The 72,089-nt window shown below is 38.6% G+C and overlaps 3 protein-coding genes, 1 long non-coding RNA gene and 3 other non-coding genes across 7 annotated transcripts; 4 read left to right on the top strand and 3 right to left on the bottom strand.

Annotated features, from left to right (window-relative positions):
• Positions 1 to 12,593: 12,593 nt before the first annotated feature.
• LOC127130975 (uncharacterized) lies at positions 12,594 to 15,651 on the bottom strand. Its single transcript, XM_051059924.1, has 3 exons — positions 15,401 to 15,651; positions 13,902 to 14,710; positions 12,594 to 12,988 (listed from the first exon to the last, which is right to left on the bottom strand). The coding sequence occupies exons 1-3, from the start codon at positions 15,649 to 15,651 to the stop codon at positions 12,594 to 12,596; spliced, it is 1,455 nt and encodes a 484-aa protein (XP_050915881.1).
• Positions 15,652 to 18,731: 3,080 nt separating this feature from the next.
• Positions 18,732 to 19,583, bottom strand: LOC127130976 (uncharacterized). The gene has a single exon (XM_051059926.1). It carries the CDS (start codon positions 19,581 to 19,583, stop codon positions 18,732 to 18,734), a length of 852 nt encoding a protein of 283 aa, XP_050915883.1.
• Positions 19,584 to 23,293: 3,710 nt separating this feature from the next.
• Positions 23,294 to 23,400, top strand: LOC127134098 (small nucleolar RNA R71). Its single transcript, XR_007807868.1, has one exon. It is a non-coding gene; the product is annotated as a small nucleolar RNA R71 (small nucleolar RNA).
• Positions 23,401 to 30,957: 7,557 nt separating this feature from the next.
• Positions 30,958 to 31,722, bottom strand: LOC127129196 (uncharacterized). The gene is made up of 2 exons (XR_007806215.1): positions 31,440 to 31,722; positions 30,958 to 31,299 (listed from the first exon to the last, which is right to left on the bottom strand). It is a non-coding gene; the product is annotated as an uncharacterized LOC127129196 (long non-coding RNA).
• Positions 31,723 to 32,261: 539 nt separating this feature from the next.
• On the top strand, positions 32,262 to 34,667 carry LOC127127258 (uncharacterized). Its single transcript, XM_051056399.1, has one exon. The coding sequence runs from the start codon at positions 33,224 to 33,226 to the stop codon at positions 34,169 to 34,171; it is 948 nt and encodes a 315-aa protein (XP_050912356.1). The 5' UTR covers positions 32,262 to 33,223; the 3' UTR covers positions 34,172 to 34,667.
• Positions 34,668 to 59,597: 24,930 nt separating this feature from the next.
• LOC127134175 (small nucleolar RNA R71) lies at positions 59,598 to 59,704 on the top strand. The gene has a single exon (XR_007807932.1). It is a non-coding gene; the product is annotated as a small nucleolar RNA R71 (small nucleolar RNA).
• Positions 59,705 to 71,547: 11,843 nt separating this feature from the next.
• LOC127133082 (small nucleolar RNA R71) lies at positions 71,548 to 71,654 on the top strand. The gene has a single exon (XR_007807077.1). It is a non-coding gene; the product is annotated as a small nucleolar RNA R71 (small nucleolar RNA).
• Positions 71,655 to 72,089: the final 435 nt, after the last annotated feature.

Genomic DNA, 72,089 nt, shown 5'->3' on the forward strand with positions numbered 1-72,089 from the left:
CCCTTGCTTGTCCTCAAGCAAAACACTAGAAAGTTCAAAGAAGAAATACTGGTGTCAACGAGTGATTTGGGGTAGAAAAGCTTCTAAGTTCAAGTCGGGATGCAGTGATAGGTACTAACTGAGTGAACTAAGGGTATCATGATGACACTTATCCGCAAACACGGACATAAACCCCATTCCTATATTAACCAACCCATATTATCCCACGATACCTAGGTCTGCCTCTTCATCTCTTTTTGTGTCCTTTTCATTCAGGCGCAATCACATTAAGCCCGTTATCCGTACATGCTTCATAGCAGTGTGACCTGTTAGTGATTATGATCCAAACATGGGGTTCCTGGCACATAAGTTTGTGTAAACCCTTTTTCTTTGACCCAACTGCAGTTGTGGGGGATCGGATCGTAATCCGCCCTACCGAGTTCAGCGCCAAATACCTCTGAACCAACTAACAACGGGTGATTTTTTCTTTTTCTTTTTCTTTTGTAGCAGATTTTTACAACCTTTTTGGTTTAAATGACTTTGTGAGGGTCACCTATACCGGAGTTACCTTTTTGCTTTCTTTTATTTTATTTATTCCACTGGATCATTCACTTATGTTCATCGGTCCCCTACGTAGAGGATGCGTAGGCTGGAGCTGATTGCTAGAATAAACTATTGAGGACTTATACTGAAATGATGATTAAGGCCATGGTATATGGGGTTTCGGGAGTGATTCCTATATTCATGAAGTCTATGGTGCTAAAACAATACTGATGTTTCAAAGAGTTCTCCCAAGTCACCGCATCCTTACTCAAACCCGTCTTAAAAACCCAAAAACTTTCAGAATAACACCGTTTTCTTTTGCAAAAAAATTTTGGTAGGGCTAAAGGAATGGGGAGATTAGACTGTACTAAAGATACACTATACCGGTGACTCATCAGACTCATGCATTATCTAAAACACTCTAACTCAAAGCAAAATAAAACAGAGTAAACAACTAAAAGGCAATAAAAATAAACAATCTAACTAAAAACAGCAAAGAAAAATAGAAAGCGATAAAATCTCCTCCCACACTTATATAGAACATTGTCCCTAATGTTTCGAAATAAGATAAGGGGAGAGTCACCTGACATCCTACTACTGACCATTGGTGCCTTCGCCATCCTGAGGTGGACGACGGGATCGGCTATGACGACGGTCTCTCTGAACCATCCTGGCCTGTAAGGCATCCTAAGCAGTCCTCACCTCTCGAAGGTTGCTTAAAATGGAACCCTGAGTGGCCTCTATCAGTGCAGAATGTTGACGGTGGTAGTGCTGCTGATAGGATTGCTCGTCTATGATCGCAAGCAGGTACTGTACAACAGTTTCATAGGATCGATCTATCCTCCGCTGCGATTCTTGCATGAAGCTCATGTTATCCGCCAGTTGTGGCTCAATGGTAGAGAGTAGGTCATCACGCCTCTTCTCTCTAGCCATGTGGTCGCGCCACATCTCCTATGTAATATAAAATCCAGGAGCAGAACCTGCAAAAGAAGAAGATGGTGCGGTGTGTGGTGGTGAAGGGTGATGAGGGGGACACATGAGGTACGGGAGATCGCTCTCTCCGATCATATTCTTCATCAGTGTCATGTCCCTCCTCATCAGGCACATTAGGAGGAAGAGGGCCCAAAACAGGTGGAGCATTTAAAACATATGTCTAATTCCTTTCATTACGTAAATCAATACGTCTAGTGCATGGTAAGACAACAGGTGGGATAACTATAACATGAACCATAAGCACATAACCTCCTTCTCTCCTGAATCGGCACAATTTCATATCTCGCAGAAATTTTAGGTTGATTGTGCGAGGAGCTAAGGGATCTAGGGTAGCTATCTCATTGTTCAGGTTAAGCGCCCGAGCAATAGACGTAATGAGTCCTCCAAAAACAATAGGTCCCGCTTTATTAAGAGTTAAAGCCAGGTTATGGATGGTCGAGGCAAGAATTCTTCTATTTGTGAGGCTTCCTTGCAAAAATAGAAGCTCTCGAGCATTGACCTTGTTTGGATTCTCCGGCCAAAAATAGTACATGCTAACAGATATCTAAAAACTCTGATGGCCAGGTTATGGATGGTCGAGGCAAGAATTCCTTCAGAGGAATTTATTGAAGTGTTAGACAATCTCTGCCAGAAGGAAAACACCTCGACCGACCAATCTGAATCCAAAGGGCCCTCACAAATAGCACCGTCCCCATGAGGAATTCCTAACAGGCTTGCTAGTTCGTCGGTACCAAATTCATACTCAACAGTAAACATTCTAAATCGGACAGTACCAACTGTGCTAGCAGTGTTAGGATTGACAATATAAATTAAAGAACTTAAAAATTTGATTGACAATCGCTCAAAGGTAGGTTCTTTGTTTGAAAAGATAGTATGCAAGCCTAGACTATCTAATAAATAAAAAATTCTATGGTAGATACCCAAAGTGTAAAGACAATTTTCATCCACATACCTTGTCGGGAGGATTTCCCGATTTTTCAACCTTTCGATAATTTTTCTCTGTCTATCTCCCGGCTTCCCTTCTCGAAGAATGAATCCGTTGAACTCCATTTTTCAGCTCTTGGAATGTGATGAAGAAGATGAAGATGGGTATGTAAAAAGGTGTGATTTTTATGAGATTTGACGGATGAAAATGAAAATGGAAGTTGGGAAAATGACTTGTATAGTGTGAAGATGAGAAATGTGGGAGCTTTTGTGGGGTTCAAGGGCGTTTTTGTAAGGTGGAAAAATGGGTTTTTGAAGGTTTGAAGGTATAAAAATGGTGAAGAATGTAAGTTTGCCCCGAGCTTATACAGACGCTGTGGCGGGCGCCACAACATCTATGGCGGGTGCCACAAGGCTAAATTCGGTTGGGCCGGATTTTGGTCATTTGGCATGGGCTTCTCGTTCTCTTTTCGGTTGGGGGGTCCGGATAGCGTTTGCATTATAATTTCCTATTGACATAAGGCTTGCATAATTTTATAAAAATAAAATTTAAAATATTAGACTAATAAATAAATAAATAATATAATTAACTAGACTATGATAAAAATATAAATATAATAACACACACATAAAATATAGATATGGAAATATTAATGTTAATGTGCTGACATATTTAAGAAAATATCCCAAATGCAATGATATAAAATAAGTTAGGTAAATGCAAAAAATATAAGCATAAATGAGACAAAATAAAACGAGATGGTAAAATCAAATAGTAGGGGGTTCGTCTGCCTGACTAGATCCGTGAAGCATGGCTATCTCCTGGCGAAGCTCTGCGATCTCCTGGTATAAACAGTCAGCCTCGGTAGCATGTGTAAGGTCTGATACTCCCATCTGTAAGGTAAGGTCAGCCACCTCCTGCCTAAGCCCAACAATCTCTCTACGACACTCTGCAATCTGGGTGCGGATGTCTGGGGTCTGCAATGATAAATTGTTAGAGAATACAGTGATCCTGGGCGAAGGCGGTGTAGGGGTATACTCAGCAACAGGTGGGGATCTAGACTCCTCGATAGTCTCTCCCTGACCTTCCAAAGCATAACTCCAGTTCGCTGGGTCATGAACGCTGGTCATCATCGGATCAGGCAGTGTAAAATAATGTATCGCCTCGCTATCGACCAACAATCTGAACTGTCTTGGGTTGAAGGAGGATCTCCTCATCAACCCTCTAGTCAAGCAAAAGTCGATATCCATAGTAGTGTACCCACAGTAGGTCCTGAGATGTAGCAGCTTGCGGGATAGACCTAAGGCGATGGCGATCTGTGTGATGATCCCTCCTACATGAATGACTCCTTCGGATGATCTGAAAACACCACTGAGGCCACACAACAGGAAGTTCCCGCATGCCACTGGGCGAGACTGGGATGTACAGAACAATAAGAATATCTCCTCCTCACTCAGCAATGTCTTTGCATCTGGTCTTCCAAGGAAGGAGTGTGCCAGTATCATCTGAAAGTATCTAAAAGCAGGGTTGTGTATAGCCTGGGACAACTGAGTAGAAGGATCTTGACTCCCTCCACCTGAAATATCACTCCAGAACTTTTCCACTTCCTTACCCAGAAAGTATCCCATCGGCGTCTCAGGGATAACGTCGGGGGTGGTCTGGAAGCCTAATAGGTCACCGAACTCCTTCTGGCTGAAAGAGTACTCAATCCCAAAGAGCCTGAAAGCAGCATACCCATCCGATCCAGAGTAAGGGTCATAATCAAATGAACTGAGGAACTCCAATGTCAAGTTCCTGTAGGTGTTGCTTAGGTCGTCATCGAACTCGTCCCAATGGAGTTGGTGGCTCAGAAATCAGATGCTTGGCTCAATGCCCAAGGCTTCCATGCAGTGCTGGTCTGAGTAGCATGTAGAGGCCATAGGGCGCTGGTGGAGAGATATGTACCGCTCTCTCTGGGCATCATCCCTGAAAGCTACGTGCATATCGTCGAAGTCCTACATCCTGTAAAAGTTAGAAAAAGGGATCCTAAAAGCACAAACATTGCAAATATTTAGTCCAGGAAAAAATATGATAAAAATAAAATAAAAAATAAAATAAAATAAAATAAAGTAAATAAATGCAAAAAGGTAAAGCAAGATAAGAAAACTGTGGGTTGCCTCCCAAGCAGCGCTTGTTTAACGTCATTAGCTTGACGATCGGAATTTATACACCTATAGTAGGGATCGGTGGATCTATCAGAGTGTGGCTTGAGTAGTCTGCTGGAATGTCTCCTCCTTCGTAGAGCTTCAGTCTTTGTCCATTTACAATGAATGGACTACAAGTTTCGTTCTTGATTTCTACAACTCCGGATCTCAGAATCTTAGATACTTTGAAATGGCCAGTCCATCTTGAGCGCAACTTCCCAGGGAAAAGTCGTAACCTATAGTTGAACAGGAGAACAGGGTCGCCTATATTGAAATCTTTCTTCACTATTCTTTTGTCGTGCCAAGCTTTTGTTCTCTCTTTGTATATTTTGGCATTCTCGTAGGCAGATTGCCTGAGTTCTTCTAGTTTGTGAATGTCAAGGATACGCTTTTCACCAGCGGTCAGGTAATCTAAATTCAAAATTTTAATGGCCCAATAGGCCTTATGCTCTAATTCGAAAGGTAAGTGACAGGATTTTCCATAGACTAGTTGGTAGGGAGTAGCTCCTATAGGGGTTTTGAAAGCGGTTCGGTAGGCCCATAATGCTTCTTGAAGCTTCTGAGACCAGTCTCTTCTAGAGATAGAAACTGTTTTTTCTAGAATTTGTTTTATCTCCCTATTGGATACTTCTACTTGGCCACTAGTCTGTGGGTGGTATGGTGTTGCTACTCTATGCCTAACTCCATATTTTCTTAAAAGTTTATCAAATATTCTCGATATGAAGTGCGATCCTCCATCGCTTATGACTAAACGGGGTGTTCCAAATCTAGGGAATATATAGTTTTTAAATAACTTGATCACCACCCTAGTATCATTTGTGGGTGCAGCTATAGCTTCAATCCACTTAGACACGTAGTCCACAACTACTAAGATATACTTGTTTCCTAAGGATTGTGGGAAAGGACCCATGAAATCTATACCCCAAACGTCGAAGAGTTCTACTTCCTGAATGTTTCTTAGAGGCATCTCGTCATGCCTTGAAATATTTCCAGTGCGTTGGCATCTATCACATTTGACAATGCAAGCATGGACATCGCGCCACATGGTAGGCCAGAATAGGCCAGCTTGAAGAATCCTGGCGTATGTCTTAGAGGTGCTCGCATGTCCACCATAGGGTGCAGAGTGACAATGCTCAATTATACTTTTTACCTCCTCTTCTGGAACGCAACAGCGAAAAATGTCATCTTTACCCCTTTTGAAAAGGAGCGGTTCATCCCAATAAAATTTTCTCACATCGTTGAAGAACTTCTTCTTACGGTGGTAGTCAAGATCAGGGGGTACGATATCAGCAGCTAGGTAATTAACAAAGTCTGCATACCATGGCACGTTACTTACTACTAAGGATTTTTGGAAGTGCTCATGAGGGCCTAGGCTATCATCTTCAATGGTTTCTAGTCTAGCTATCAGTCTATCATAGGCGAAATCATCATTTATGGGTACTAAGTCTGGTTTTAGATGTTCTAGCCTAGAAAGGTGATCAGCTACTACATTTTCAGTGCCTTTTTTATCTCTTATATTTAAATCAAACTCTTGTAGTAACAGAATCCATCGGAGTAACCTGGGTTGGCATCTTTTTTACTTAATAGGTAACGAATGGCAGCATGATCGGTGTAAACTATAATTTTGGCTCCTACTAGATAAGATCTAATTTTGTCTATAGCGAAAACTACAGCGAGTAATTCCTTTTCAGTTGTTGCGTAGTTGAGTTGGGCAGCGTCTAGGGTTCTACTGGCATAATAAATTGCATGTAACTTTTTATCTTTCCTTTGTCCTAGAACGGCTCCAACGGCATAATCACTAGCGTCGCACATTATCTTAAAAGGTTCTGACCAATCAGGGGGTTTCATAATAGGTGCTGATATTAATGCTTGCTTTAAAAGATTAAATGCTTCCTTATATTTTCCATCGAAAATGAATTCAGCATCTTTCATTAAAAGGCCAGTTAAAGGTTTAGTTATTTTGGAGAAGTCCTTGATAAAACGCCGGTAAAATCCAGCATGTCCAAGAAAGCTTCGGACTTCTCTGATAGTTTTGGATGGTTTTAGGTTTTCAATAACTTCTATCTTAGCTCTATCTACCTCTATACCTTTTTCGGAAACTATATGTCCTAAAACAATTCCTTCGGTCACCATGAAATGACACTTTTCCCAATTTAGTACAAGGTTCACCTCCACGCATCTCTCCAGGATTTTCTCAAGGTTAGCAAGACAATTGTGGAAATCGAATCCGCAAACCGAGAAATCGTCCATAAATACTTCCATGATACCATCTAGGTAATCTGCAAAGATTGACATCATGCAGCGTTGGAAAGTGGCTGGGGCGTTACAGAGGCCGAATGGCATTCGTCTGTAGGCAAAAGTTCCATAAGGGCATGTAAAGGTAGTTTTTTCTTGATCTTCGGGGTGGATAGGTATTTGGAAGAATCCGGAGTATCCATCTAGATAGCAGAAGTAAGAGTGTCTGGCTAGACGCTCCAACATCTGGTCTATAAATGGTAAAGGGAAATGATCATTCCTGGTTGCTTTATTTATCTTTCTATAGTCTATGCACATCTGCCATCCTCCTTTTATCCGTTTTGCTACATGTTCGCCTTTATCGTTTTGCACGACTGTGATGCCTCCCTTTTTAGGTACTACATGCACAGGGCTCACTCACTTACTATCTGAGATCTGATAGATTATACCTGCCTCAAGTAACTTAAGAACTTCTTTTTTAATAACATCACTCATTATAGGGTTTATTCTTCTCTGATGTTCTCTGGAGGGTTTTGAATCTTCTTCGAGCGAAATCCGATGCATGCATACGGATGGGCTTATACCTTTCAGGTCAGAGATATTATATCCTAAGGCTAAGGGTTATCTTCGCAAAACGTCTAAAAGTTAGTATGTTTCCTCTTGGCTCAAGGTAGCACTGACTATAACTGGACGGTTCATCTCTTCATCGAGGAACTCATATCTCAGGTTCTTAGGTAGTTCCTTAAGTTCTAAGGTTGGTTTCTTAGGGCATGGCATATGATCTGGGGTAAGGGATTGTTTACCAGTGATTTTTGATAAATAACCACTAGTCTTCCAAATTTATATATTTTTGGTAACTCACAGGATCGACTAGATTGATCCTAGGACATGTGTCTTAAGAATTATTATTACGCTGATTTGACTCATAGTTACGTTTGTTTCTAATTTGTGGATGACGAAAAGTGTATAGACAATGATTTTAAGTGAAACTTATGACTTTATGAACGAAGTAAATGATGCTAATTTTGTGGTAAAAGGTTTAAAGATAACGAAAAGACTTAGGAAAGGTAAAGATAAATGACTCGAAGTAAATGCTTTAAGTTCTTTTAGAAAGTACTGGAAATGAAGACTTTTAACTGTCTGTCAAAATCCCCAGCTAACAAATTGCCCCCAAGAAATGTCTATTTCGAATTACTATAGAAATGGACATTTTTTTCATTTACCAGATTTCGACCATAGACCTTTCATAGTCCTAAAAGTCCATGTTTGTCAGTTAATCATGATTAACTTTTTCAAAACGTCTCATCAGAACGTGTGCGCAGTTATATGTCATCATGAGTTTCAACTTCCAAGAAAATGAATAGTATTCCCTGCACCTTTTCTCAGGAAAACTTCCACGTGGCCCACTACCCTAGTAAAGCGTAACCAGTCAGCTTCATAGGTTCAGCATTATAAAAGCTCATTTGTCATTTTTCTCTCTCTTTTCACGAAAATCTCCATTTTTCCTCTAAGTTCAACTTCTTCAACCTTTCTAAAAACGCTTCTTCTTCCCTAAATCTTAATCCTTCAAAATCTCCAAAGTCCATTACAATGTCTTCTGATAAACAACAAAAGCAATCAAAGAACATCAAAGGTGTTGGACCTTCAAAGAGTTCTACTTCCCAGAACATTCCAACCAGTACAACCATCACTGTTGGGGACCGAGAATACATCAGTGCTCCAAAACTTTTGAAAGAACAAAAAGCAAATTTGCTTCTCAGGTAATGGTTCCTTCCCTTCTTTCTAGAAATGATTTAGGGTTTCTAGGTCTATTAGTATCTGAAGAACATTTAGAGAAGTGCGCTCAATTTTTTCCTTGTCACCATACTACTAAACCCATAGCCAACAAAACCCTTTCTTCTAAAGACAATGAGGATTTAAACCAGAGAGAGGCTTTTCAACTGGACTTTATTACTGATAGTTTCAGACCCTTTCGGTCTTGTCCAACTCTGGACAAATCCTATCTCGCTTGGTTAACAAAAGTTGAGAAGAAGAAAGCCTCACTTTGGAAAGAATTGGGTATTTTTGACCTAATCCAAATGTCGAAGCTGGGATTTAGTTACTGTTAGCCTTTATTACTCTCCAGCCTATATTTTTGGGATAGTACCTATAACACCTTTCATCTTCCTTGTGGAATGATGACTCTCACACTTTTCGACGTAGCTGCCATTGCTGGACTTCCTCCGACAGGAGAGACCTTCGACCCCTACCAAGAGTGTAAAAACTTGATTGACTTTAATGTTAAGAACGCTTCATTTAGTACTTATATTAACCTATACCACGCTGATGGGGAAGAAGTTTCTGATATAGAACATATAGCATTCTTAGGTCTATGGTTGTCCAAATTCTTCTTTTGCTGCAAATCTCTACAAGTTGCTAAGAGATTTTTAACGCTCGCTAACCAATTGCATGCTGGTCGAAGAGTGTGTTTGAGTGAACTCTTATTGGCTAGTTTATACGAAAGTCTAGGGTCAGCTAGTGCTAAGCTAAAAGAATACAAAGCTGGCACCAACCTATTACTATCTGGGCCTTATTGGCTTCTTCAATTGTGGCTTAATGCCACTTTCGAATCCTTTTTGCCAACACGAGGAAACATCGAAGAAGATGCCTTAGAGATAATGAATCGAAGTATTTAGGGCACCAGACTCCTTCGACTGACTCCAGCTGATGATGTTGATAACTTACAAACTTCCCTCACCAAATACACTTTGATGTTCTCGAAGCGTCATCATTTCCTTCCTTCGATGGCTCCTTTTGCCAGTCGAACGCATGGTCCTTCCTGGTTTACTGCCTCGCTCGAAGACGCTGTGAAAAATGCCAACACAGAGATCAAAGACATATGGCGTGCCTTTCTCCTCCCAAGACTACTTGTCTCTAGGATTATGCCAGTAAAGAGTCATGTATGTCTGTTGGCTTATCAACCTAATTTTTTTTCTCGAAAATTTGGATTGTGTCAACTGATACCTTTCTCTTTATTCAAACGAAAGCGCGAGATTTGCTGTGCAGGAACTGAATGGAGCGCTCGAGACATTGCCGTACACAAAGAATTCCATGCCAATTTTGCCGAATTTCAATTAATAGCCTTCCAACCGTCGTTTTATTCCACCAACGGTTTCACCACTTGGTGGACAGACTTCTATTCCAAGAATACTGATGAAATCAAAGAACGTCTAACGAAGGCTTTTTCATCTTTGCAGGAAAATGTCCCCAAGGGTAAGCTTACGCATTCTGCAGAAATCCAAGCATTCCAAAAGTACTTTGAAACTGTCTATAACCCAACGAACATCGTTGAAACTGTTGGTTATGCAACCCCAACTTTAAAAGAAAAATTTGAAAAGCAGATCGCCAAAAGAAAATCTCTCAAAAATGTAAAACCCGAATTGAAATATGACCTGGCCTTTGAGTGCGAACCACCCAAATTTCCAAAGTTACCTAGTGCAGATTTTGCTTTGTCATTTTTTCCCCATACCCTTATTGGTTCACATGTGGGAACATTTTTAACATACTAAAAAATGACCAACAAAAGCCTGCAAAAAGAGTAGTTGCTACCAAACATGTGAAGGTGTGGAATGTTTGGATTTCTTGGTTTTACAACTCCTTTTCGTTTTTTACCAGCCTTTTAACCATTTGCATGTTTTGAATAACTCACATCCTTCTTTAGCTATCGAAAGGAAGGTGGTGAAGAAAGAAAAACCTGTGGCGAAGGCTAGTTCGACTACTGCTTCCAGGCCAACTACCTCTTCCAGCCAGGGGATGCCTTCTGGCGCCGCTCCAGAAAAAACGAAGAAGAGTTCAAAGGTATTACATCAAATAACCTCTGTCCTTTTCGAATTTCTTTCTAATTACTTATAATTTTCTTTCTTCAGGGTAGTGGAAAGCCTCCCTTGACACCCAAGAAAAGAAAAACCCCTCCTGCCAATGTCATTCTTGTCGAAGATGATGAAGAGGATACTCCTCCTACTCCCCTCAAGAAAAAACAGAAGAAAAACAAGGCAACAGTTGCCCCTTTCCAACCAAATCAACAACAAGGTGTCGAAACCAACACTTTCCCTCCTCTTCCAAAGAAAACTCCATCCCAGCCTTCTGGTGCTGGAGCATATTGGAAGCAATGCCTCTGATCTAGAGGTTCAACAGGTATACTTCGACCTTAAGTGTTCTATCGTTCGACAAATTCATATTTTCAATCTAACATTTTATTTTCAGGACAAAGTAACCACTCCCCTTATTTCTACTGCCAATCAAAGCGATCCTTCGAGCGGCATGAATCCATCTCCTCCTCCGACAGTCATCGGTGCTATCCAAAACGAAGGCTCTTCGACTGGAGCTCACAATCTTGAAAAAGACAACGCTCAAAACGAAGAAGAAACCTTTTCTCCTGGTGAAGATGGTAAAAAAGATTCGAAACATGTTGACGAGAAGGACTCAACAGGGAAAGAAAACTCTGAGAATACTCCTAGTGATTCTCCTGCTAGAGTTGTGTTCCCTTCAAATGATGCTGATGAGGACGATCAGGATTCCGATGAAATTGAGGGGTATTTTCGAGAAGATGAAGACATAGATGTGGGAGAAGCTGACACTGAGGGAAATCAAACTGGAACTAGTAATGCCATCGTCGATACGGTCCCAAATCCCACTAAAGTTCGACCATCCATTACCCAGACTTCGCCCATACCACTCACTAAGGAGGAGAAAAGATCTTTAAAACAAAATGATCCCCTCAAGTATGTGAGGTTAATTATGGCTCAAAGAGAGTCTTCTTCAGAGCAGAGTATTTCTGGAGCTTCGACCCAATCTGGTGCTAGTGCAAATGAAGCATCACAAGACGAACTCCTTCAGCAAGCGAAGAAGGCAGTTTTTGATACAAATCTTCTTGACGAACTGAAGAATGATGCGGGGGAGAGCTTTAGCATAAAGAAGCTGATAAGCAAGATTAACATCACTGCTTGCCCCACTGATGTAGGTGAAGCCCTTATTGATATTCAAAACCTCATTGACCAGGTGTGTGCTGAATATCATAGGGAGGTGGATGCCAAGTCTAAGCTTCTACCGACTGAAAAAGCTCAAGCCATTGAGTTTGACAATGCCCTTCGAACTTCACAAGCTTTTGAGGAGTTAACTGCTTCCAGAAAATCAGCCCAAGCAGAGTTCGATACTTACACTGCTTCAATTCGCCTCTGGGAATCTCATATTGCAGAATTGCAGCAAAAGATTTCTGATGCTAAGGCAAAGCAGGTTGCTATCCGAGGCTTGGATAGTACCGAAGCTGATGATCTGGCGAAGCAAAGTGTGGACCATGTCGAAAAAGCTACGACTATGAACGAAGATATCGCACGCCTCAGAGGAGTTCAAGCGGCTGTTCAGTATAAGATTGGCTTGGCGAAAAAGAAATATGATCGGATGAGGGCCACTATTCCTTTTTGATTTCCTCATGTATTTGCTTTATTCGACTTTTGTTTACTTGTAACTTGATTAAGACGAAAACCATTTTGGCACATATTTTGAGTTTAAATATCTTCACCATTTTAGCCATGATAGTTCTTTACTCCCTATGCTATTATGATTCTAACTTCGTGCATAAATGGTTTATACTTCTTTAAGTACTTTCCATTTACTTTTAGGATTCTTCGATCCTCTGCTAGTTCCTCTATTTCGTATGCATTGTTTGAAAAGGCTTTTAGAATTCGAAAAGGTCATTCTCAGTGTGGAGACCATTTTCCTAATGCCTTATTCTTTCGATCCATAGGCAATATGACTTTCCATACTAAATCATTCATAGTAAAGGTTTTACCTTTGACCCTCTTATTGTATGCCCTTGCTACCCTCTCATCCTGTCTTCTTAATACTTCTAACGCCTGTAACCTTTCTTCGTCGAAATCCACCAACTCATTTATCATCATTTCCCAGTATAAGTCAGATGGAATTTCTCCTTGTCTTTGGATTCTTACTGATTGTAGGTAGATTTCGACAGGTAGTACTACATCATGTCCAAATGTAAGCTGGAAAGGTGTAGTGTTAGTGGCTTCTTTAGGGGAGGTTCGACAAGCCCAGAGTGCTTGGTCTAAAGTTTTGTGCCAATTTTTTTGCTTTTTCCCTACATGCTTTTTGATTAGCCCAATTATTACTTTGTTGGCTGCTTCAACTTGCCCATTGGCTTGAGCATAATAGGGTGTGGATGTTAACAATTTGAACCCCATTTCCTTTGCAAATTCTTGCATCTTTCGACCAGTAAAAACGGATCCTTGATCTGTTGTTATACTTTCTGGGATTCCAAATCTGTATAAAATTTTCCTTTGAATGAATTCGATGACAGTTTCTTGATCCACATTTACTAAAGGTACCGCTTCAACCCATTTAGTGAAATAGTCAATTCCTTCGATCCTCTGCTAGTTCCTCTATTTCGTATGCATTGTTTGAAAAGGCTTTTAGAATTCGAAAAGGTCATTCTCAGTGTGGAGACCATTTTCCTAATGCCTTATTCTTTCGATCCATAGGCAATATGACTTTCCATACTAAATCATTCATAGTAAAGGTTTTACCTTTGACCCTCTTATTGTATGCCCTTGCTACCCTCTCATTCTGTCTTCTTAATACTTCTAACGCCTGTAACCTTTCTTCGTCGAAATCCACCAACTCATTTATCATCATTTCCCAGTATAAGTCAGATGGAATTTCTCATTGTCTTTGGATTCTTACTGATTGTAGGTAGATTTCGACAGGTAGTACTACATCATGTCCAAATGTAAGCTGGAAAGGTGTAGTGTTAGTGGCTTCTTTAGGGGAGGTTCGACAAGCCCAGAGTGCTTGGTCTAAAGTTTTGTGCCAATTTTTTTGCTTTTTCCCTACATGCTTTTTGATTAGCCCAATTATTACTTTGTTGGCTGCTTCAACTTGCCCATTGGCTTGAGCATAATAGGGTGTGGATGTTAACAATTTGAACCCCATTTCCTTTGCAAATTCTTGCATCTTTCGACCAGTAAAAACGGATCCTTGATCTGTTGTTATACTTTCTGGGATTCCAAATCTGTATAAAATTTGCCTTTGAATGAATTCGATGACAGTTTCTTGATCCACATTTACTAAAGGTACCGCTTTAACCCATTTAGTGAAATAGTCAATTCCTACAAGTATGTATCTTTGACCTTTGGATGAATTGTGTCTAATTTTCCCAATTAGATCTAATGCCCAACCTCTGAAGGGCCAGGGCTTAATAATTGTATGAAGTTCACTTGCAGGAGCATGTTGAATTCCTGCATGTATTTGACATTCTTGGCAACCCTTAGAAAACTCTATACAATATTTTAACATGGTGGGCCAATACATTCCATATCTGAAAAGCAACCATTTCATCTTATGGCCTGCCTGATGTGCTCCACAAGCTCCACTATGTACACTAGATAATGCCAAGTAAGCTTCGCTTTCTCCTAAGCATTTCAACAAGATCCCTTCAAGGGTTTTCTTGAATAACTCATTCCCTATCAATACATAAGATAAAGCCCTGTACTTGGTTTTTCTTTCTGTGTCTGTCGAAGGGTCCTTGAGATAATTAATAATTGGATTCCTCCAATCTGTATCTATCAAGGTATCAATGGCCAAAACTTCGAACTCCTCTTTGTTAGCATATCCTAACTGGGTGCTTTCCAAATCTGTCGGAGATAATCTAGTAGCCATTGCCTTTCCTCTTACTTCGACAAGTTCTTCTAGCTTTTCTTTTGAAATTCTATACCCTGAGGCTATTTGTGCTAAGTCATTAGCCTCTTGGTTTTTTATTCTAGGGACATGTTTTATGTCGACGTATTCGAATTTTTTGAGTAACCTATTTGCTATGACGAAGTACATAATCAAATTTTCTTTTATACATTTGTACTCCCTCGTCAGTTGCTTGATTACTAATTCTGAATCTCCTTTAATTTCGACCCTAGTTGCCCCCAATTCCAACAAAGCCTCAAGTCCTGCAATAAGGGTTTCATATTCTGCTTCGTTGTTGGAACAAAGGGGACCTTCAATTCTATATTTGAGTTTTGTTGGAATTCTGTCAGGAGAAATTAACATTATCCCAACCCCACTTCCATTCTTATGAGTGGAACCGTCGAAGAATAATTTCCAAGGTTTCAACTCAACTTGAAATTGAGGATTTTCGACTAGTGCATGGTCTACAATAAAATTTGATACTATTTGTCCCTTCATTGCCTTTAAAGGCATAAAGGTTAGAGAGTATTCAGTGAGCGCTAACACCCATTTGCCAATTCGACTGTGCATTATTGGCTTAGATAACATATACTTGATGACATCAAAATGCGAAGAGACGTATAAATCAACAGGCTTTATATAATATTTGAGTTTAGTACAAGAGAAATGCAGACAAAGACAAAACTTTTATATTGAAGTGTATCTAGTTTCTGCATCATTTAAAACCCTACTAAGGTAATAAATGGCTCTTTCGACGCCATCTTCATTCTTTTGCGCCAACATGCTACCTATGGTAGTGTTGGAAGCTGATATATACAGTCTCATAGCCTTTTTCCCACATGGTGGTGCCAAGATAGGAGGATTCGTCATATAATGCTTGATCTTGTCGAATGCCTTTTGGTGTTCATCGTTCCATTCAAACTTCCCTTGTTTCAGGCGCAGAAGGGGAGAGAAGGCTTGAGTTTGACCACTTAAATTCGAGATGAATCTTCTCAGGAAGTTTATCTTTCCTAATAATGATTGCAATTCTTTCTTGGTTGATGGTGCTTTGGTCTCCATAATAGCCATCGTCTTGTTCTGATTGATATCTATCCCCTTTTTATGGACCACAAAGCCCAGAAAATCTCCAGCCTGCACAAAGAATGCACACTTAAGAGGGTTCATTTTTAAGCCATGTTTTCTCATTCTTTCGAATGATTGGCTGAGATGGGATAGATGATCTTCATCTGACGTAGATTTTATTACAATGTCATCTATGTATACTTGCATGAATGTTTTTATATAATCATGAAATATAGAATTCATTGCTCGCTGGTCTGTTACCCCAACGTTTTTTAGGCCAAAAGGCATGACTATCCATTCATAAGTGCCTATTGCCCCTGGACATCAAAAAGTTGTTTTAGAAACATCTTCTTCTGCGATAAAAATCTGGTTATAGCCAGAATATCCATCAAGCATGCTGAGATACTCATGGCCTACGACTGAGTCAACCAACATCTCTGCCACAGGCATTGGATACTCATCCTTAGGGGTTGTTGCATTTAGATCACGAAAATCTATGCATACTCGCAAAGATCCATTTTTCTTGATAACAAGGACAATATTAGCAATCCAATCGACATACCTTGTGGTCCTGATGAAATTGTAACGAAGAAGTCTTTCGACCTCTTTTTTGATCTTTGTGAGGATTTCTGGTGCGAATCTTCTTGGGGTCTGCTTGATGGGCTTCTTGCCATCCTTGATAGGCAGCTTTAATTCGACCAAGTCTCTCTTCAAACCAGGCATCTCGTCGTAATCCCAAGCGAAGCAATCTTTGTTCTTCCTTAGTAATTCAATAACTCTCACTTTCAACTTGGGGTCTAGTTTAGCGCTGATGTAGGTAATTCTTTTTGCACTTCCATCTCCGAGATCAGTCTCTTCGAGAGGATCTTGCGCTAACATCTTTGCACTTGACGTTACTGGATCTTTCTCAAATCCCAGAGGCTCTTCATCGTAAATGGCGTCCAACCTCTGTTCTGATGGTTCCACATGTACTTGTTCGTCAGGGGTTTTTGGTTTAAAGAACTTCCCTGGTCCTGCATTACAGATTTCACTATATGTGGCTTTGTTATCCATGTTTGTTATCTCGGCTTCCAGAGCCGCTTGTCTTTTGTTCTCAGCCATGTAGGCTGAAATCTTATCGAAGAAAGAAGACTCAGTCATAGTCCAGGTCTTCATCCCAGCCTGTTGGCCGTATTTCAGATGATTCTCCTATTTCTGGGTCTCCCATAATCTCCCCATCCCACTGAAAGCCATTTGGGTGGAGGGTCAAGAAGTACAAGGTATTTTTATTTGGGGCGTAGCCTTCTTCTGCTGGATAACATGGTCTAATGTGTGCTAAGTTCCTGTCGAAATTTCTCTTATCCACATGGTTTACTTCTGCCTTGAAGTAGCTTTGGTCGGCTTCGACATTGTCTACCACGACATCTTCTCTCCAGATAGATATTTTTTGATGCATGGTCGAAGGGACCGCTCCTATTCCATGTATCCATTCTCTCCCCAGTAGTAAGTTGTAGTTTGCTTTTGCAGGTATTACCATAAACATCGTTGGTATTGTGATTGACCCAACAATTAAGTCCACTTGTATGACGCCCAGCGTCTGTCCTATCTTGCCTTCATAATTTGATAACACCATGTTGTGAGGCTTGACATCAGTGTCGAACATCCCTATCTTTTTCAACATGAATTGGGGCATCAAATTTACTACTTCTCCCCCATCTACCAAGACTTTATTCACTCCCACCTGTCTAACTTTGGCCCTAATGTATAGGGGTTTAGGTGACTCTACATCCTATGGTGTGGCCTTTCGAACATAGTGTTTTGTTCTTCGACAACACCATTGTTCAGAACATAATAACACACTAGTTGATGTTTCGCCATCTCCGCAGCGTCCGCTTCCTCATTATCTTCGACTTCTGTTTCCTGGTTATACTCGTACGGCAAGACTGAGACCATGTTACAATTCATATTCACGGAAGACACCCCGTCAGACTCGAAATCATCTGTGAGCATTTCCTCTTCTTTCGCTTGTTCCTTCTGAACCTTCTGAGTTATGTTCTCATCTGGAAATAACTTTCTTCCTATGGGTGGTTTGGTCGAATCCATGATATTTGGGGGATTCTTAACGCTGCTGGATTCTCCCGTTTCTTTTAGATTCATTTCTCTTTCTGCTTTCCTCATCCTTTGGTGCCTTCTCCATTGGGATCTCGACATAAGGTTCTTCCCTTTGTAATTTTCTAGCCTGATAGCCTCTCTTTTGGACGCCTGAAATTGTTTTTTGTACGCCCACGCGGTTCTTCCTCCATCTTCGAAACTCCTTCACTTTCCTTTCTTTGGTCCCGCCTGAGTCCACTTGTCCTCAGGGACTTCTACTGGCAATTTAAACATGACTTTCTTCGCCCTTGGGTGCGGGCTATCTGGCCTCCTAGGTGCTCCCCTCTTGTCGAAGCTATACATGTTTGGATTTTCTCCATGTCTGTCCCAACCTTGGTCATATGGGAGTCTTTCGAATGCTTCGGCCAATCCCCAGTTGTACACTGCCCCACACCTGGGACACATCAAACATTCCGTTTCATATTTGTAGCAGCGCACAATGAAACCCAGAAGGCTTTCTCCTGGTGTGGGATACACCTTTTGCAATTGACTTTCTTTCCTCCAGTTTCTCTCTGTCTTTGTTCGTTGCCATCTCTCGTAATCCTCAGCCACCCTTCGAGATATCCTGATGCTGCATCTTGGGCACAACAACATGTCAGCATTCTTTTTGTGACATCTCCAGAGATACTCACGTAGGCTTTCGTTGGCTTTGGGATAGCCAAACTTCATCCCTTCTTGCTCCATCTTCAAACATTCCTCCACTTCCTCCATTTCGGGGGGGGGGGGGGGGGGGGGGGGGGGGGGGGGGGGGGGGGGGGTTGCTTCAGATCTACCATGTTGACGCCTAGACTGACGCCATCAGTGATTGAAATTGCTTCGAACTTCGCTTTTAGGCCCTCAGTAGCCTCAATTGTTTTTCCTTTGAGACCTTCAGTGGTCCTTGGTTCGACGTTAGCAGCCTGTTTACCTTTGATAGAGATTCCAAAGGAAACGTCGTTAATTAGGCCATCAGTAGCCTACTTTCCATCCAGCGTGTAGCCTCCAGTTCCTGTTGCTTTTACAGCCTTCACTTCCCTTACGTCAACCATGTTGAATTCGACAGGTTCAACATAGTTGGTCTCAACAACGTTAAGGGGATCAGTATCAACTTTCATTTGGTTTTTCCCTTTGTCGGCGAACTTGAGGCGGCCATCTCTAATTGCGTTCTGAATAAGATCCCTGAAAAGAAAGCATTGTGAAGTTTTATGGCCCAAAAAACTGTGATATTTACAGAAACCTCGTTTCTTTCGTTGTTCTAACGGAGGAATCTTGGTATTAGGAGGCACTATCATTTGGCCATCTTTCACTAATAGATCGAAGATCTCGTCACATTTGGTAACATCAAATGTGTAAGTCTTTTTGGGAAATCTATCGTTCTTTTCAGTTTCGACAGGATTTCTGCTATTCGACGGTGTAAGTAATTTGCAGGCGTAGGGTGGTGCTTCTTTTAATTCTGCCAAATCTACTTCGAATTCCTCAAGACCATAGGGGTCTTTAGCAATTTCAGACTCATTGTCTTCGAATTCGACATAAGCAACCCTCTCTATCTTATAATTCTTATTTGCTCTGGCCTTTTCAGATTTTAAGCGTTCGACCTGTCGAACCCTATCTGCTAATTGGGCCATGTCTCTTAGATGCTGGGTATCTAACTTTTTCCTGATGGAATAGTCCAGACCTCCAACGGCCATTTCGACCAACTCGTGTTCAGGCACTATTGTAAAGCATCTAGATTTCAACAAACGAAACCTATTCAGATAGTCATCTATAGGTTCGGTGAATTTTCTCTTGATGCTGACTAATTCCTTAAGGCTTATCTTAGTTTGGCCCATATAGAATTGTTCGTGAAACAATCTTTCTAACTAGGGCCAAGCATCTATGGAATTTGGTGGCAAAGTCGTAAATCACGTGAAGGCGTTCTTTGTTAAAGAACTAGGGAAATATTTCATCCTCAAGTTCTCACTGTTCGCCAACTCCCCTGCCTCAGTCATGTATCTGACTATATGCTCTATAGTGGATTCACTAGTATCCCCTGAGAATTTGGTGAACTTAGGGATTTTACAACCCCTTGGTAATTCTGTTTGCAGGACATATTCTGATAGAGGGGAAGAATAGTTTGGCCGTCGAAGTCCTGTGTTTAGACCATTCTGGGCCATGATTCTCTCTATCATACTGGTTAGGTCATTTTCCATCATGTTTTCCCGCCTGACCCTATGAACTACTTCGTCTGCGTCCTGATCTCTATTAACCATCATCACTCTCCTAGGTTGTTCTTCAGGGACTTCTCGTCGAATTGGCTGTTGTTCCAATCTTGCCCCTATGACTCTTTCGTCAGGGGCTTGCCTTTGTGGTCGAACCTGATCTATCGTTGGTTCTTCTCCCTGGATTATAACCTGGTTTGGCCTGCATCGAATAGCAGTTTGTGGGGCGCCTAGAAAGTCTGCTATGCGTCCCATCTGTGCTGACAATTGTTGGTACATTTGGGCATTGTCAGTATTAGTCCTATTCACATTCTGTATTAAAGGAGAGAAAATGGTATTCATTTCTCTGGCCAGAATTCCTACCATATCATGGTTACTGACATCCATTTGTTGTCTAAAGGCTGCCTGATTATTCGTTGTAAGGGTAGGTAGTAAGGTGGGGATTCCTTGTGATTGGCTATTTCGACCTACATGGTTCATGCCAGATCCAGAATTTTGGATTGGAGAAATAACCGTATTATGTGGTTGAGTATATATGGAAAAATTGTTTTGTAACCCTGCCATGGCGGTGGATGGCATTCCATAAGGGTAATCTCTCACAGGCCTAAAGTTTTTGAATCCTGGTGGCCTAGGGGTTGAAACTGTAGGAGTCTCTGCCGCGCCTGATATGATAGGCATTACTGTCGAATTATGCAAGGCCATGGATCCAGACGTTGGTATGGCCTGTGCATTAGGGATTTTAGTGGATACATTAATCGAATTCGCTCCGATTGTGCTCGGTCCCCGAGGGGAGAATTGTTCCCCTTGACTGGTTGTATTAACCATCTTTTTTGCGTTTTTTCTGTTGGTTATAGGTTGTGAATTGTTGGCTATCCTGCCACTTCTAAGGATCATACAACACTAATTTTTAAACCAAAAGAATAACGACAATTTTGCAAATTGTAAAACAACTATTGTAATCATCAATTCTTTTGACACTGTCCCACTGGGCGTGCCAATTTGTTTACCAGTGATTTCTGATAAACAACCGCTAGTCTTCCAAATTTATATATTTTTGGTAACTCACATGATCAACTAGATTGATCCTAGGACACGTGTCTTAAGAATTATTATTACGGTGATTTGACTCATAGTTACGTTTGTTTCTAATTTGTGGATGACGAAAAGTGTATAGACAATGATTTTAAGTGAAACTTATGACTTTATGAACGAAGTAAATGATGCTAATTTTGTGGTAAACGGTTTAAAGATAACAAAAAGACTTAGGAAAGGTAAAGATAAATGACTCGAAGTAAATTCTTTAAGTTCTTTTAGAAAGTACTGGAAATGAAGACTTTTGGAGAAATGTAAATGCAGAAATAAAAGTGATGATAAACTACTGAAAAGTAAGGACAATTCGACAGATAAAGAGACAGTAAAATACTTTAATTTAAACAATTGGTATGAAAAATAGAACATGAATGAAACTTATGGTGTTCTTCATACATACATTTTCAGCGTAAAAACTCTTTTTTCTCGCTCCGGTACTTCGAGTGTATTTTGTGAATTTCTGTATATCTGTTTGAACACCTTTTGAATCTAAAACTAAGACCCCTATTTATAGTAATTTGACCCTAACGGCCTTTACATATATGACTGCCACGTTCGCCGTTCCCAAGCGTTGCATATCTTAGACATTTCCATGTGTTGGTCTGACGAAACGACTTTGTTTCAATTTCAAATACTTCCGCTTGAAGCTTCGACTCTGTGAATGACCATGTCGAAGAGAGCTTTATGAAAACCCAAGATCTTTTAAGTTCCAAGCTTCGACAGTAAATAATTGCTTATCCAAAAAGAGAATTTAAACAGCTTCGTCATATTCACCTTTTGCTTATTCTCAGAACTTAATATTTCCAAAGACCTTTAACTGTCTGTCGAAATCCCCAGCTAACAGGGATAAATATTCGTAAAGGTTATCATCGATGTAGGGTTTCCTAAAGTCATCATCTTCCAGTATGAGAGTTGATGGCAACTTAATTGTTTTTATAATTTCTTCTTGTACTAATTCCCTAACGCACTCATCAATGATATCTAAGGCATAACATGCGTCTCCCATCACAGGTGCCATAAGAAATTTCGAAAGTATAAGCTCTATTCTTGGAAATAGAATTGCATTCCAAGGGCTTCGGATCGTCGAGTCTACGTTTGTTGGTAAGCATGTCTTTGAGAAATTTTGCATAAGAAGGTATTTGGGTGATGGCTTATGTGAAAGGGATTTCTACGTGAAGTTTTTCTATAACCTTAATAAATTTCTGATACTGGTTATTGATCTGGGTTTGTTTGAGTCTTTGCGGATATGGTATCGGTGGTTTATATGGCGGGGGTGGTACATAAGTTTTATCTTTAGGTTCTTCTCCTTTTTCTTGACTTTCCTGGTTTTCAGATTCCTCTGGTTCCTTTACTTTGTCTGTGGGTTCGGTATATTCCTTAGAAGTTTCGGGTTCACTCAATCTTGGGTTTGGTGGCTCATCATAAGCGTTCCCACTTTGTAGGGTAATGGCATTGGCTTGTCCTCTCGGATTCTGTTGAGGTTGTCTAGGGAACTGTCCTCCAGGTGTAGTCTGGGGGGCTTGGTTTAAAGCTACCTGAGAGATCTGGGTTTCAAGCATCTTAGTATGAGTAACTATTTGGTCAACCTTGGTTCCTAACTGGGTAATCAGTTCATTAACGTGAATATTTTGGTTCATGAACTCTTTATTTTGTTGGGTTTGAGCAGTGATAAAATTTTCCATAATTTTCTCAAGGCTCGGCTTTGGTGGTACAGGTTGCATAGGTTGATTTGGTCTTGGGGCTTGGTAACCTGTTTGTCTCGGAGGTGCATTATTTTGGATAGGTTATTGTTCTTATAGGAGAAATTCGGGTGATTCCTCCATCCAGGGTTATATGTATTCGAATATGGGTTCCCTTGGGTGTAGTTCACTTGCTCAGAGTGGGTTTCGTTTAATAGACTGCATTATACAGATTGGTGTCCTTTGGTTCCACATATCTCACAATCCGACAAAATTGCGGTTGCAGTATTCAGGTTTATGCACATATGCTCGACATTGAGGGCTAATGCGTCCATTTTAGCTTGCATCATGTTTATAGAGCTTAGTTCATGTACTCCTCCTTGGGCTTCCTTCTTCTCAACTTTCGCTCGTTCGATTCCCCATGATTGATGGTTTTGAGCCATATCTTCGATGAGGGCACTAGCTTCAGGATAAGGTTTGTTCATCAGCGCACCGCCTGCGACAGCGTCGATGGTCATCTTAGTGTTATAGTGAAGTCCATTATAGAAGGTATGAATGATTAACCAATTTTCTAGACCATGATGTGGGCATGCTCTTAACAGCTCTTTATATCTCTCCCAAGCTTCGAACATCGATTTTCCTTGGTTCTGGGTAAATCTGGTTATATGGTTTCGAAGAACGGCGGTCTTACTTGGGGGAAAGTATCTAGAAAGGAATACTCTTCTAAGGTTATCCCAAGTCGTAATGGAATTGGGTGGAAGGGAATCTAACCATGATAGGGATTTATCTCTGAGGGAAAAAGGGAATAATCTTAAACGGATTGCCTCAGGAGAAGCTCCATTGGTTTTAAAGGTGTCTGCTAATTGGAGAAAGATTTTTAAATATTGGTTTGGGTTCTCAGTAACGAGACCTGCGAATTGTCTTTGTTGCACTAGTTGCAACAGGGAGGGTTTAAGTTCGAAATTATTAGTTGGGATGGTTGGGTTTACTATACTAGAACTAGGTTCTTCGTTGGATGGTTGGGCGAAATCCTTAAGAGGTCTTTGGTTTTGACCTTCGGCCATAGCTCTCCTAATTCTATGGAAGAATAAACATTCGCGAGCGTAACGTTCAGGTTCCGCCAGAGGGTATACTAAGCTTCTGATGCTGCGAGTTCTTCGCATTGACCGGCGGGTAATAACCTAATTCTAAACGATATAACAACAGGGTACGAAATTTGACGAAATTGGTCCCCGGCAACGGCGCCAAAAACTTGATGCGTGCTTTTCGCAAGTATACGAACGCGTCAGAGTAATATAAAAGATTGTCGAATCCACAGAGACCAAGTGTCAATCTATCGTTATCTATTATTACGGTGTTTATCTAAGGTAATCGAAATAGGGGTTTTAAGAGTGTACAATGAAAAATAAAGTATTAAATAAAATTTAATTGATAAAGACAGACTCGAATGTAATTCACATAATCAATTAATAATCCAAGTACTTGCTAATAGAACTACTTATGGGCAGTGTTTCCTACTTTGAAAAGAACCAATTTAACTGGAACTGTCGCTTTCGCGTATTCAGAACCGAGTTGTACTCCCTAATCAAACCCTCTTATTGTCACTTATAAAAAGGCGCGCATTGCGTTAGAGTAGTAAACCTATTTTTAAGAAATATAGTATCTTGACTAAGTTGAAAAGTATTTTAACCTGGATTTCTTAACCAAAAGAGGTTCTCACGAACCAGACTCTAAACTTATAAACGCGTCCGAAAATAGTTTTAAAATCACTTTTCTTCTGAAGTTAAAAACTCCTAATGAACTAAACAAAGCACTTTCGCTGTATTTGAAATAGTTAAAAACAACTAAGTTTAAAAGGACGTTGGACGGCTTTCAATCTTACCCAACAAAAATTAAGTGCGGGAAAACTTAAGTTGAAAGTCAAAATATCTCTTAAGTGTTTCTACGAACAATTGTACGGATTATCGGTTCAATTACGATTCTTACATTCTAACCTTTATAGGTTTAGTTAGACATGGTAAAGTAAAAGTTCATTTTAATTTAAATGAAAGTAGTGCGAGTGCGGAAAGTAAATAAAAGTAGTGCGAGTGCGAGAAATAAATAAAAGTAGTGTGAGTGCGAGAAATAAATAAAAGTAGTGCGAGTGCGAGAAATAAATGAAAGTAGTGCGGGTGCGAGAAATAAATAAAAGTAAAGACAGTGCGGGAAATAAATAGATAAAGGCAAAGTAATAAAAACCTGCTCCAATTGGAGGATTGAATAAAATGCGAAACGAAAATGAAAATGGCGGCAGGATTAACTTCCTTCCAAAGTGCTCCAAACTCGATTACAAACTCGATCACGGACTCGATTGCACAATTGTGGCAACACCTCGATGTGAAACGATTACCACTTTTAAAATAATGAATATATGCCTAAGTGAAACTAAGTTTGCTCTAAGTTTGGATGATTAAACAAATGAAAACGAGTCTCTATTTATAGGCAAGGAAAATAATGGAAATGACAAGGATGCCCTTCAGTTTGAAATTGGGAGGGAAAAGCTTTCTTCTTGTGGCGCCCGCCACAACACCATGGCGCCTGCCATAAGAGTAAAGTGTGGCGCCCAAATGGAGATAGTGGGAAAAGTGGCAGTTGAGGGAAGTTGAGCTATGAAATGTCATGGCTGGACCCATGGCGCCAGCCACAGTGGGAGCCACAAGTGCAAAATGCTGATTTTTAGGGTTATCTTTGTTGGTTATCTTTATCCAATTTTCGATATTGATATTCCTTCGTTTTTAAGTATACCACCCAGTAACCGGTGATATATCTCTGGGATCATCGCTCTTGTCAATGTATCCCCAGCGAGTCATCTTTCATTTACCCTTTTGTTTGGTAGTGATTGTTTCTCCTTTGGATTGGTCATCATTTTATACCCAGTAGCCGATATCCTGATGTCATTTCTTTTCGGTCGATCTATCCTTTATTAACCCAGTAACCGGTTATGGATAATCTTCCATGCAAGTATGTTATCTATGTTCTGACGGTAATAGATAATATATCTCATGCGCTCTTCAGTCGAAGTCTTTGTTCTTCCCCAGTTGAGTAAGATTCGTATTTCCTCGTGAAATCGAATACCCATCCTGTAAATCGAGTTTTCTTTTTCATCCCTCCTTTCCGGATGATGGGTGTCTTGGATATGTTCCCAATTCACGCCTGGTCGGTCACCTATTATATGCCCAGTAACCGGTATCCCTGGTGTTCCTTCCTTCTGCTCCCTATTATAACTTGTTGTCCCCCGTGGAGTCAGATTTTCCTGAGTTGAAGTACGCCTTTTAGGTTTTCCTCAGATTTTTGGATGATTCATATCTCTCACCCTTATACCGGTCTTAGATATTCTTTCTCCCTGAGCGTGTTTTTCTCACACCCTTATACCGGTGTTTTGATAACATGTATCTCTTTGAGTTTATTACCCAGTATGTTGGTAATATCTTGTTGTTTCTTTCTCCGCTGAGTCCTTTGTGAACATCCCCACCTGAGTCCGGATTTTTATCCGAAGTATCCTTTGTGGATAATTTTGCTGTATTGGCATATTTCCCAATACATGCATCTTGGCGTCAGCTCGAGTCTTTCCATTGATTTATTTTCATGGAATCCCTTTGTGTCTCCCAGTAAGTTTTCAAGTCGTGACCTGCTCACGCAATTTTACCCTATTTTTCCCCAGAGTCTCTGTCTCCCTAGTGTTTGTCAAATGAAGATGACCCCAAGATAAAAAATGTTCTTAAGAACCATATGAACAACTTTTATGTTTATCAAAAATTCATTTGAAACTTGTAAGGTCATCATTCATTTCAAAACGTTATAGGTCATTTTGATTGAAACCCTAATTTTGGGTCAACTTTCCAAAGACCTAACTCCTTTATTTTTTATGATTTTGAGGTGAGACCAATTTCATTAGAAATCTTAAGATGTCTACTTAAAATTTTATGTTGGACAAAAGTTCATAATCGTAAAAGAAGCACATGTGATAATACAAAACATTATAGGTCACTTTGGACCAAAGCCATTGAATCTTGAAAAAGTCCAACTTTAAGTGCACATAACTTTCTCATCAAAAATACAAATGATTCAAAATTTAATTCCAAATTGATCATATTGAAAGTATCTACAACTTTGATGTTGGAGGTTTTTCCATTTGAGTCTTACAACATTGAAACAGAAGGGCTTGAAGTTGGTCACTTTTGACAAATTTTTCAAAGGCATGTTTTGTACATCAAACTTCATGACCAATTTTCATAAATTTCCAAACTCTAAATGGATTTTTGTCCAACATAGCTTTTGTTCCTCATGTCAATACCTTTCCAACCATTACCCACATGCCTATGTTTGGAATTTATATGTATGACTTTCGAAGAGAGGAACATTTGTGACCATTTATGCATTTCATGATGAAACTTCATGCACAAGCAATTGTAATGCAAACCACACGTCCAAATCAATTCATCATGCTATCAGCTTGCAAAACCATCAACTTTTGGGCCTCACATGCTCCTGTACAGGCCCATGCATGGAGGACCCAAAGCTTCATGCACACGGTTTTGGCACCTCATTCCTTGCAGCTTCAACTATAAATATATGCCATGCTTCATTCATTTCTCATCCTTGAATCAACCTGAAACTCTGCAGAAATTGAATCCCAACCACACTAGAGGAATTTTGAATTTTCATTTCTCTTTTCAAGTTTGAATTTCAACAAAATCAGTTGATCTTCAACACTTATTCCTTAGCCTTGCACTCATACCATACCTCAAGAACACGCTGCAAGCAAGAGTTTGGTTGGATCGTGCTTATCAAAGCTGCACTTCAAAGGTTTACATCTCAACTGTTTTGATCTGAATCTCCATATATGATGTGATTTTCTTGTGTTTGTTTGGTTCTCTGAAGTCTTCGTGTGAGAGGCAAGCCAATGGTGACTTTAATTTCATGAATTGATGCATTTCAGATTGAGCACCTGAATTTTCCATCTCAGATTTCTCCTTACATAGAGATCTTGAGAACAATCCAAGGTTACAGGGGTGATGTACATCCCCCCAGCTTTAATTTGGTATAAGGCATGTGTAGTTTGGTTGAGGTTGCAAAACCTGCAACTGGTGGCCGGTTTCTGTTTGCTCATCGGAGAAGACGGTGGTTTCCACCACCGTCCCCACGTGGAACTTCCTTGGCCTTTGGATCTGACTCCTATGATATAATCTCAGCCTTTGTTTTATTTGACTTTTTTTAATTCGTGGTGTGATGCAATTGACTCATGATCACCATGTGCGCGCGCTTCTGGACCACTTGATTGTCCACGTCAATTAATGAAGCTGAATAATGCGCTCCTGATTTTTTCTATTTTTTTAATTTCTGTTTTATTTTCTTTTTATTCCATTTATTTTAGAAAATTTATAACTCTTTTATTTGGAATCACAAAAATATGGGACCAATTGCAAAATTTTTCTCTTAAAATCTAGTTTCATTATCTGATTTTTAATTATTTTTGTGATTCCATTTAATATTTTTTGTGAATTATTTTGTTTTTAATAGTTTTTAATTCATTTTAAATACTTTTTGATATTCAAAAATTCCAAAAATATTTTCTTAACACATTTGGATCATGATAAATCTATGAAAAATATTCTCATTAATTTCTTAATTGATTTGAGATTTATTTGAGATTTTAATTCATTTGTGTTATTTTTCTTGATTTTTAATTGTTTTAAAATAGTTTATGTTTTCAAAAAATATTGAGAAAATTTGTCAAACTTTGTTTGACCATGTTAGACTTATGATGATTCAATTGGACTTATCCAAGTTGATTTGAATTGAATTTGAAGTTTGACAATGCTTTATTCATTTTATTTTATGTATTATTTTAATTTCAAAAAATACCAAAAATATGTTTGACTTTTCTTGACTTCTAATCTTCATTTCACTTCTGTTTGCCATTGATTGATGTTGATTCCATTCATATTTGACCATTGTGCTTTGGTTATGTCATTTGAATTTTCATTTTGTACATTTCATCTTCATCTCTTTTCTTCTTCTTTTTCTTTTGACCAATGAGTTAATGATTTGTGGTTAGCCTTGACATATGAGAGGCTTAATCTTCTTTGATCCAAATCAAATTCAACTTGATCAAAGATCAAGTGAATTGCTTTGTGTCCAAGATAGGTTGCTTCTTGGTCAAGCAAAAAACCTAAAATCCATACAAGGTCATTCTTCTTTTCTTTTGGCATGGTAAGTTGTAGGAGATTGGCTTACTAGTCATGATCCCTAACTTGTGTTTATTTGCCTATAGCTTTATTTACCGGCCTCAGATAGGTGTGACTACTATGTTAGTCCACTTACGATTGCTTAACATATCGCTAAATTGCCTTATGGCACACTAACACTAATTACTAATTACTAACTTTTAATTCAAGCATTTAATTCTTGCAATCTACTTTAATGCAATTTAATTTCTTGCCCATTTATTCATATTGTTTTTTCCTTTTGCTCGTTTGAGCTCATGTTTATGTTTATGATATTTTCCTTTTGCTCACTTGAGCACATTATTGTGTAAATATATTATTGCCTTGTGCTTGTTTTATCTTTTTTTGTGTAAACCCAATGCAAAAAGGAGAAATGACTTAGAATTAGGACCTCACCTATGCTTAATGGAGTTCAAGAGCAACTAGGCCTCATGCCTTTAGAATGCTAATTTTGTTGAAGAGCAACTAGGCCTCATGCCTTTAGAATGCTAAATCTTGAAAGTTGACTTCAAAGGACCCCTAATCTAAACTCATTCTTTGTCCATTTCTCTTATTTGCATTGTGAACTTTTTGATTGTTTGTTCTTGTGTGATAGGGATTCCAAACTTGAGATAGTTAGAAGGACCATTGTCATAAGCATCCAAGTTAAGAGAAACAAGTCAAATGGAAGATCCTAGGAGCTTGAATGTTTAAATGTTGTGATTGCTTATTTCTTGCTAAGTGCAAAGGAAATGAGCATCTTGAATCATCTTTATGATCTCAAGAAAGGAACTCCAAGGGTTTTTATCTCTTCTCTCATCTTTGCATGTTTAAGACTAGCCCTTCTCTTCTTCTCTCCACTCTAACCCAAGCCAAACTCATTTTGTGCAAACATTGACATTGTTTTCAAAATTAGAAACCTAGGCCTTATGCCTTTGATTTTTCAAACTCTTTTCATTAATACTCATTGTAAGTGAACTTAATTCATACTTTGACCTTATTTTGTGAATACTTCTAATTGGTAAATACAACTCACTTCAAATGATTTTTGTGGTTCCAATGACCACTTTTGTTAAAAACTTTTTCATGAACATTAACCCTAGGTTTGAGTTATCATAGTGGTTGATGTAAACCTCACCTTATCCTTAGTGATTGGACTATAAGTCTTCCATACTTATTATAGGGTGGATCCCTCACTAGTATGTTGAAGCCCTCCTCACATGGTGGATTGTCGGTTTAGGTTGAGTTTTCTCCCTTTGATAACAAAAGACCTTAAGGCTTTTGACAAATCAATTCACCAACTTATTTGAGATTTTTACCTCGAACTACGAGGTTTTGATCCTACCTTTGTGATGGTACGTAGGCAATGGGTTCATCCATTCAAACAACAAAATTGTAAATAATATATATTCTTTTTCTCATCTCCCCAATCATGTTTGCACAAATATTTTTCACAAATACCAACCTACAATACACATTTGCAAAAAGGGATCCCATAGAGTACTAAGGATGTTTTGGATGCTTAAAACCTTCCCATTGCATAACCAACCCCCTTACCTAGATCTCTGACATTTTTATTAGTTTTTGATTGTAATAAAACTTCTTGGTTTTTGTTCGCTTTCTAACCTTTCCTTTGGATAAATAGAAGTGCGGCGACGACTCGAATTGTATGCTTACTTTTAATTTAGTCAATAAATCTAAAGGTAACGAATACCCCGCTACACTTCTTATTATCATTATAAAAAGAAATGAACTGGTAAGAATGAAGGAAAATAAAACTTCTTTAGGCAGAAGAAGGTCATGCATTTTTTGCTCGATTGTTCTTTGAGTATTACTTCCGAGCACTGCCTTCAATCAAGATTAAGACGAACTTTTTCAATTTAAGGTTTCAGAACAACTTGGACAAGACAATGTCTTAGTTCTTCCTTGTGCTCAATCATTTTGATCTTTTAACTCGTGTTCCTGTTCGATGTCTTCGATCTCTAAGTGGTGTACCTTAATTATTTTCATAACTTTCTTTTTCGAAAACTCTAATTTTTTTCAAATCAGACTAGACATCAATGGTATGGAGTAAGAATTGGAAAATACCCAAAAATAAAATATTCTAGAAATTGGAAAATACCCCATCTTTAAGTTCATATAATTCTTTAGTTTGATTTTCCAACACCGTGCTAAGCCCTAAAACTTTACCCTCCAATCTCCTAACCTCCTTTCTCAAAACACCAACATCTTCTTCAACATATCTTTCGCCTTGCAACCTTGCTTACAAACAGAACAAGTGTGTTCTTCAATGTCGCACATTACTCGAACCATTGTTGCAAACTACACAAAATCCTACAAACCCACATAGAGAAAATGGTAAAGAACATAACTTTTAGGGTTTTGTGTTTGATTAACGGGGAACTTTTATGGTTTTGTGTTAAACAAGCAAACAACAATCTTGAAGAAACAAAAACATAGTTACATCAACGAACCTTAAATATGCCATGTTTAGATGTCTTTGTTCGGAAAATCTTAAAATGTAAACTGAGATACAAATCATAGAAGAAATCTTAGAACTTTAAACTTAAGAATGATTGAAGCTTGAAATGCAAAGTGTTGTTTGAAGGAATGAGGAACATATCTTAACAGAGATCTCGTGTGTGTTGATGGTGAGTGATGTGGAAAGAAAGAGATAGAAGAACCAAGGAGATATGGAGAAAATAGGGTGCGACTGTTGAGAGAAAGAGAGAGACAAGTTTTTATTGCGAAAGTATAAAATTGGTGAAAGTGTTTTGATGGGAAAAACATTTTGAGTGTCTTAACTAATTAGATACTGACACGTGTAATCAAAAGAGAGGGTATCGAAGTTTTTTAATAGAAACATTTGTTAATTATCGATTTATCCAAAAGTGTGAGTAAAATTGTTAAAGTGAAAGGATAAATGAGTAACAACATGCAATTATTTTTTGATAGGTAGATAGTAGAAGACTAATTTATTTTAAGATACTATAGAAGAAAATCACAAACTTTTGTAGTATGACAACTTAGACATTTAATTCTCTGTCAAAAGAAAAAGTGAAACTTCTTTTATATTTATGATCAATTTGTTTTACACACCTAATAATTTTGTTGATATATACACTTAAAAGCCACTTGAATGTACTTGAATATATATATATATATATATATATATATATATATATATATATATATATATATAATTACTTAAACAAGTTAAAAGCATTTTTAATAACACCAAAACTTTAAAAGAAATAACATTTTATATTAAGAAACAAAAACACTTTCTTTCTGTTTCCCATTTCACTTTCCTTCTCTTTTTTCACACATGGCCTTTCTGTCTTTTATTATCATCATCTCTATTTCCTTGCTGTGTTTGGTTGGTGAGCCCCCACAGTGTTTTTCTAAACCTCTAGACTAATAACCTATCGCTCTATTTCCTCTCTTTTCTCTCACTCATTCACTCACTTTCACATCAAAAAGTCACAAAAAACAGCTTTCATTTTTACACAAAAATAGTCCTTTTTTTTCTCTTCCATTACAAAACATTAACTAGGATTTGACTTCTAATGTCTGTCTCAGTCATTGTCCTCTAAATTTTTCTTAGCCACAAGGAGTGATGATTTTCTTGAAGATTATTGGTGTTTACACTAAGAAGCTTTCTTGTTTTGTTGGTTGAGATTCAAAGTTTGAAGCTTTGGTGTTGTTTGTGTTTTTTCAGTTCAAGTAAATTTGTGACAGCTGTTGAAATTCCTCAAATAAAGACATGCTTTTTAAGGTAATAATTGTCTTTGTTTGTCTTGTCTCTTGGTGAATATCATTTGAAATCCAAAAGGGTCATGGATCTACCTCATAGAATCTCAAATTGATGTTAGGTTTATTGTTTGCAAGGTTTGTTTGTTGAGAGAGAGAAAGAGAGAGAGAGAGAGAGAGAGAGGGGAGAATGAAATGCATAGAAGGGTAGAAATAGAAGAAGATTGCCAAGTTTTGAGTGAGTTTTTACCACTTTGGCCTTGTTGCTTTTTGCAAGGATTCTTGAGAGGAAAGATTTTCATTTTGCAACGGTTGAAATCTTCAAAGCTGCTTTAATAATACTAAAACCCCAAGTGAATATTTTTCTTTAACAAAGCCAAACGTGCCTCCAAGTTTCAATTTTTAAAGAGACCCTTTTGAAGAATTTCATTGCATTTCCTTCTGTTGCAATTTGTGGTATGATATATAGCATTGGAGTTATATATCCTTGAGCTGAATTGTCAAAATGGTCCAAGTGTGTCTATCCATGAAGGTTCCTTTTCCAAGTATAGTGATGCTTGTTTTGCTTCTTTGCTTTGTATCACTTTCTCATGTTAGAGCTCAATCTTCTTCAAATAGTGAAGCAAAAGCTTTAGATGTTGTTCTCCAACAATATGCTTACAAGTCTTTGGTGAATCCAAAAACAGGTACTATTTACAATGCAACTCAACTTCCTTCAAATTTATCTGGAGTTAAGGTTTCAGCATTAAGATTAAGGAGTGGAAGTTTAAGGAGAAAAGGCTTTCACATGTTCAATGAATTTGATATTCCAAATGGACTAATTGTGAAACCTTATGTTGAAAGATTGGTTTTTGTGTATCAAAATCTAGGTAATTGGTCCAACAAGTATTACCCTTTGCCTAATTACACTTACTTGACACCAGTTTTAGGACTATTAGCTTACGACGCCTTAAATTTGTCGGCTACAAATTTACCAGAACTCGAAATAAATCCTTCTGGCGACCCTATATCGGTCAAGTTCCAAGATGTTAAATCACCTCCTCATGGAAGTGTTGCAAAATGTGTTTGGTTTGATTTGAAGGGTGATTCCAATTTCAGCAATGTAAAAGGTGGTAACACTTGTTCTACTTCACAACAAGGTCATTTCTCTATAGTTGTTGTTAAGTCTAGTGTTCCTCTAGGGCCGAAAGATCGAGGAGAGGGTGAGAAGAAGAGTAATAAAAAGGTGTGGATTATTGTTGGTTCTGTTGTTGGGGGACTAGTTTTGTTGGTGTTGTTTTCATTTCTAGCTTTGTGTATAAACAATTACAAACAGAAGAAGAAAATGCAAGGAATGGAAAGAGCTGCAGATTCAGGAGAAACTCTTCAAATGGCTTCTGTTGGAGATACTAAAGCACCTGCTGCAACGGTTACAAGAACACAACCGACGCTTGAACATGAATACGCACCTTGACATTATACTTTTCGAACAATCTTTAGTTGCTGGTTCATTCATATTCAAGTTAATTTACTGCAATCAGAAATTCTTCTAATCACCCTTTTAGATTTTGATTGTCTGCGGTCACAATCTTACGCATTCTCGTAGTCATCTCACCGGAGGACGTTGGATCGAGATCAGGTAGTGCATAAAGCAAGCGGATTCTATTTGTTCTTAGACTCGAAACACCAAGCTTAAAATCTACAACGTCAAATCTTGATCCAATGACCACCAATGTGCTGACTGCGTGAAATTGTTGACTTGAGGTAATCGAAATCCTTTTTCTTTTGGTACAACTTTCTTTCCTTGTTTGGTTTCACATAGGAATTTTTGTGTACATCTGTAATGCTTTTAGTTTGTTTCATGATTCATTGTGGTGGTAATTTAGCAGTCAAAAAAGTGTTGATAATGCCATGAATTCAGTCATGCTCCATTGAAAATGAATAAAAACTTCAACAACTACATGAGATTATTTAATTTTTTTTACTTTCTGTCTTCACATGGTTGAAAACTTAATAACTTGAAATAAATGTTGTGGTCACACTGGCTTTCAGTTTCCATCACTTCTGTTCACACTGGCTTTTTAGTGTTTACATTTACTCATACATGCAACATATCAAACAAAAAATACAACTTTTTTTTTAAAACTTAGTTTGCGACCTTTAGATCGACTGATCCAAAGAGATCAATTCTACCGCTCACTAGCAGGGGTTAATTTAAAGACAGAACAAAACTTTGTATGGATTGATCTAACACAAAAATTGTTAGCACCTAACGAGATTCGAAGACAGAACAAAACTCTGTATGGACTGACCTAACACAAGAATTGTTAGCACCTAACAGAATTCGGACATAAGAAGAGCACACAAAATATTTATGGCTAGTCGTGATAAATTTTCATCGATAACCTCTTAGGCGCATAACATGCCTAAGAGTTGGAAATCGAACTTATGACTAATGACCAGTTGCTTAACTTATGACTAATGACCAGTTGCTTAAGGTGTCTGAATCTTTTAGCACTTTGGCCGACCATTGTTATTGTTGCCAATAATTAAGAAGATAAGAATTAATGGGTTAGAATTAGAATAGAAAAACAAAGTACTTATTCAAGGAGCCTCTCCTAATCATTGCTTACATTTGTTTTTATTTAGTTTCCAAACACAAAGACAAAAGAAAGTATATAAACAAATAACAAGACTTTGTGCTGTTGTGTGCTGGCAATTCAGTGGTCATTTATCTACAACTGAAAAGTGAAAAGGACATTGTAATTGTAATTATAATGCAGGCAAGGCAACAATGTCAGAACAGAAAGTAAAACTTCATAGTTTTGACAGCAAATACTTCTTCCCAAAATTGGATCCTCTACTACTACAGCAACACAATATTGCAACTTCTTCTGGACATTGGATTCTCTAGCGAAAGAACAAAAAACTTTTTTCCAGCACATGGCAAAGAATACTATTCTAGTGCCATATAACTTTTCAGCTGTTAAGCCATTAAAACACTTTCAAATGCAAACAATATTTAATGCTAGTTCTTCTTTTTCAACTAATGAATGGCATATGAAATTTGTAGAGTATGCAATTATGCATCTTAATAATGATATAGACTTCTAAGCTACTACATTCCTTTAATAAAATACAACTAAAGTTACTATTTAATTATTATTTGTATGAGTCAACTACTCAATCTTTATATGTTATAAAGAAACAAAACAAAGAAATTGAATGTTTTTAGCTGCACGGGTGAGGTAAGTGATGAAGTGAGACATCACATTCACAGCTCAGTTCCACCAGCACTAGTCAATAATTTTATGTCTTTTAGCTCAAGTAAGTATACAAAAACTTTTATCATATATATATATATATTATTTTACTTCTATTCACTCTATATTGCTTAAGTTTTGAGACCATAACTGGAAGGAATCTTCCTGCCACCTTTAAGTTGTATTTGGAACCTTATAAAGGGACTTTGATTGCGCTTTTAGTTTTGATAAATTTTGATTTTTTCAAACTGTTATCGGATATTTCGTAAAACTTTCTGTTTGAATGTAGAATTATCGGATTTATTGTAAATTTATCGTATATTTTTCAAAAGAAGGCATAAATTCGAAAATTTGAAAAATTGCCGGCAAAAATTTAAGATTTTCTGGAAAAATCCAGAAAGAAGTTACCAGATATTTGGAAAAAAAATTAGAAACAAATTAAACCTACAGGATTTTTTTTTAAAAATCTGGTATTTTCACCAAAATTTTCAGAAATTAAAAAAATCTAGTAGGTAGTATTGGAATTTTTGAAAAATATTTGTGTGTGACTTTCTTAACAAAGTTATGCGGATAAAACATATACATATAATGCAAAGTATTATAATATCATTACAAAACAAATTATATTGACTTCCTAGCTACTTCTTCCTAGTGCCTAATACGTCCTGCATATGCTGATTCCTATGCTTTTGCAACTTCACTATAATTTTGTGTGTGACGGGAGGCAAAAGACAATTGAGTTTCAACTTCACCTGCACCTAATGATCGGTGTTAACAAAACCCACTACATTTTGTGTCTACTTGACGCTATGCATAGAGCTATCACTAATGGGAAGAATGTGATGTTAAGATCCATGGACAACAAAACCAGCATAACATTATATTTAGAAGCAATATGGTAACCCATATCAGGAATCATCATCAACTTTTCACGACCCTGCACACCAAAGCCATCAACCCACAATGCACTCCTAACTTTCGGCACCATATCATATAACAAATTAGAATATATTTGATGGTGTTGATAAACTTCAATATCTAACTACGTCCGAATCAAAGGCCAAGACTCTTCGCCCTATCTAAGTAAAACTACAGTATCTTGAAAACCACAATTTCCATCATCAACAACATCAACAATGTCATCGATGTACTGATGTAAGAAAATGAGAAATTGAGACAAATATTTTAGTTTTAAAGACACGTTACACGATTGACTTTTAGTTGGTTTTGTACATGATCTCTTTGTACTCTGACTTCCCTACGAACCCTCAGCATATTCCCATTGTGAAGGATTACGATGCACATCACTCTCTTCACTATTTTTACTCTTCTTAGTTCCATTCTTTGCCCTGTACTTCACTGGTGGTGGACACATGGAAGTTATGGATGAAAGTTTTAGTTCCCAAACTTTTTTCTTCATCACCCTCTGACCTACAATATCCAGTATACTGAAATACTTTTTCAGCTCTTCACACTCTTCTTCTAAATCCAACAGCGTCTCATTATCTTCTTCAGTGACCTCATGCTCTTTAATAAATAATTTTTTCCAAATACATGTATAGAGTCTAATGGAATAGACTCTCCGTATATTTGATACCCTGCAAGTTCACACACACAAGGTAACACACGAGTTGTTTTAATGAAGCAACCACATGCTGTTTTGTCATAACCAACAAATTTGATCCTTTCTAATGTGTTATGTACACTATCTTGAAGCAAAATCATGCAATTTAGCGTAAAATAAAGTGTTATAGTGATGCTCAATGTTGCATACACTTTTCTGAAATGACACTCTAATTGAACTTAATTGCAACTTTAACATGGTGTTAACAACATCCCAACTTCTACATAAATCTTCCCTGCTACTTGCCAGCATATGTTTTAGTCTCCAATGAGCAAACTCAACCCTAAAAAACATAAACATAACAAAATATCAGTATTTGATCATTACTAATATAACTATATTCGTATTAACATCAATGTACCTGTTAGTTGCCGTGTTCCTATATGAGTGACTCTATTAGTCAAAGCAGTAACAAATCTTTCTTTATAGGGTGCCAACCAAATTTCATGTACATACTGAATCAATTTTGGAATATCAACACATACAAATTCAAAATACTTTAGGTGTACCACATAATCAATCTCCGTATTCGAATATATGATGTCGTTATACATATCCATAACATGCTCGTGCATATGTGATTCAACACACTCCTTACACTTCATACTAACATTTTTTTGAAATATAAAACAGGCACAACAAATCAGTTGAGTTTGGAAACACAACTTGCATAACATTCATCAACGCCAGTTCACGGGTAGTAACCAAAACATTTGGTAACAACTTCTTAGAAGAGAACAACTCTTTTAGCTTAAAGTGCTCACGTAAAGTTTCCCCTCTTTCATGTTCCAAATATACAAAACCAACCGAAAATGTCAACTTCGTGGATGTAACACCAATAATCTCAAGTAGTGATAACTGGTACCTGTTTGTTTTGTACATACATTAAATCATCAATAACCCCTAACAAATCCCGAAACAAATAAATTAAAATAGAAAAGTTTGGCATAAGAAGTACTTGTTTTTTATGTGCAATCTACAATCAACACAAGATGAAACATGCTCAACAACTTCACTCAATCATGGTGCGTCTAAAACATATCAACAATAACATTGGAAGAGTCCATGTCTCTTGTCCAGTACATGTATTTATCTTTATGAATAAGACTCAACAAATGTTTCATTTCAGTCAATGAACCTCTCTTGCTCACATTTTATGTAGACCTATCCTTGTAGACCTGGGTAACACTCGTTAGGTTTTCTGGATCTCTATCTTTCAAAGCAGCAACTATGTATCTAGAAGCCATATTGTATTTGGTCATATCATTCACAAACTTTCTTTCATGATCTTTTAAACGACCTAATACGTTATTCCTATTTAAGTCCTTAGCTAGCATATGATTGTGAAACCCATACCTGATCGTAACCTTCCATCTGCTTCCACTTGGCATAGATCTCAACATAAATGGACATTTCACTTTCATACTATAATTTCCTGCAACCACAACCTTCTTGTAATTTACTACTCTTTCACAACCCAGAATCAATTTATCTTTCCTCCCTTTCATCCCATATGCGGTATCATAACGAATAACAACAACAACAATACTATATTGTTTACCAATTGACTGTGCTCATGCCAAAACGTTAGCCCAAGAAGGGAATATATGACATTTATAATGTATACAAAATAAATTATCAAATGTATGACATATCATAAATAAGGACTGCACAATTATGTAAAAAGTGAACATTTATGTAAAACATACCACATCAGTAGTGAAAAATTGAGTAAAATCCACCTAGGAACTGCCATACCCCCAAATTTACCCTACCTCTTAAAAACAATTTCCACAACCCTAATGCATAAGCATACATTCATCATCTCATTTGCTTTTACACTCATAACAAGAAAGCATAAGCCCAAGGCATGATGTTCATATCTGAGAACCACCAAGATCTCTTAATCATGTTAGGTGTGCCCAAGCCACCCTAAACCCTAATTTCCATCTTTAGGATTTCTTTAGCCTTGGAGGACTACACAAGTCACCCCACTCACCTCTAAAAGCCTAAGTGAAGGGTGATCCTTGGTTGAAAGCTTTGTTTGTTTATCTGGTCATCCATGTACAAGTCATCATTTGACTCTGTGCTTTGACCTTGCCTTTAAGGGAATCCTAATATCCAAACATTGATTAATGCATCAACCTTGCGAAACTACTCCAAGACACCTCATGCACCCAAACCATATTTTTTTACCTTGGCCTTTGAGGAACCTTTTGGTCCAAGAAACCCTAATTATGCCCTTTTGCTTCTATGCCTTGACTTTTCACTTGATCACCTCATCATCAATTAGTCTATTTACATCCAATTCAAGCTCATTCCATTCATCATCAACCCAAGGAACCTAATAGATCAATTATGGCCAAAAGTTTGACTTTGGTCAATATTTGACTTTTTGGTCAACCTTGACCAAAGTCAATAGGTCTTTTAAAAGCCTTAATTTCCCCAACATAAATCCTCATTCATCAAATATCCCTTCACCTAATTCATACACGACATTACAAGTGAAAGTTTTTGGTTTGAACCTTTGAATCATCAAATTCAAATCATTGGTTTCATCCATAAGCATGGCCCATAATCATCCCAAAAGGCATCAAGACTTGGTTTCTATCAAGATTTTATCATTTGAGCTTCAAACAATCATCATGTTGCCTTGGAATTCAAGAAAACATCAAAATTGCAATTTAGGTCATGTTGGTTGGTCAAGTTTTTGCAAGTTTGGCCTATCATTTGATCCAAAACCCATAACTTTTTTCATATTTTAACCTTTTGAGGATCTACTTCAAGTCAAGTTTCCTAAATGAACTCCTCTCCAACTTTGTTTCAAGGCCCAAGACCTAATTCAATGTATAAGGACCTCAAGACTGGGATTGACCAAGCTGGTCAAGTTCCCTAATCAGGCCTAAAATCATGTCATGACCACCACTTTGAACCATTGTCATTTTCACATCACAACACCTTTTGAGCTAATTATTTTTTCAACATGTTAAGGGTATGGTAAGGTTCATTTGGCCTAATTTTTGTTCAAAATTCACGATTCAATTTTAATTGGCCCAAGTGCAAAGTTCATGCCACACGATGATGCATGCTGCAGAGCCAGGCCAGCCAAAACATGCCAATCCATTCACCAAGTCATCAAGCGTTGTGTGTTTCCTTACCATATGAACAGTGAGCATGCTATGAAACTTTGTGACTCCAAATGCAAGCAAAAGTGAGTGTAGCCAACAAATATGAGCAAGCAAACGAAAAAAATCCCAAAAAGCACAAATTGCCCAAAATGGATACAATCCAAATGGACCTTAGCAGGTGTAGGGGCCACTCTGTCTCACCAAAAGCATGTTTGTCTGTAAAAAAAAGGGATGAAAGAGGAGTTGTAGGTGACAGATGAACCACCCTTAGCCAACAAGTCTTGCTTTTGTCTCATTTTCGGGCTCATGCTAAATCAGAGTTTCCTACCCCAAAACTTCAACCTAATCACTCCCCCAGCTTCCCTATAAATAGGGGATGCTTATCCATTCACAAACCAAGCTTGATATCCATTTAAAATCCCTACAGAAAATAATCCTCACTTCCTTCAAAAATAGAGCAACTGAGTTTGGTCTTTGAGCAATTTTTGACACCACAAAAACACTCTAACACCTTCATTGAACCTTCCTGAAGCTAATTGAATCCTCAAAAGTGGTTGAGACCCCCTCACCAGAGATCTCCATATCCATCGGAACCACCATCTGAAACTGATTTTGATTAGGTAGTTAACACCTTCATTTCCTTCTAAACAAGTTACCACTTTACTCCTTTTGATCCACTGAAGCTAAGCCCTATGTTTTGAGCTTCAATCACTGCACCAACATGATTTAATTTTTATTTTAGGGTTGAGTTTTCATTCTGACTTATCTGAAATACTCTATACTCAGAGCCAACCAATGACTCATGACTATGAAAGAGGTAACGATGACCCAAGGTTAAGTGGAATCCATGGTTGATTCCACTAAAAACCTCGAGTTGTAGAGTTTAGATTTTCTAGATTTCCAAGGTTGAAGATGAACACGAGTCGTTGCTACCCGCGTTTTCCATTTCAATTTTAATTCAAAAATTTGTGTTGGCATGTTTCCATTGGTTGTTGTAGGTGACATGTCTCCTGAGTGTGTATGTGTCTCAAGTCAACGCGCGCGTGTGTGTGTTCTCTAGGATCAGGACCATTCATCAAGCATACTTTTGTTAATTAATCAGATCAAAGGGTTGTGGTTGGTCCATTTGTTTTTTTTAATTGAAGTGTTTTATTTATTTTCATCAACATGTTTATTACCAACCAAGAGCATTTGTCCCAGTGGTAAGGGGTTTGCCTTATGACCCCAAGGCCTGGGGTTCAACCCCTGGCGCACCCCTTTGTTATTTTTCTCATTCTTTTCTCTTTTATCTTTTTCTTTCACATTTTATTTTCACCCTTTGCCATTTTAATTTCTCTTTACCTTCTCGTAGCGGTACATTTTTTGAGATTAAGCTATTGATTAACTTAACTCATAAAGCAAGAGTCGCCACCGCGCTTTTATTATTTCCAAAGCAAAAAGCAAAAAGTATGAACAAAACCCAAAGAAGTTTTAAAACAAAAGCAAAACTAATTATGCAAAGGAAAGATATTAGCACGCTAAACATCCATGGTACTCCATGAGAACCTCTTTGAAAATATGTACATCTTAGTTTGAAAAAGGTGTTGTTTGCAAAAGATTTAAGAGATGAGAATTTTTTTTTTATATTTTGTGTTTGCCAAGACTTTTGAAGTCTCATACCTACATACCAACAAAGTGCAATGGAGGATCAAAACCTCGTAGTTTGTGGTAAAAATATTAAAGATGTTTGTTTTGATTTATTTTTAATGAAATGACATTTTGTCATTTTAAGGAGAATACTCAACTAGCCATCCATAAGTATGAGAACTTTGCATCACCATGAAAATGACTCCAACTTGGATAAGATCAACAAGTATGCCAATATCTCTCTTAGATAGAGAAGATTTATCATCAATGCTATAGGGGATATGAGAATTATATCTCAATCATGGAAATGACTCATGTCTAATATTTGAAAAAAGTTTTAAAAGGAAAAGTGCACAAAGAGCACAAAAATGATTTGAGTGAGTTATGCATTTTTTATTTTTTTGAAATTGGTTTGAATATGATTAAGATGGATTAGCATTTATTGGAAAAAGGTTTTAAAAATCACTTAACAAAAAGTCAAGGTTTATTGAGAAATTGGTTTAAGTTAGAAAACAAGAATGTTTTGAAAAAGAGGGAGGGGAGATCTTGAAAATTTAAGAAGAAGAGGAGAAGAAGAGACTATTATAGAGCATAAAGTAAAAGCTAGGGAGGAAAGATCTAACCAAGAGATATCAAGCTTTATGACATAAGTCAAGCAAAAATTAATTCATTTGGATTAAGTCTCAAGCAAGCCAAATAAGCAAATAATAATCCACGTATCAGATGAAACCAAAGTAACCCAAGCAAGTCTTCAAAAGAAATCCAAAGCCAAAGGTATCAGATGAATCCCAAGGTCTCAAATCACAGTCTCCCAATGCAAAGGTCAAGGTCCTCATTCTAAGTCCATAACTCTATAACAATGCTAAGGATAGTAACCTCAAGTCCATAGATAAAGAGAACAAATTTTTTTAGGGCTTTTTTTCCTTTATTAGTGTCTTAAAAGAAAAAGAAATCCAAATGGACCAAGGAAAAAAGAGCATAAACATAAACAAAGGTCCAAGTGGACAAAGAGAAAATATGATATGAGATGCTAAAATAAAAGCATAAAGTAAATAACAAGAAATAAAAGTATAAAATAAATGACATTAAAATAAAGTTAATATAATAAGATATTATTGATTAAAAATGAAAGATGGTTTGGTTATTTTTTGGAGAACACTCAACTGTTCTCCCACAAGCATGAAAATATGAACCTATATATCACCATGAGAATGACTCCAACTTGCATAAAATCAATAAGTATGCATCTAGCTCTCATAAATGAAAAGGGAGCAATATTTTCACACAATACCATGAGGAATATGAGACTTACAATCTCACTTATAAAAATGCCTTACTTTCGGAACAAACTTAGCGCTATGTTAAGCAATTGTAATTGGACTTATGTAGAAGTCACAACTATTTGAGGCCGATCAATAATAATATTTGTGTTAATACATGCTAGCGAAATGATATATAAATCATTCTCCTAAGCCATACCATACAAAAAGAAAAGGATAAATGATCAAGCACAAAGGCTAGGAGGATGTTCCATTACTTCAATCCATACTTCATAGTGCTTAGGACGAACTTATTCATCAATCTAAAGTACCTTAAATGATCCATGATCAATTAGGAGCTAGGTTTAAAATGATGAAAGTTCATAAAGTACCATCCATACATCATGAATAAGATGGACACAAGCCATCAATTTGATCAAGGAAAAAAAATAGATAAAGAAAAGGGGACAAGAGAGATCACACCCAAATTGGATCAAAAGTTTGATCAAGTCATCATCAAAATCAATCATCCATTTTGGTGGATTAGGGTTTTCACCTCATCAACACCTAAGATCCATTGAGTTTGATGAGACCTATGATCAAAACAACCATGATCCAAGGTCAAAAGAAGTCCATCAAGGTCAAATAAATATAAAATAAAATAAAATGAAATAAAAATGTACCAAAAGTATTTTTAAAATAAATTTAAAAATAGAAATAAAGTGAAAAATCCATAAGGTCCTTCAAAATACCAAATGAATGACCAAGAAAATTATGGAAGATTGAAAATAAAATAAGAAGCATATAATAAAATTTTCAGAATTTTAAAATGCAGAAAAGTATTTTTAAACCAATTAAAACAAAGGAGAAAAGAGAAATTCCAAAAAATAGAAAATCAATAAAATAAAATGCGGAAAAATAAAAATCAGATGGAGAAAAATAAAAGAGAATTTTAGAAATTATTTTGGGATTTTTTGGATGTAAAATGAATTTTCTATGAATTTTAAAAGAAAATGCAATTAAAAATGAAAATAGAAAAAGAAATTAAATCAGAAAAAACACAGAGCGTTGGATCAAGCCTCATTAATTCACGTGGCAGATCCAACACTCACAAGGCTGGGGTGTAACACCCCGATAATAATAAAATAATTATTTAAATTGAGTTAATAATGTAATTATTAATTTAATTGAATAATTAGAAATTTTATTATTATTTTTTTTGGATTATTATTATTTTGGAAAATATATATATGTTGGAATAAGGAAAAGTTCTCATTCGGAAAAGCATTTCACGTGAAAAAGGAAAAAGAGAAACAGAAGAAGCGATCGTGAAAGAGGCAGAGCAAGGGCTGAAGGGTGAAGAGAGGAGAGCTTGAAGCTTGAGATTCGTCGATTAATCAGGTAAGGGGGGTTTATCTCGATTAATGGGTATTATGGGAGAATATGTGATGGGTAGTAATAAGCTGTTAATTCGACCCTAATTGGGAATGGTGAATGCTGAAAATTTGTTAGATGAACCGTGTAGAAGTTGAAATTAAATCGGTAATTGAGTCTGTTGTAATTTTCCGATCGTATAGCTTTTTACGGAATCGGATTCGGAGGTCCGGAAGTCCTCCAATGGCGGAAAATGCGGAGAATTCTGCATTCTGCCTTGAGTTAGCGCAGGAACAGCTTTTGTCTTGCGTTAACCGGTTAACCCAGGGTGTTAACCGGTTAACACTGTGTTGGATTATGAATATGTGCTGTTTTGTCTGCGTTAACCGGTTAACCCAGGGTGTTAACCGGTTAACACTGTTGTCATTTCTGATATTTGGCTGTTTGTGCTGCGTTAACCGGTTAACCCAGGGCGTTAACCGGTTAACACTGTTAAAAATTGAGACAGAAGGTGTGTTGTGCTGCGTTAACCGGTTAACCCAGGGCGTTAACCGGTTAACGCTGTAGCAGAATGGAAAAATTGTTATTTAAATGTTGTGTACCTATCTGAGGGTTGGTCTATGTTGGCCTATGGTGAAATAGGGATTAATTCCCGCTGTTTTGAGCAGTACATGGAGTAGTGGAATGTACTAATATTGTGGTTGTTGTTTGGCATAGTCTGACATGCTTATGTGATGAGATATTGATGATGTATAATGATGTGCATGATGCTGTGAATATATATATTATGCATGCATGTGTGAATGGACTGTGGTATGGCTTAGAGTATGAGCTTGTGTCCGTTATGAATTGTTGTTGGTGTTGCATTGCTAGATGATTAGCATGCATGGCATAGCCTTCGGGGCTGTAGCTAATTCCCATAGTGAGGAATTAGTGAGTGAACCATTGTGGATTTGTTGTTGATGTTTGCATACTAGATGAGTAGTGTGCATAGCATAGCCTTCGGGGCTGTAGCTAATTCCCATGGTGAGGAATTAGTGAGTGAGTCATTAGATCTCAAATGAGTGGGACTAGTGAGCTTAGTAGCCGTATCTGGATTTGATCGGTGAGTTTGAACTATATGTTCGAGAAGAGTCGGTACCGCATTTCATGGAGTCTCATTGCATAATGAATGCATGGCGTAGCCTGAGGGGCTGTAGCTAATTCCCATTGTGAGGAGTTAGTGAGTAAATTGTTGTGTTGCGTTGTTGGTGTTGAATATGGTTTGAAGATTTTACAGATGATATATATTATTGTTGAATATGATGTTTGGACGGATATTGCCGTGCTGAATGCGTAGTCTGGTTAGGGTGAATTGATGTGTTATTTACTTAGCATTACATGTTGTTCTATAATGCTTATTATATTGATTGAGGAACTCACCCTTACAACCTATTTTTCAGGTAACGAGAAATGAGTCGAGTAGAAGCTAAGGCTTGGAGTCTAGAGTAGTTCTTATGGGTCATGCTCTGATAGATGTAACATCGGGCGGGAACACTTTGATTATTATTGTAGTTGTTGTTGAACTAAATTACATGTGATGTTACATGTTTTGCATGATTGAGTTGATCTCTATCTGCTGCGTAACTGTGCAAATACTTTATATTTAAATTAAATAAAAGAGCATGACTATTATATTGGTTGAATGGTGTGGAATGTTTGTGTGACACCCTTGGTGCACTATTACTCTGATTATATGTTTATTATTTTAAATAATTTTTGGGGTATTTTAGAAGGGTGTTACATTAGTGGTATCAGAGCATAGTCGGTCGTGTCGAGTCGTGATTATTCTGTTCCCCTGTACGGTATAGGTGTTGAGTAACCTATCAGTACTTATTGTTTTAGTTTGTTTGGGTTTTCAGAATAGAGATGGCTGGAAGAGGTAGAGATGATGCTGCAATCGCTGAGGCTCTGGGTATGCTAGCTGGAGTGCTTGGAGGAAATCAGAATGTTATGGGAATGGGAGCTGCTCGTCAACTGAGTGAGTTCCAGAAGAACAATCCTCCAATGTTCAAGGGAGCATACGATCCAGATGGTGCTCAGAAGTGGTTGAAGGAGATCGAGAGGATCTTCAGAGTAACTGAGTGTGCTGATAACCAGAAGGTCAGGTTCGGTACACATATGCTGTCAGAGGAAGCTGATGATTGGTGGGTTGCTACCCGCACTGAGTTGGAATCTGCTGGGAATGCTGAGATTACTTGGGCTGTGTTCAGGGAGAGATTTCTGAGGAAGTATTTTCCAGAGGATGTCAGAGGGAAGAAAGAAATAGAATTCTTGGAATTGAAACAGGGTAACAGGACTGTTACTGAGTATGCTGCGAAGTTCACAGAGCTGTCAAAGTACTATACTCCCTATAATGAGGCTGCTGGAGAATTTTCGAAGTGTGTGAAGTTTGAGAACGGGTTGCGTCCTGAGATCAAACAAGCTATTGGATATCAGAGGATTCGAGTGTTTTCTGATTTGGTTGACTGTTGCAGAATTTTTGAACAGGATTCCAAGGCGAGAGCAGAGAGCTATCAGCAGAGGGTTGATAGGAAGGGTAAGAATCAGATGGATCGTGGAAAACCGTATGCAGCTGGCAAAGGTTTTCAGAAGCAGAGTGGGATGAAGAGGCCTAGTGGGGGAGACTCTAGTGCTCCTGTTAAGTGTTATAGGTGTGGTCGGGCTGGACATCGTGTTCACGAGTGTACCAGTGCTGAGATGAAGTGTTTCAAGTGTGGGAAAGGTGGTCACTTGGCTGCAGAGTGCCGATTGAAGACTGTAACTTGTTTCAACTGTGGAGAGTTGGGTCATATCAGTCCCCAGTGTCCTAAGCCGAAGAAGGAGAATCAGTCGGGAGGCAAGGTTTTTGCTCTATCAGGTTCTGAGACTTCTGCAGATGATCGTTTGATCAGAGGTACGTGTTATATTAATGGCTTTCCTCTTATAGCTATTATTGACACAGGTGCTACTCATTCTTTTATATCTGTGGATTGTGCTGTGAAGCTTAAGTTAGAGATATCTGAGATGCGTGGAAGTATGGTGATTGATACTCCTGCAAAGGGTTCAGTGACTACTACTTCGGTTTGTTTGAGTTGTCCTTTGAATATTTTTGGTAGAGATTTTGGGATAGACCTTGTGTGTCTTCCATTAGTGCAGATTGACGTTATCTTGGGTATGAACTGGTTGGTGTTTAACCGAGTTTCTATCAATTGTTTTGATAAGACTGTGATTTTTCCTGAGATTGAGGAAGGAAAGGATTTGTTTCTATCAGCAAGGCAGGTGAATGAGGAAGTGGCAGATGGAGCAGAGTTGTTTATGCTGTTGGCAACTTTAGAGGCTAAAGATAAACTGGTGATTCGTGATCTAGCAGTGGTGTGTGACTTTCCTGATGTGTTTCCGGAAGAAGTGAATGAATTACCGCCAGAGCGTGAAGTTGAGTTTTCGATTGATTTGGTACCTGGTACTAGACCGATATCGATGGCTCCGTACCGTATGTCTGCTGTTGAGTTAGCTGAATTGAAAAGTCAGTTGGAAGATTTGTTGGATAAGAAGTTTATTCGTCCAAGTGTGTCACCGTGGGGTGCACCAGTGTTGTTGGTTAAGAAGAAGGAAGGTACTATGAGGTTGTGTGTGGACTACAGGCAACTGAATAAAGTGACGATCAAGAATCGGTATCCTTTGCCGAGGATTGATGATTTGATGGATCAATTGGTTGGTGCGAGTGTGTTCAGCAAGATAGATTTGAGATCTGGGTATCATCAGATACGTGTGAAAACTGAGGATATTCAGAAGACTGCTTTCAGAACAAGGTATGGACATTATGAGTATTCTGTAATGCCTTTTGGTGTGACTAATGCGCCTGGAGTATTTATGGAGTACATGAATAGGATTTTCCATCCGTACTTGGATCAGTTTGTTGTGGTGTTTATTGATGACATTTTGGTGTATTCGAAATCTGAAGAAGAGCATGCCGAGCATTTGAGAGTGGTTTTAGGAGTGCTGCGAGAAAAGCAGTTATTTGCTAAACTGTCTAAGTGTGAATTTTGGTTAGAAGAGGTTAGTTTTCTTGGTCATGTGATTTCAAGAGGTGGTGTTGCTGTTGATCCTTCTAAGATAGAAGCGGTATCTAAGTGGGAAGCTCCGAAGTCTGTGGCTGAGATTCGAAGTTTTCTTGGATTGGCTGGTTATTATAGGAAGTTCATTGAGGGATTTTCCAAGTTGGCGTTACCATTGACGATGTTGACTAGAAAGGGGCAAGCATTTGTTTGGGACTCAAAATGTGAAGAAGGGTTCCAAGAGTTGAAGAGAAGGTTGACTACTGCTCCTATTCTGATATTACCGAGTTCGTCGGAACCATTTGAGGTTTACTGTGATGCTTCATTGTTGGGTTTGGGTGGTGTGTTGATGCAGAATAAGCAGGTTATAGCTTATGCTTCGAGACAGCTGAGGGTTCATGAAAGGAACTATCCGACGCACGATTTAGAGTTGGCAGCTGTAGTGTTTGTTTTGAAGTTGTGGAGGCATTACTTGTATGGATCAAGATTTGAGGTTTTCAGTGACCATAAGAGTTTAAAGTATTTGTTTGATCAGAAAGAGCTGAATATGAGACAAAGGAGATGGTTAGAGTTTCTGAAGGATTATGACTTTGGTTTGAATTACCATCCGGGTAAAGCAAACGTAGTGGCTGATGCATTGAGTCGGAAATCATTACATATGTCTATGTTAATGGTTAAGGAATTGGATTTAATTGAGCAGTTTAGAGATTTGAGTTTGGTGTGTGAGAGTACTCACAATAGTGTTAAATTGGGAATGTTGAAGTTAACGAGTGGTATTCTGGATGAGATCAGAGAGGGTCAGAAATCTGATATGCTTTTGGTTGATAAGTTGACTTTAGTGAATCAAGGCCAAGGTGGTGAATTCAGAGTTGATGAGAATGGTGTTTTGAGATTTGGTGATCGGGTGTGTATTCCGAATGTTACAGAACTTAAGAAGAGTATTCTTGAAGAAGGACATCGTAGTGGTTTGAGTATCCATCCTGGAGCTACGAAGATGTATCATGATTTGAAGAAGTTATTTTGGTGGCCGGGAATGAAAAGAGAAATTGCGAGTTTTGTTTATTCTTGTTTGACTTGTCAGAAGTCAAAGATTGAGCATCAGAAGCCGTCTGGGCTAATGCAACCGTTGGCTATTCCAGAGTGGAAGTGGGATAGTATCAGTATGGATTTTGTTTCTGGTTTGCCGAGGACAAATAAGAATTTTGAAGCCAGTTGGGTGATCGTGGACAGATTGACGAAGTCGGCCCATTTCATTCCGATCAGAATGGATTATCCGTTAGAGAGATTAGCCGAGTTGTATATTGAGAAGATTGTAAGTTTGCATGGTATTCCGTCGAGTATTGTTTCGGACAGAGATCCTAGATTTACATCGAAGTTCTGGGAAGGTTTGCAGAAGGCTTTGGGAACTAAACTGAGATTGAGTTCTGCATATCACCCGCAGACTGATGGTCAGACTGAGAGGACGATTCAGTCACTAGAGGATCTTTTGAGAGCTTGTGTTTTAGAAAAAGGAGGTGCTTGGGATTGTTATTTGCCTTTGATTGAGTTTACCTACAACAATAGTTTTCATTCGAGCATTGGTATGGCACCGTTTGAAGCTTTGTATGGTAGGAGATGTCGGACACCTTTATGTTGGTATGAGTCCGGTGAGAGTGCTGTGGTTGGACCGGAGATTGTTCAACAAACTACGGAAAAGATTAAGCTGATTCAGGATAAGATGAGAATTGCTCAGAGTCGTCAGAAGAGTTATCATGACAAGAGGAGGAAGTCACTTGAGTTCCAAGAGGGAGACCATGTGTTTCTTCGTGTTACTCCGATAACTGGTGTTGGTCGAGCCTTGAAGTCGAAGAAGTTGACACCTCGATTTATTGGTCCTTATCAGATTTTGGAGCGGATAGGGGAAGTAGCCTATCGTATCGCTTTACCGCCGTCGCTTGCGAATTTGCATGAGGTTTTTCATGTGTCTCAGTTGAGGAGGTACATTCATGATCCGTCGCATATAGTCCAAGTAGATGATGTACAGGTGAGAGATAACCTGACTGTTGAAACATCACCTATGAGGATCGAGGATCGAGAGTTGAAGCAGTTGCGGGGTAAAGAGATTGCCTTGGTGAAGGTAGCTTGGGGAGGACCAGCAGGTGGCAACGTGACTTGGGAACTGGAGAGTAAGATGAAGGAGTCTTATCCAGAGTTGTTCGCTTGAGGTATGTTTTCGAGGACGAAAACTCGTTTAGTGGGGGAGAGTTGTAACACCCCGATAATAATAAAATAATTATTTAAATTGAGTTAATAATGTAATTATTAATTTAATTGAATAATTAGAAATTTTTTATTATTTTTTTTTTGGATTATTATTATTTTGGAAAATATATATATGTTGGAATAAGGAAAAGTTCTCATTCGGAAAAGCATTTCACGTGAAAAAGGAAAAAGAGAAACAGAAGAAGCGATCGTGAAAGAGGCAGAGCAAGGGCTGAAGGGTGAAGAGAGGAGAGCTTGAAGCTTGAGATTCGTCGATTAATCAGGTAAGGGGGGTTTATCTCGATTAATGGGTATTATGGGAGAATATGTGATGGGTAGTAATAAGCTGTTAATTCGACCCTAATTGGGAATGGTGAATGCTGAAAATTTGTTAGATGAACCGTGTAGAAGTTGAAATTAAATCGGTAATTGAGTCTGTTGTAATTTTCCGATCGTATAGCTTTTTACGGAATCGGATTCGGAGGTCCGGAAGTCCTCCAATGGCGGAAAATGCGGAGAATTCTGCATTCTGCCTTGAGTTAGCGCAGGAACAGCTTCTGTCTTGCGTTAACCGGTTAACCCAGGGTGTTAACCGGTTAACACTGTGTTGGATTATGAATATGTGCTGTTTTGTCTGCGTTAACCGGTTAACCCAGGGTGTTAACCGGTTAACACTGTTGTCATTTCTGATATTTGGCTGTTTGTGCTGCGTTAACCGGTTAACCCAGGGCGTTAACCGGTTAACACTGTTAAAAATTGAGACAGAAGGTGTGTTGTGCTGCGTTAACCGGTTAACCCAGGGCGTTAACCGGTTAACGCTGTAGCAGAATGGAAAAATTGTTATTTAAATGTTGTGTACCTATCTGAGGGTTGGTCTATGTTGGCCTATGGTGAAATAGGGATTAATTCCCGCTGTTTTGAGCAGTACATGGAGTAGTGGAATGTACTAATATTGTGGTTGTTGTTTGGCATAGTCTGACATGCTTATGTGATGAGATATTGATGATGTATAATGATGTGCATGATGCTGTGAATATATATATTATGCATGCATGTGTGAATGGACTGTGGTATGGCTTAGAGTATGAGCTTGTGTCCGTTATGAATTGTTGTTGGTGTTGCATTGCTAGATGATTAGCATGCATGGCATAGCCTTCGGGGCTGTAGCTAATTCCCATAGTGAGGAATTAGTGAGTGAACCATTGTGGATTTGTTGTTGATGTTTGCATACTAGATGAGTAGTGTGCATAGCATAGCCTTCGGGGCTGTAGCTAATTCCCATGGTGAGGAATTAGTGAGTGAGTCATTAGATCTCAAATGAGTGGGACTAGTGAGCTTAGTAGCCGTATCTGGATTTGATCGGTGAGTTTGAACTATATGTTCGAGAAGAGTCGGTACCGCATTTCATGGAGTCTCATTGCATAATGAATGCATGGCGTAGCCTGAGGGGCTGTAGCTAATTCCCATTGTGAGGAGTTAGTGAGTAAATTGTTGTGTTGCGTTGTTGGTGTTGAATATGGTTTGAAGATTTTACAGATGATATATATTATTGTTGAATATGATGTTTGGACGGATATTGCCGTGCTGAATGCGTAGTCTGGTTAGGGTGAATTGATGTGTTATTTACTTAGCATTACATGTTGTTCTATAATGCTTATTATATTGATTGAGGAACTCACCCTTACAACCTATTTTTCAGGTAACGAGAAATGAGTCGAGTAGAAGCTAAGGCTTGGAGTCTAGAGTAGTTCTTATGGGTCATGCTCTGATAGATGTAACATCGGGCGGGAACACTTTGATTATTATTGTAGTTGTTGTTGAACTAAATTACATGTGATGTTACATGTTTTGCATGATTGAGTTGATCTCTATCTGCTGCGTAACTGTGCAAATACTTTATATTTAAATTAAATAAAAGAGCATGACTATTATATTGGTTGAATGGTGTGGAATGTTTGTGTGACACCCTTGGTGCACTATTACTCTGATTATATGTTTATTATTTTAACACTCACAAGGCTGGGGCGCACGATGGAATTTAGCTGAAATGAAACACGGGATTGCATTTAAATTGAACCAATCAAATTATTTCATTTATCCAGCGTGTCTCAAACTCAGATGACCTGAGATAAACTCCGGTCGTCTTCTCTGATGGTTCTCCACCGGAGTTTCATCATTTGGTAAAATTAGAACACAAGACCACCACCAACGTGATCACCTCCTTATCACGAATTCAACCTCATGCTCCAAATTCATTTATTTAAACTGAGCACGGGGAATTTCAAAGAAGTTTCAGAAACAAGCAAGCTATGAAAAAAAATTAAATGATGCACACGATCAATCAACACCATATAAGTTAGGGGAAAGCATCAGAGAGTGAATGACTATATTATGTTAACTTGTTTGAGTTTAAATGGTGCTCAGAACAACTTTGTCCAAATGGTGATCAGAAGTTGATGAAACTCGATTTGGTTAGAGCACTTCAGAAGGTCTCAGAGCTTGGGAATTGTTGCAAAAGCTTCAGAGGATGCCAAAGATGCTAATGGAATCAGGAAATTGAATTGAAATAAGCTGGAATTCGTAACACAATAGTTGTAATTTTCTGGAAAACTTCAGATTGCAATATGGGTTTCTTGGATCTCAAAAGCTTGGAAATGAATGTGGTATCTTCCTCTATTTATAGGGATTGTGTTTGGTTCCAAATACGTACGGAATAAAGCTTAATTCGTGCAAAACAAATTTGCTCGGAATGTGAGAAAAATGTGACTTGCAATCCATCAAAGCTCAGCCAAATGATGCGTTTCAAGGGTTAATTAACTTCTGGAGACTTGGTTAAACATTTTTAGGTTCAAAACACGTTCTAATTTGGCTTGGAATTGAGATTAGTGAAGTTCAAATTTCGGGCAATGATGATTTCTTCAGTTCCAAGTCACCATGTTCAACTCCATGAGGCATCTTGCTCAAAAGGCTTTTTGATCCCATTCTTTTTGCAATGTGTTGACATCATAACAAAGATTACAATATGCCAAGAAAGGTTACATTTGGATGCTTGAGCATAAATTTATGGCATGTTGAAGTTGGCAAGAAAAACTGGTCATATAACTTAGAAAAATTTAAGTATCCAATGGCTGAAAATGACATGTAATGTCTCAACGAATTCCATGGCCTTCCAAGCCAAATTTGACCTTGGTCATTGAAGCAAACTTGTAGGGGGCATCACAAATAATATTGTGCATAAAGAATCAGGCTCAAATGTTGAAAATTGACGAAGTTATGATCCTTGAAAGTTGAGAAAAAGTCACTTGAAAATATGTCAAATTTCACTAAGTCCACAAATGATCTATACTGTCTCCAAATTTTTGATGACCCTCTAAGAATAATTGGCTTTTGTCATGTAAAGAGAAGTTGTAGAGGATGTTGGTAAGAGTCATATGCAAAAAGAAGCATTCAAAAATGTTGATAATTGAAGGAGTTGTGATCCTTGGAATCTTGACTTCAAATGTTGACTTTTTTGTCAAACCACTTGGAACAAACTTGTGTACTTGGAAATTTCTTGCATTTCAAGGTACATGGTGAAGCGCCGCAAAAAATACAGAGTTTCCACCGGATTTTATTTATTCCACAGGAAAGGGAAAATAGCAATAAAACCCCAAATGAGAGAAATGGTCTCGCAACCAAGAGCGGATTTAGAAGTCGGTTATGCAAGGGGAAGGTATTAGCACCCGTCACATCCATGGTACTCCATGAGAACCACTTGCTCGTATCAAATGAGTATGAATGTTTATTTATCTGTAAGTTGCTTGCTATTGGGAATGAGATGAAAGAATAAGATGGGGGAGAAAACAAGTTTTAATTTAGTGTGCTCGCCAAGGATTTGGGCCCTCGTGCCTACGTATCCCCATACGTGCAATAGGGAAGTCAGAGCTTCGTAGTTTGGCTCGAAAATGGAGTATTTGTTTGGTTGTTTTTATTAAACAGTATTGACGTTCGTGTTCTACTGTTCACTTGCTTGTTCCTTGTTAGTATTTTTTGGAGCCAAGATGTTTCCCCTACCAACAAAATAATAGAGAATATGGAAGCAGTCATGTACATGCTACTAGTAATCTTAGAGATGAGTTCTATATTCTCCCCATCAAGGAATGGGTCCAAAAAATTGTCTCAGGAGGCGCACCTTAGATGGGATGGGTCAAGGAATAGTCCAAAGGAAGGTTTTTGAGATTTATGCTTAGCATACAATGCAAATAACCTCATGAGCGCCCATGAGCCTAGATGAAGTTAAGAATGAGACACTTTTAAGTGCTTCTAGACAACTACCTCAAAGCCAAAAAAATAAAATCGCAATCCTATTCTTTTGAACAGAAAGTCATAGAGCGGGATCACACAATCATCAAAGGAAATACATATCCTCTTTCCCAGCCCCACTAGAAGATCTAGCCTTTCAGGGGGATCACCGACCACGATTCTAACAACATATATAGAAGCCTCAGTACTCAGAAGAAAATGAAGTGCCGACTATTTTTGTGTCTTATTCCATTGTTTTTGATCGGTCTCGAAGATCCAAGTGGACCTTCACTTCAACATCATTGGGCTCACAATTATCGGTTCTCAGGAGAATTTGAATATAATCATGTAATGTTATATTTGTAAATAATCTAACAAGTACGAGAGCCTTGCATCCCCATGAGGGGTGACGACCATATGTCTCCCTCCAAAAGGTATTGCCTCGCCCTAAGTACCTACGCCTCGCCCGATTAGGGGAAACATGGGACAAAATGGTCCACAATTAACTGGGAAAGCGATGATCCTTCCTAAGAAAACCCTATGCCTAAAGGCCTCTATAAATACCTCTCCCTTTAACGAGAGAGAGGGGGTCATAATTTACACGCTTATACCTAAGCACAATGCTAACATACAAAGCCTCTTACCTCACGTGAGCAAGTCCTCTAAAATCACCATAACATCCTTATACAGGGCTTTTCGCTGTTGCGGGTAAGTCGTGACCATCTAAAATTATTTTAAACCTACTAAGGCCTTTAAGTATCCCCTACCCTTATAGGGATACCATGCACACATGTATTTTATGACCAATACAAATCTTTAGTGTGTTCTTTCCTCCACCGATTGGTTTGTATCTCCTTCTCAATTAAGTTGGGAGGGGGAATAGGGTCCTCGACACAGTTAACTTCTCCACCAATATTTGATAAAATGTCTTATAATGAGTCATATCAAGAAGTTCATGTTGGAGTAAGCCCTAATAGCCAATCAATATTGGTTGTACATGATTTTGTATCATGACCTTGATATATATTGTTTGTTAATATATACTTATTAAGAATTGTATTTATTGTGTTACTTGTATATTACATAATAAAGTCCTTAGAATAATTAGTCTCTTTAATAATACATTAAGTTTGAATTAAAAGGCCAGTTAAAGGTTTAGTTATTTTGGAGAAGTCCTTGATAAAACGCCGGTAGAATCCAGCATGTCCAAGGAAACTTCAGACTTCTCTGATAGTTTTGGGTGGTTTTAGGTTCTCTATGACTTCTATCTTAGCTCTATCTACCTCAATACCTTTTTCGGAAATTATATGTCCTAAAACAATCCCTTCGGTGACCATGAAATGACACTTTTCCCAGTTTAGCACAAGGTTTACCTCCACACATCTCTCCAGGATTTTCTCAAGGTTAGCAAGACAATTTTGGAAATCAAATCCGCAAACCGAGAAATCATCCATAAATACATCCATGATACTATCTAGGTAATCTGCAAAGATTGACATCATGCAGCGCTGGAAAGTAGCTGGGGCATTACAAAGACCGAATGATATTCGTCTGTAGGCAAAAGTCCCATAAGGGCATGTAAAGGTAGTTTTTTCTTGATCTTCAGGATGGATAGGTATTTGGAAGAATCCAGAGTATCCATCTAGATAGCAGAAGTAAGAGTGTCTGGCTAGACGCTCCAACATCTGGTCTATAAATGGTAAAGGGAAATGATCCTTCCTAGTTGCTTTATTTAACTTTCTGTAGTCTATGCACATCCGCCATCCTCCTTCTATCCGTTTTTCTACATGTTCGCCTTTATCGTTTTGTACTACTGTGATGCCTCCCTTTTTAGGTACTACATGCACAAGGCTCACCCACTTACTATCCGAGATCTAATAGATTAACCTGCCTCAAGTAACTTAAGAACTTCTTTTTTAACAACATCACTCATTATAGGGTTTATTCTTCTCTGATGATCTCTGGAGGGTTTTGAATCTTCTTCGAGCGAAATCCGATGCATGCATACGGATGGGCTTATACCTTTCAGGTCAGAGATATTATATCCTAAGGCTGAGGGATATCTTCGTAAAACATCTAAGAGTTGGTCTGTTTCCTCTTGGCTCAAGGTAGCACTGACTATAACTAGACGGTTCATCTCTTCGTCGAGGAACTCATATCTCAGGTTCTTAGGCAGTTTCTTAAGCTCTAAGGTTGGCTTCTTAGGGCATGGCATAGGATCTGGGGTAAGGGATAAACATTCGTAAAGGTTATCATCGATGCAGGGTTTCCTAAAGTCATCATCTTCCAGTATGAGAGTTGATGGCAACTTAATCATTTTTATCATTTCTTCTTGTTCTATTTCCCTAACGCATTCATCAATGATATCTATGGCATAACATGCGTCTCCCATCACAGATTCCATAAGAAAATTTGAAAGTATAAATTCTATTTTCTCGTCACCTACCTCAAAGGTCAACTTTCCTCTCTTGACATCTATTATGGCTCTTGCAGTCGATAAGAACGGTATACCTAGAAGGCTTGGTATATCATTGTCCTCTTTGATGTCCATGACAACGAAATCAGTAGGGATAAATAACTAACCTATCCTAATAGGGACATCTTCTAATATGCCTATCGGATACTTAACAGATCTATCGGCCAACTGAAGTGACATCTTAGTAGGCTGTAATTCTCCTAAGTTTAACCTCTCACAAACTGCTAAAGGCATTAAGCTCACACTAGATCCTAAGTCTAGAAAAGCTTTTTCGATGACATGACTTCCCAAAAGACAAGGAATGGAGAAATTTCCAGGATCTTTATCTTTTTTGGCTAACTTATTCTCGGAAATAGAATTGCATTCCAAGGGCTTCCGATCGTCGAGTCTACGTTTGTTGGTAAGGATGTCTTTGAGAAACTTTGCATAAGAAGGTATTTGGGTGATGGCTTCTGTGAAAGGGATTTCTACGTGAAGTTTTTCTATAACCTTAATAAATTTCTGATACTGGTTATTGATATGGGTTTGTTTGAGTCTTTGCAGATATGGTATCGGTGGTTTATATGGAGGGAGTGGTACATAGGTTTTGTCTTTAGTTTCTTCTCCTTTTTCTTGACCTTCCCATTTTTCATATTCCTCTGGTTCCTTCACTTCGTCTGTGGGTTAGGTATATTCCTTAGAAGTTTTGGGTTCACTCAATCTTGGGTTTGGTGGCTCATCATAAGCGTTCCCACTTCGTAGGGTAATGGCATTGGCTTGTGCTCTCGGATTCTGTTGAGGTTGTCCAGGGAACTGTCCTCCAGGTGTGGTCTGGGGGGCTTGGTTTAAAGCTACCTGAGAGATCTGGGTTTCAAGCATCTTGGTGTGAGTAACTATTTGGTCAACCTTGGTTCCTAACTGGGTAATCAGTTCGTTAACATGAATGTTTTGGTTCATGAATTCTTTCTTTTGTTGGGTTTGAGTAGTGATAAAATTTTCCATAATTTTCTCAAGGCGCAACTTTGGTGGCACAGGTTGGATAGGTTGATTTGGTCTTGGGGCTTGGTAGCCTGGTTGTCTCGGAGGTGCATTATTTTGGATAAGGTTATTGTTCTTATAGGAGAAGTTTGGGTGATTCCTCTATTCAGGATTATAGGTGTTTGAATATGGGTTCCCTTGGGTGTAGTTCACTTGCTCAGAGTGGGTTTCGTTTAAGAGACTGATTTCTGCAGATTGGTGTCCTTTGGTTCCACATATCTCACAATCCGACGAAACTGCAACTGCAGTGTTCAGGTTTATGCGCATATGCTCGACCTTGAGGGCCAACGCGTCCATTTTAGCTTGCATCATGTCTATAGAGCTTAACTCATGTACTCCTCCTTGGGCTTCCTTCTTCTCAACTGTCGCTCATTCGACTCCCCATGATTGATGGTTTTGAGCCATATCTTTGATGAGGGCACTAGCTTCAGGGTAAGGTTTGTTCATCAGTGCACCGCCTGAGGCAGCGTCAATGGTCATCTTAGTGTTATAGTGAAGTCCATTATAGAAGGTCTGAATGATTAACCAATTTTCTAAGCCATGATTTAGGCATTCTCTTAACACCTCTTTATATCTCTCCCAAGCTTCGAACATCGATTCTCCTTGGTTCTGGGTAAATCTGGTTATGTGGTTTCGAAGAACGACGGTCTTACTTGGGGGAAAGTATCTAGCAAGGAATACTTTTCTAAGGTTGTCCCAAGTTGTTATGGAATTGGGTGGAAGAGAATCTAACCATGATAGGACTTTATCTCTGAGGGAAAAAGGGAATAATCTTAAACGGATTGCCTCAGGAGAAGCTCCATTGGTTTTAAAAGTGTCTGCTAATTGGAGAAAGATTTTTAAATGTTGGTTTGGATTCTCAGTAGCGAGACCTGCGAAATGTCTCTATTGCACTAGTTGCAACAAGGAGGGTTTAAGTTCGAAATTATTAGCTGGGATGGTTGGGTTTACTATACTAGAACTAGGTTCTTCGTTGGATGGTTGGGCGAAATCCTTAAAAGGTCTTTGGTTTTGATCTTCGTCCATAGCTCTCCTAATTCTATGGAAAAATAAACGTGCGCAAGCGTAACGTTCAGGTTCTGCCAGAGGGTATACTAAGCTTGCGGTGCTGCGAGTTCTTCGCATTAACCGGCAGGTAACAACCTAAGTCTAAATGATATAACAATAGGGTACGAAATTTGACAAAATTGGTCCCCGGCAACGGCGCCAAAAACTTGATGCGTGCTTTTCGCAAGTATACGAAAGCGTAAGAGTAATATAAAAAATTGTCGAATCCACAGAGACCAAGTGTCAATCTATCGTTATCTATTGTTATGGTGTTTATCTAAGGTAATCGAAAAGGGGGTTTTAGAGTGTACAATGAAAAATAAAATATTAAATAAAATTCAATTAATAAAGACAGGTTGGAATGTAATTCACGTAATCAATTAATAATCCAAGTACTTGCTAATAGAATTACTTATGGGCAGTGTTTCCTACTTTGAAAAGAACCAATTTAACGGGAACTGTCTCTTTCGCGTATTCAGAACCGAGTTGTACTCCCTAATCAAACCCTCTTATTGTCACTTATAAAAAGGCGCGCATTGCGTTAGAGTAGTAAATCTATTTTTAAGAAATATAGTATCTTGACTAAGTTGAAAAGTATTTTGACCTGGATTTCTTAACCAAAGGAGGTTCTCACGAACCAGACTCTAAACTTATAAACGCGTCCGAAAATAGTTTTAAACTCACTTTTCTTCTTACGTTAAAAACTCCTAATGAACTAAATAAAACGCTTTTGATGTATTTGAAAGAGTTGAAAACAACTAAGTTTAAAAAGACGTTGGACGGCTTTCGATCTTACCCAACGGAAATTAAGTGCGGGAAAACTTAAGTTGAAAGTGAAAATAGCCCTTAAGAGTTTCTACGAACAATTGTACGGATTATCGGTTCAATTACGGTCCTTACATTCTAACCATTATAGGTTTAGCTAGACATGGTAAGGTAAAGGTGCATTTTAATTTAAAAAGTAGTGCGAGTGCGGAAAGTAAATAAAAGTAGTGCGAGTGCGAGAAATAAATGAAAGTAGTGCGAGTGCAAGAAATAAACAAAGTAGTGCGAGTGCGAGAAATAAATAAAGTAGTGCGAGTGCGGGAAATAAATAAAGTAGTGCGAGTGCGGGAAATAAATGAAAGTAGTGCGAGTGCGAGAAATAAACAAAGTAGTGCGAGTGCGAGAAATAAATAAAGTAGTGCGAGTGCGGGAAATAAATAAAGTAGTGCGAGTGCGGGAAATAAATAAAAGTAGTGCGGGTGCGGGAAATTAAAGTAGACAAAGGTAAAGCAATAAAAACCTGCTCCAATCGGAGGGTTGAATAAAGTGCGAAACAGAAATGAAAATGGCGGCAAGATTAACTTCCTTCCAAAGTGCTCCAAACTCGATTACAGACTCGATTACACAGTTGTGGCAACACTCCGATGTGAAGCGATTACGACTTTTACAATAATGAATATATGCCTAGTTGTAACTAAGTTCGATCTAAGTTTGGATGATGAAACAAATGAAATCGAGTCTCTATTTATAAGCAAGGAAAATAATGGAAATGACAAGGATGCCCTTCAGTTTGAATTTGGGAGGGAAACTTCTTCCTTCTTGTGGTGCCCGCCACAACACCATGGCGCCCGCCATAAGAGTAAAGTGTGGCGCCCAAATGGAGATAGTGGGAGATGTGGCAGTTGAGGAGAAGTTGGACTATGACACGTCATGGCTGGACCCATGGCGCCAGCCACAGTGGGAGCCACAAGTGCAAAATGCTGATTTTTAGGTTTTTTAGCTCATTTTCACTCCTTTTCTCGACCGGGGCTCCGATTAGACTGAAAACTTGAAAACAAAGAAAAACATAGTAATAACATAACAAAATAACAATAAAATAACTAAAATGCATACGAAATCGGAGTCGAAAATACGGTGAATTTCAATGTCATCTAATTCTCCCACACTTAAACCCTTGCTTGTCCTCAAGCAAAACACTTAAAAGCTCAAAGAAGAAAAACTGGTGTCAACGAGTGATTCAGGCTAGAAAGGCTTCTAAGTTCAAGTCGGGATGCAGTGATAGGTACTAACTGAGTGAACTAAGGGTATCGGGATGACACTTATCCGCAGACACGGACATAAACTCCATTCCTATATTAACCAACCCATATTATCCCACAATACCTAGGCCCACCTCTTCATCTCTTTTTGGGTCCTTTTCATTCAGGCCCAGTCACATTAAGCCCGTTATCCGTACATGCTTCATAGCAGAGTGACCTGTTAGTGATTCTAATCCTAAACATGGGGTTTCTGGCACATAAATCTGTGTAAACCCTTTTATTTGACCCAAATGCAGTTGTGGGGGATCGGATAGTTATCCGCCCTACCGAGTTCAGTGCCAGATACCTCTGAACCAACTAATAGCGGGTGAGTTTTTCTTTTTCTTTTTCTTTTGTAGCAAATTTTTACAACTTTTTGGTTTAAATGACTTTGTGAGGGTCACCTATATCGGAGTTGCCTTTTCTTCTCTTTTATTTATTTCACTGGATCATTCACTTATGTTCATCGGTCCCCTACATAGAGGATGCGTATGCCGGAGCTGACTGCTGGAATAAACTACTGAAGACTATATTGAAATGATAACTAAGGTCATGGTATATGGGGTTTCGGGAGTGATTCCTATATTCATGAAGTCTATGGTGCTAAAATGATACTGATGTTTCAAAAAGTTCTTCCAAGTCACCACATCCCAACTCAAACCTACCTTAAAGCCCAAAAAACTTTCAGAATAACATCGTTTTCTTTTGCAAAAATTTTTGGTAGGGCTAAAGGAATGGGGAGATTAGGATGTACTAAAGATACACTATACTGGTGACTCGTCAGACACATGCATTTTCTAAAACACTCTAACTAAAAAGAAAAATAAAACAAAGTAAACAACTGAAAAGCAATAAAAATAAACAATCTAACTAAAAACAGCAAAGAAAAATAGAAAGCGATAAAATCTTCTCCCACACTTAAATCGAACATTGTCCCCAATATTTCGAAATAAGATAAGGGGAGAGTAACCTGTCATACTACTGTTGACCACTGGTACCTTCGCCATCCTGAAGTGGACGACGGGATCGGCTGCTACGACGGTCTCTCTGATCCATCCTGGCCTGTAAGGCATCCTGAGCAGTCCTCACCTCTCGAAGGTTGCTTAAAATGGAACCCTGAGTGGCCTTTATCAGCACAGAATGTTGACGGTGGTAGTTCTGCTGACGGGCTTGCTCGTTTGTGATCGTAAGTAGGGACTGTACAACAGTCTCATAGGATCGATCTGTCCTCCGCTGCGATTCTTGCATGAAGCTCATGTTGTCCGCCAGTTGTTGCTGAATGGTAGAGAGTACGTCATCACGCCTTTTCTCTCTAGCCATGTGGTCGCGCCACATCTCCTCTGTAATATAGAAGCCAGAAGTAGAACTTGCAAAAGAAGAAGATGGTGCGGTGTGTGGTGGTGAAGGGTGATGGGGGGACACAGGAGGTACGGGAGATTGCTCTCTCCGATCAAACTCTTCATCGGTGTTGTGTCCCTCCTCGTCAAGAATATTATGAGGAAGTGGACCAAAAACAGGTGGAGCATCTAAAACATAGGTCCAATTCCTTTCATTACGTACATCAGTATGTCTAGTGCATGGTAAGATAATAGATGGGATAGCTATACCATGAATCATAAGCACATAACCTCCCTCTATTCTCAATCGACACAATTTCATATCTCCCAGAAATTTTAGGTTGATTGTGCGAGGAGCTAAGGGAACTAAGGTAGCTATCTCATTGTTCAGGTTAAGAGCCCGAGCAATAGACGTAATGAGTCCTCCAAAAACAATAGGTCCCGCTTTATTAAGAGTTAAAGCCATATGAGCAATCATAAACGGGCCCGAATTAATTTTCCTATTTGTGAGGCTTCCTTGTAAAAATAGAAGTTCCCGACCATTTACCTTGTTTGGATTTTCCCGGCCAAAAATAGTACATGCCAACAGATATCTAAAAACTCTAATGGTCGGGTTATGGATGGTCGAGGCAAGAATTCCTTCAAAAGAATTTATTGAAGTGTTAAACAATCTCTGCCAGAAGGAAAACACCTCGACCGACCATTCTGAATCCAAAGGGGTCTCACAAATAGCACCTTCCCCATGAGGAATTCCTAACAGACCTGCTAGTTCGTCGGTACTAAATTCATACTCAACAGCAAACATTCTAAATCAAACAGTACCAACTGTACTAGCAGTGTTAGGACTGACAATATAAATCAAAGAGCTTAAAAACTCGATTGTCAATCGCTCAAAGGTAGGCTCTCTGTTTGAAAAGATAATGTGCAAGCCTAAAATATCTAATAAATGAAAAATGCTATGGTAGATACCCAAAGTGTAAAGACAATTATCATCCACGTACCTTGTCGGGAGAATTTCCCGATTTTGTAACCTTTCGATAATCCTTCTCTGCCTATCCCCCGGTTTCCCTTCACGAAGGATAAATCCGTTGAACTCCATTTTTTAACTCTTGGAATGTGATGAACAAGATGAAGATGGGTTTGTATAAAGGTGGGATTTTTATGAATATTGGCGGATGAAAATGAAAATGGAAGTTGGGAAGGTGACTTGTATGGTGAGAAGATGAGAAATGTGGGAGTTTTTATGGGGTCCAAGAGAGTTTTTGTAAGGTGAAAAAATGGGTTTTGGAGGTTGGAAAGGTTAAAAATGGTGGATTATGAGAATCTGCCATGAGCTTTTACAGACGATGTGGCGGGCGCCACAATGCCCATGGCGGGCGCCACAAGGGTAATTTAGCTGGGCCAGATTTTTACTCATTTGGCATGGGCTTCTCCATTCTCTTTTTGGTTGGGGGGGTCCGGATAGTATTTTCATTGCTTTTCCTAATGAAATAAGGCTTGAACAATTTTATAAAAAATAAAATTTAAATATTAGAATAATAAATAAATAAATAATTAATATATTTAGGCTATAATAAATATAAAGAGAATAAACACACATAATATATATATATATATATATATATATATATATATATATATATATATATATATATATATATATATATATATATATATATATATATATATATATATATATATATGGAAATATCAATGTGCTGACATAGTTAGGAAATATACCAAATGCAATAATATAAAATAAGTTAGGGAAATGCGAAAAGAAATAATATAAGCATAAATGAGACAAAATAAGCGAGATGGTAAACTCAAATAGCAGGGGGCTCTTCTGCCTGACTGGATCCATGAAGTACAGTTATCTCCTGACGAAGCTCTGCTATCTCCTGGTACAAACAATCAACCTCAGTAGCATGTGTGAGATCGGATACCGCCATCTGTAAAGTGAGGTCAGCCACCTCCTGCCTAAGCTCGGTAATCTCTCTGCGACACTCGGCAATTTGCGTGCGGATGTCTGGGGTCTGCAAAGATAAATTATTAGAGAGCACAGTAATCCTGGGTGAAGGCGGTGTAGGAGTATACTCAGCAACAGGTGGGGATCTGGGCTCCTCAACAGTCTCTCCATGACCCTCTAAAGCATAACTCCAGTTAGCTGGATCATGAACACTGGTCATCATCGGATATGGCAGTGTAAAGTAGTGTATCGTCTCGTTATCAATCAATAATCTGAACTGTCTGGGATTGAAAGAGGATCTCCTCATCAATCCTCTGGTCAAGCAGAAATCGATATCCATAGAAAGTCCTGAGATGGAGTAGCTTGCGAGATAGACCTAAGGCAATGGCAATCTGTGTAACGATCCCTCCTACATGAATAACTCCTTCGGATGATCTGGCAACACTGCTAAGGCCACACAACAGAAAGTTCCCACATGCCACAGGGCGAGACTGGGATGCACAAAATAACAGAAATATCTCCTCCTCACTCAACAGAGTCTCAGTATCTGGTCTTCCAAGGAAAGAGTGTGCTAGTATCATCTGGAAGTACCTTATAGCAGGGTTGTGGATAGCCTGGGACAACTGAGTAGAAGTATCCTGACTCCCTCCACCAGAGATATCACTCCAGAATTTCTCCACTTCCTTACCCAGAAAGTATCCCATCGGCGTCTCAGGGATAACATCGGGGGTAGTCTGAAAACCTAATAAGTCACCGAACTCCTTCTGGCTGAAAGAGTACTCAATCCCGAATAACATGAAAACAACATATCCATCTGGCCCGGAGTAAGGATCATAATCAAACGAGCTGAGGAACTCCAAGGTCAAGTTCTTGTAGGTGTTGCTCAGGTCATCAGCAAATTCATCCCATTGGAGTTGGTGGCACAGGAATCTGATGCTTGGCTCAATGCCTAGGGCTTCCATGTAATCCTGGTCTGGGTAGCGTGTAGGGGCCATAGGGCGCTGGTAGAGAGCTATGTAACGCTCTCTCTGGGCATCATCTCTGAAAGCTACGTGCATGTCATCAAAGTTCTGCATCCTGCAAAGGTTAGGGAAAAAGGATCCTGAAAACACAAACATTGCAAACAATATTTAGTCCTGGTGAAAATATGATTAAATATAAAATAAAGTAAATAAATGCGAAAAAGTAAAACAAGATCAGAAAACCGTGGGTTGCCTCCCAAGCAGCGCTTATTTAACGTCATTAGCTTGACGATCGGAATTTATACACCTGTCGTAAGAATCGGTGGATCTATCAGAGTGTGGCTGGAGTAGTCTGTTGGAATGTCTCCTTCTTCGTAGAGCTTCAGTCTTTGTCCATTTACAATGAATGGACTACAGGTTTCGTTCTTGATTTCTACAGCTCTGGATCTCAGAATCTTAGATACTTTGAAAAGGCCAGTCCATCTTGAACGTAGCTTCCCAGGGAAGAGTCATAACCTAGAATTGAACAGGAGAACAGGGTCGCCTATATTAAAATCTTTCTTCACTATTCTTTTGTCATGCCAAGCTTTTGTTCTCTCTTTGTATATTTTGGCATTCTCGTAGGCAGATTGCCTGAGTTCTTCCTGTTTGTGAATGTCAAGGATACGTTTTTCACCAGCGGTCAGGTAATCTAAATTCAAAGTTTTAATGGCCTAATAGGCCTTATGCTCTAATTCAAAAGGTAAATGACAGGATTTTCCATAGACTAGTTGGTAGGGAGTTGTACCTATAGGGGTTTTGAAAGCGGTTCGGTAGGCCCATAATGCTTCTTGAAGCTTCTGAGACCAGCCTCTTCTAGAGATAGAAACAGTTTTTTCTAGAATTTGTTTTATCTCCCTATTGGATACTTCTACTTGGCCACTAGTCTATGGGTGGTATGATGTTGTTACTCTATGCCTAACTCCATATTTGCTTAAAAGTTTATCAAATATTCTCGATATGAAGTGCGATCCTCCATCGCTTATGACTAAACGGGGTGTTCCAAATCTAGGGAATATGTAGTTTTTAAATAACTTGATCACCACTCTAGTGTCGTTTGTGGGTGCAGCTATAGCTTCAATCCACTTAGACACATAGTCCACAGCTACTAAGATATTCTTGTTTCCTAAGGATGGTGGGAAAGGTCCCATGAAATCTATACCCCAAACGTCGAAGAGTTCTACTTCCTTAATGTTTCTTAGAGGCATTTCGTCACGCCTTGAAATATTTCCCGTGCATTGGCATCTATCACATTTGACAATGCAAGCATGGACATCGCGCCACATGGTAGGCCAGAATAGGCCAGCTTGAAGAATCTTGGCGTATGTCTTAGAGGTGCTCGCATGTCCACCATAGGGTGCAGAGTGACAATGCTCAGTTATACTTTTTACCTCCTCTTCTGGAACGCAACGGCGAAAAATGCCATCTTTACCCCTTTTGAAAAGGAGCGGTTTGTCCCAATAAAAGTTTCTCACATCATTGAAGAACTTCTTCTTCCGGTGGTAGTCAAGATTAGAGGGTACGATATCAGCAGCTAGGTAATTAACAAAGTATGCATACCATGGCACGTTACTTACAGCTAAGGATTTTTGGAAGTGCTCATGAGGGCCTAGGCTATCATCTTCAATGGTTTCTAGTCTAGCTATCAGTCTATCACTGGCAAAATCATCATTTATGGGTACTAAGTCTGGTTTCAGGTGTTCTAGACTAGAGAGGTGACCAGCTACTACATTTTCAGTGCCTTTTTTATCTCTGATATCTAAATCAAACTCTTGTAGTAACAGAATCCATCGGAGTAACCTGGGCTTGGCATCTTTTTTACTTAGTAGGTAACGAATGGCAGCATGATCGGTGTAAACTATAATTTTGGCTCCTACTAGATAAGATCTAAATTTGTCTATAGCAAAAACTATAGCTAGTAGTTCCTTTTCGGTTGTTGCGTAGTTAAGTTGGGCAGCGTCTAGGGTTCTACTGGCATAATAAATCATATGTAATTTTTTTATCTTTCCTTTGTCCTAGAACGGCTCCAACGGCATAATCACTAGCGTCGCACATTATCTCAAAAGGTTCTGACCAATCAGGGGTTTGCATGATAGGTGCTGAAATCAACGCTTATTTTAAAAGATTAAATGCTTCATTACATTTTCCATCGAAAATGAATTCAACATCTTTCATTAAAAGGCCAGTTAAAGGTTTAGTTATTTTGGAGAAGTCCTTGATAAAACGCCGGTAGAATCCAGCATGTCCAAGGAAACTTCGGACCTCTCTGATAGTTTTGGGTGGTTTTAGGTTCTCTATGACTTCTATCTTAGCTCTATCTACCTCAATACCTTTTTCGGAAATTATATGTCCTAAAACAATCCCTTCGGTGACCATGAAATGACATTTTTCCCAGTTTAGCACAAGGTTTACCTCCACGCATCTCTCCAGGATTTTCTCAAGGTTAGCAAGACAATTTTGGAAATCAAATCCGCAAACCTAGAAATCATCCATAAATACATCTATGATACTATCTAGGTAATCTACAAAGATCGACATCATGCAGCGCTGGAAAGTAGCTGGGGCATTACAGAGACCGAATGGCATTTGTCTGTAGGCAAAAGTCCCATAAGGGCATGTAAAGGTAGTTTTTTCTTGATCTTCAGGGTGGATAGGTATTTGGAAGAATCCAGAGTTTCCATCTAGATAGCAGAAGTAAGAATGTTTGGCTAGACGCTCCAACATCTGGTCTATAAATGGTAAAGGGAAATGATCCTTCCTAGTTGCTTTATTTAACTTTCTGTAGTCTATGCACATCCGCCATCCTCCTTCTATCCGTTTTGCTACATGTTCGCCTTTATCGTTTTGCACTACTGTGATGCCTCCCTTTTTAGGTACTACATGCACAAGGCTCACCCACTTACTATCCGAGATCTTATAGATTATACCTTCCTCAAGTAACTTAAGAACTTCTTTTTTAACAACATCACTCATTATAGGGTTTATTCTTCTCTGATGTTCTCTGGAGGGTTTTGAATCTTCTTCGAGCGAAATCCGATGCATGCATACGAATGGGCTTATACCTTTCAGATCAGAGATATTATATCCTAAGGCTGAGGGATATCTTCGTAAAACATCTAAGAGTTGGTCTGTTTCCTCTTGGCTCAAGGTAGCACTGACTATAACTGGACGGTTCATCTCTTCGTCGAGGAACTCATATCTCAGGTTCTTAGGCAGTTCTTTAAGTCCTAAGGTTGGCTTCTTAGGGCATGGCATAAGATCTGGGGTAAGGGATAAACATTCGTAAAGGTTATCATCAATGTAGGGTTTCCTAAATTCATCATCTTCCAGTATGAGAGTTGATGGCAACTTAATCATTTTTATGATTTCTTCTTGTTTTATTTCCCTAACGCATTCATCAATGATATCTATGGCATAACATGCGTCTCCCATCACAGGTGCCATAAGAAATTTCGAAAGTATAAATTCTATTTTCTCGTCACCTACCTCAAAGGTCAACTTTCCTCTCTTGACATCTATTATGGCTCCTGCAGTCGATAAGAACGGTCTACCTAGAAGGATTGGTATATCATTGTCCTCTTTGATGTGCATGACAATGAAATCAGTAGGGATAAATAACTAACCTATCCTAACAGGGACATCTTCTAATATGCCTATCGGATACTTAACAGATCTATCGGCCAACTGAAGTGACATCTTAGTAGGCTGTAATTCTCCTAAGTTTAACCTCTCACAAACTGCTAAAGGCATTAAGCTCACACTAGCTCCTAAGTATAGAAAAGATTTTTCGATGACATGACTTCCCAAAAGACAAGGAATGGAGAAATTTCCAGGATCTTTATCTTTTTTGGCTAACTTATTCTCGGAAATAGAATTGCATTCCAAGGGCTTCCGATCGTCGAGTCTACGTTTGTTGGTAAGGATGTCTTTGAGAAACTTTGCATAAGAAGGTATTTGGGTGATGGCTTCTGTGAAAGGGATTTCTACGTGAAGTTTTTCTATAACCTTAATAAATTTCTGATACTGGTTATTGATCTGGGTTTGTTTGAGTCTTTGCGGATATGGTATCGGTGGTTTATATGGAGGGGGTGGTACATAGGTTTTGTCTTTAGGTTCTTCTCCTTTTTCTTGACCTTCCCGTTTTTCAGATTCCTCTGGTTCCTTCACTTCATCTGTGGGTTTGGTATATTGCTTAGAAGTTTTGGGTTCACTCAATCTTGGGTTTGGTGGCTCATCATAAGCGTTCCCACTTTGTAGGGTAATGGCATTGGCTTGCCCTCTCGGATTCTGTTGAGGTTGTCCAGGGAACTGTCCTCCAGGTATGGTCTGGGGGGCTTGGTTTAAAGCTACCTGAGAGATCTAGCTTTCAAGCATCTTGGTGTGAGTAACTATTTGGTCAACCTTGGTTCCTAACTGGGTAATCAGTTCGTTAACGTGAATGTTTTGGTTCATGAACTCTTTGTTTTGTTGGGTTTGAGCAGTGATAAAATTTTCCATAATTTTCTCAAGGCGCGACTTTGGTGGCACAGGTTGCATAGGTTGATTTGTTCTTGGGGCTTGGTAACCTGGTTGTCTCGGAGGTGCATTATTTTGGATAGGGTTATTGTTCTTATAGGAGAAGTTCGAGTGATTCCTCCATCCAGGGTTATAGGTGTTTGAATATGGGTTCTGTTGGGTGTAGTTCACTTGCTCATAGTGGGTTTCGTTTAAGAGACTGCATTCTGCAGATTGGTGTCCTTTGGTTTCACATATCTCACAATCCGACGAAACTGCAGCTGCAGCGTTCAAGTTTATGCACATATGCTCGACCTTGAGGGCCAACGCGTCCATTTTAGCTTGCATCATGTCTATAGAGCTTAACTCATGTACTCCTCCCTGGGCTTCCTTCTTCTCAACTGTTGCTCATTCGACTCCCCATGATTGATGGTTTTGAGTCATATCTTCGATGAGGGCACTAGCTTCAGGGTAAGGTTTGTTCATCAGTGCACCGTCTGCGGCAGCGTCGATGGTCATCTTAGTGTTATAGTGAAGTCCATTATAGAAGGTCTGAATGATTAACCAATTTTCTAAGCCATGATGTGGGCATGCTCTTAACAACTCTTTATATCTCTCCCAAGCTTCGAACATCGATTCTCCTTGGTTCTGGGTAAATCTAGTTATGTGGTTTCGAAGAACTACGGTCTTACTTGGGGGAAAGTATCTAGCAAGGAATACTTTTCTAAGGTTGTCCCAAGTTATTATGGAATTGGGTGGAAGGGAATCTAACCATGATAGGGCTTTATCTCTGAGGGAAAAAGGGAATAATCTTAAACGGATTGCCTCAGGAGAAGCTCCATTGGTTTTAAAAGTGTCTGCTAATTGGAGAAAGATTTTTAAATGTTGGTTTGGATTTTCAGTAGCGAGACCTGCGAATTGTCTCTGTTGCACTAGTTGCAACAATGAGGGTTTAACTTCAAAATTATTAGCTGGGATGGTTGGGTTTACTATACTAGAACTAGGTTCTTCGTTGGATGGTTGGGCAAAATCCTTAAGAGGTCTTTGGTTTTGATCTTCGGCCATAGCTCTCCTAATTCTATGGAAAAATAAATGTGCGCGAGCGTAACGTTCAGG

The sequence above is a fragment of the Lathyrus oleraceus genome, chromosome 3, assembly GCF_024323335.1.
Source record: "Lathyrus oleraceus cultivar Zhongwan6 chromosome 3, CAAS_Psat_ZW6_1.0, whole genome shotgun sequence".
NCBI lineage: Eukaryota > Viridiplantae > Streptophyta > Magnoliopsida > Fabales > Fabaceae > Lathyrus > Lathyrus oleraceus.

What these genes read in the sequence shown, in the direction of transcription:
- LOC127130975 (XM_051059924.1), bottom strand. Translation starts at nt 15,651, where the DNA reads ATGGCTATTATGGAGACCAAAGCACCATCAACCAAGAAAGAATTGCAA. An exon ending in GGGAAAAAGGCTATGAGACT is followed by an intron (nt 14,711 to 15,400) that starts GTATATATCAGC and finishes CATAGCAAATAG; the next exon opens with GTTACTCAAAAAATTCGAAT. An exon ending in CAGATTTGGAATCCCAGAAA is followed by an intron (nt 12,989 to 13,901) that starts GTATAACAACAG and finishes AAAAGCATGTAG; the next exon opens with GGAAAAAGCAAAAAAATTGG.
- LOC127130976 (XM_051059926.1), bottom strand. Translation starts at nt 19,583, where the DNA reads ATGGGCCAAACTAAGATAAGCCTTAAGGAATTAGTCAGCATCAAGAGA.
- LOC127127258 (XM_051056399.1), top strand. Translation starts at nt 33,224, where the DNA reads ATGGTCCAAGTGTGTCTATCCATGAAGGTTCCTTTTCCAAGTATAGTG.